This window comes from Malania oleifera, chromosome 5, assembly GCF_029873635.1.
Source record: "Malania oleifera isolate guangnan ecotype guangnan chromosome 5, ASM2987363v1, whole genome shotgun sequence".
Taxonomy (NCBI): domain Eukaryota; kingdom Viridiplantae; phylum Streptophyta; class Magnoliopsida; order Santalales; family Ximeniaceae; genus Malania; species Malania oleifera.
Window position 1 is genome coordinate 9328471 of NC_080421.1, and position 72089 is coordinate 9400559.

Genomic DNA, 72089 nt, shown 5'->3' on the forward strand with positions numbered 1-72089 from the left:
TTGTAAAGTAGGGGTGAGGCACAACTCAGTAAGGGAAAGACTAAGTTAATGTCAGTGTGTGGCCAACATGCATTTGATGTACAGAAAATAACTAGTTCATTAAATAGATAAACACATTTATGAAAACATTCTTATTTTATACTCACGCATACAATTAGCCAAGGATAGGGAAGATTACCCGCCTATACAAGTAGCTTCCCTCTGCTCTAGTACCATTACTGCTACCAGGGCACTCACCTTTCTCAATAAGCCCTCAAAATTATCTTATTAATTAACCGTATTCATATAAATTAACAGATATGCATATAAGACACTCCCGGTGACAAACACGCCATTTACATCCCCATCGCATGGGTTGTGCGGCCTGAAGGCTGGACTAAGTTTGGGTGATCAACCCAAACAAAGTAAAAAACAACATCCTCTGCAAACACATCTGCAAGCATCCACAGCAAAGTTGCAGGTCTGACGCCCTTACTTTCAACCTCACGCAGGCAGTCGGCTGGACCCCCTACACTTCTATCCAGACAGTGTGGGTGCACATAGTCTAACTAACAACGGTACCGTATTCACAATACACTGGTCCCTAGGGCTCCTAAAACATATCATGCAATTTAGATAATAGAAATCACCATTTAAAATATTAATTCATATATATTTCCTGTTATTCCAAATACTTGGCCCCTGGCCACAAAATACACTTTGGCATATAGCCACCAATTAAAACTTGGTCCTTGACCATCAAATAATAATCCTGACTCTTGGCCAATCAAATAACACCCGGCCATTGGCCATTAGTTCAAACTTCTACATTCATAAACAGTTCCAGTATTTTCACAAGCATTTCTAGTATTTCTCAAACAATTCTGTATTTCACAGACAATTCAGTATTTCAAAATCCTAAATCCAGATATACAATAATCCATACAAATTAAATCATCTGCCACACGATTTTCCACATTTTAACAAATCCATATAAACAAATAAACTTTCCACCGTTCATTTTGTTCAAAAATACCATACCATATATCCTAAGTTTGTAAAATCCATTTTGAACGGTTGGTTTCCTAAAATAACCTTTAAATTACCAAATGAATGAATAAATAAATAAATAAATAAATTTATATAAACATAACAATTTAATTGATTCAAATTTCATAAAATTACTGACTTAACTTAATCCCCTTACTTGATTCCTGAAAAAGTCCGCTAACACTCCGGCCTACGACCCAGGTGCTCAAAAACCCCTAAACCCTGAAATTCAAATTTCACCATATTATTCATCATAATTCTTAGAGTAACTTTCTCTAAAATTTTCCTAAGTTTTGAATACCCTAAATAGTCTAATAAAAGCCTAAATTATCAAACTTACCCCCGATTTAGGATTGATACCCCGGAACTCCAATTCGAAAACCCGCTCCGGTTAGATTGTAGAGAATCTTCCCACGAGTCTCCTGGAAATTTCCGTTTATTAATGGGACTTATAATTTAAGAGAAATTGAGGTAAGTTTGAGATTTGACCTTACCCTAAGAGATATGCCTACGCCACTCCCATGACAGATCCGCTCCAGTAGAAATGTCGGTGACGGCGAGCAAAGTCCAACGGTATTTTTAAATTTTCAATTGGCCGAATAACGGAGACAAGATGGAGGAAAGTGGGAGAAAGGAGCTGAGGAGACCAGAGGCGCAGGCAGCGTCCTCTAGAAATCGAATTTTTTTCTGGTTGCTTCCTGAAGATCACTTCAAGAAGCGTAACTTTATAACTATATATATCCTCATAATATTATATTAATATAATATTATATTATTTAATTAATAATAATTAATTAATTAATACATTTTTTTTAAAAAAGTTTAAATTTTAAATTTAATTAAATTTATTTTTTTAATAATAAATTTTTTTAATTCTTTTTTAATTTTTTTAAAATTTTAAAATTTTTATTTTTTTTAGGATTACTACAATTATTATTATTATTATTATTATTATTATTATTATTATTATTATTATTGTTATTATTATTATTATTATTAATTAAATAATATAATATAATATAATAATATAAGATTTTATATATATATATATATATATATATATATATATATATATATATATATATGTAAGATTACTTGAAGATTTGAAAGTTAAACTTCAAAGGCAACCCCTGCATTCATCTCTCTGTTTTCCCAGGTGTGTCCATCCACTCCTCCGTCTCCGTCTCTCTCTCTTTTCTTAATTTCTTGGCCAATCGGAAAACAGAAGGTACTATTGGGTTCCTAACTTTGCCACCGATATTTCTACTGAAGCGAATTTATCATGAGAGCAGCGTAGGCACCACTCTTGGGGAAAGGTATATTTCCTCTAAATCCTTAATTTTTCCTTAAATCTGTCATGAAATTGACGATCAGGCACTACCACGTGATCCTAGCCGTGATTGTCATTATTTTGGCATGAGTAAATTTTCAATTAGGGTTTTCTAAGCCCTACTTTAAAGTGAGAGGGAGATTTGGAAAATTAGGTAAATTGGTTATATTTGAGGGTATAACTATTTATTTGGAATTTATGCGCTTAAGAAATATTAAAATAATATTTTATTTAAGGTTAATTTAATGGAATTAGATTTTTGATTCAAGACTCGGGTGAGCGCCGCAGGTATTTTTCGGGGTCCCTGTTGGCGTAGTTCAAGAACCAAGTAGAGAAAAAAATATATATTAAACCAAAATTTTTATGAATTTAATGAAAAATGAATTGTGTTATATATACGTGTATATGTTTCGGTATTAGTTTAAAATGCCAACCATTTAAATTATGTTTTTCCGAGTTTAAGGCTGTTTATTAGATACGTATATGTGAAAATGAACTATTGAAAGTGAAAAATATTTTTAGGATAATTATGTAAGTAATGAAAGTTATTTTCAGTATATAAACGTTAAATGTTGGTTGACTTATTTTACAGGTAATGTATGACTTTATTGCTAAATTGTGTAGCATGAGTAAATGTAAGTTCTGTGTGAATATATGTTAAATGTATGAGATGCAAGCTAAGTAAGTAAAGTGCAACCAAGTAAAACAGTTGAAAGATACTGGATAAAACAGTTGAAAGATGTTGGTTAAAACAACTGAAAAATACTGGGTAAAACAGTTGAAAAATGCTGGGTAAAACAGCTGAAAGATGCTGGATATGTAATGAAATGAAATGAAAATGGAAATGATGAAACAAAAATGAAATGTGAAATGTGAACAATGTAAAATGGGAAAGAGACACTTAAAGTGAAATGAGATGAAATGTTAAAGTTATGAACATGAACATAGGTGAATGATTGAATAATGATAGAAAGAATAATGTATTACGATATTAGAAGTATCAATGCTCGTAGAACATGTTACGACTAGGGCGAGGCACACTCTTCGCCCGAGGGCTTTTTGAGAAAGGTGAGTGCACTAGTAGTATCAGATGTAGCAGTAGGCTGCATAACGCATTAGGGCAGAGAGAACCTACTTGTATGGGCAAGTAGATTTCCCCATCCTTGGGGCCTTCGCTGGTAAACCATTGTTTGAATTGTGTGAGTACAAGATCAATCTAATACTTGAGGGCTTATTGAGTAAGGTTGTAACGACCTGCTTAATTAATTGATTTTTTTTTATACTCTGATACCATCTACGACATTAACTTAAGCAGCAAGAAGCGGAAATCATAATAAACATATCCATACAATATAATACCAGAGTTATATACATATCACTATTTTCCCAAAATATAAATACATTTCTTCCCCAAAAATACCCTCAATAAGCTAGGGTAATACAAAAATGCTCCTAAAAATGATACTCACTCTCTGTCAGGGCACTACTAAAGCCCTTCTATTTGCGAGTCTGATCTGCTCACCTACTTGGATCACTTGAAAAATATATCAACACTGGGATGAGCCAACGCTCAGTAAGAGAAAATATGCTATTACTAGTGTGTGGCAAATGAGCTACTACATATCATAAAATCTGTTTCATATAATCATGAATAACTGTGTACAAAAGTACAGTACAAATAATAAAACACACCACCCCTTTTCCCTATTGCTTAAAATATCAGTATTATGGTTATAATTCCAAATACTTCTAGTGTATATAGTAGGATCCCTGATTCTGTAAATCAATACGTAAGTAGTAGTAATTGAAACTGTTCCCTGTGGCTATCTGTGTCATGACATGCCCCTCATGACAAGGTTTTACCCTAGCTGGCCAACCAGGAATAAATCACTGAACTCCGTCGGTCGACCTGCCCTCCTCAACCCATATCTGGATTGGGAACCTAACCTCTTCTAGGGCCTAGGTGGTCGACCGTACCACGTATATCTGAATAGGTGGTTGCACTCATAAAGTAACATAGTATCTGTAGCAACGGTACCGTGCTCTGTAGCTGCAAGTCCAACAGGGTTTGATATCGTATAATATATTTCTATATACATGTCTATCTGATTTACCATGATTCTGAAGTACTAAAATAACCATGATACTGCGTATCGTACTGAAATATGAATAATCATAACATGGAACTGCATATTCGTAATACTGGAGTTCATGTTATCATGGTACTGAAATATCGTAAAATCATGGTATTGGAATTTGTATAATCATGGTACTGAAATGCGTATAATCATAATACTGAAATTCGTAAAATCATGAAACTAAATTCATAAACATATCCCCGTACTATATACATAATCATAAGCCACACCATACTAAAATAAATAATTTTCGTAAATAAATAAATTGCATAATATTCAAAACTTTCCTAGCATAGCATATTTTCCTTACCTTATCTCTGAAAAGCTCCTACTGTATTCTAGCCTGATACCCGCAGGGCCTCCTACAAAACACCCTGAAACCAATATTTTTCAAAACTAAACATCAGTATTTTCCTACCTACATTATTTCCTATAACTGCCATGAGGCCAAAAAGTGACTAAAAGGGCTTACCTGAACTTGCGATGATTTCCAACTCTGATTTCTTGACGATTCGCTCCAATAGATGCGTAGAGAACTCCGCCAGGAGCGTCGTGGTAGCTTCGGATCGTTGATCCGGCGACTAGTGGGGCCTAAAATGAGGAGAGAAGGGAGAGAGAGTCGTAGGAGAGAGAGAGAGAGAGAGAGAGAGAGAGAGAGAGAGAGAGAGAGAGAGAGCGGCGAGGGAAATGAATAAAAATCCCATATTTCCACTATTTATAGGGTCAGGTTCGTCGACGACACCCTTCACAAAATTCGTCGACGAGGCCCTGTGTTCGTCGACGAAATTCAGAGCAGCCCAAACCGTCTCTCAGTATTTTCTCATCAACGAAGCCCTGTGTTCGTCGACGAAATTCTGAAGGCCTTCGTCGACAAGACCTTGTGTCAGTCGACGAAGCTGAGCAATTTCCTTGAAATTATTATTATTATTTAATGTTATCTCCAAAATGCAATGTCGTCGACGAAGTCTACGGCCTCCTTCTGTTTTAGTATCTATTTTCTCTCCCTCTTATTATTATTAACATGCTATTATTCGGGTCACTACAAAGGTGAGTGCCATGGTATGCTTCAGCAGCAACTCTAGGGTTGCCTAAGCATCAGAGCAGACTAATGCTACTTGTATGGGCGGGTAATCACCCTTATCCTTAGGTAATCTCGTGAGTTAAATCTTTTGCATGTGATTGATTAGGTTGAGAAAATGATTTCAGAAATTATGCTAACGATTTTCAAATGTTAAATATTATGTTGTTATTTAAACTCATGTTAGTCACACACTGTTTTAATATATTGTTTCTTCCCTTACTAAGATGTGTCTCACCCGAATATGAATTCATCTTTTTTAGGTCTTCCACGTGATCGAGCTTAGAGAGCTCGAGATTATTATAACATTTTTTTTGAGTTATAGAAATAAAGGGTATAATGTTGATGATATTTTAGGATGTATAAAATTTATGTTTTATGTTTTATGTCTTATGTTTTAAATCTTCTGAGGAAATAGTTAGTTGTGAATACTGGTGTTTGTGAATACTGAATGTTTTTGGAGATATGTATAAATGTGAGCATAGATGGTGAATAGTTAATTTAGATTATGGACTGGAATAGTAAAATCTGGTATTATATTTGTGGAGATTATATTTATATTTTTCGCTACGTACATGATATTAGTATGTGGATTATTAGGTAAATGAATGGATTAGTAGCACTCCAGACCCACCTAGAGGGTTGGGACATTACACTTATGATTATATAATTTTTACAGAGTTATGAAATACAATTTTACTTACAGAACTACAACTATACAGAGTTTATAAAATTACAGTTTACATGATTATACAAAATTGTAATATACAATTTTTTACAGAACCATGTTTATACAACATTATATAGAACCATATAATACATTATTTTATAGAAACATATTTATACAGAGTTTTACAGCACCATGATTATACAGAATGTTTTTACAGTACCATGATTATACATAAAGTTTTACAGTACCATGATTATACAGAATGTTTTATAGAATCATGATATACAAAGCATAGAACCATAACATACAGAAATACAGATTGTATAGAAATACAGATTATACGGCAATACAGATCATACACAATTATAGAGATTTATAGCGTCATGATTAATACAGATGATATAGAATCATGGTAAAACAATTTGATCTTATATAGAAATAGTATTATATAGTATCAGACCTTGAAGGAACAGAGCAATTTACAGAGCACAGTGCCGTAGCTATACAGTATAGACAGTACAACCATACGTCTTGGATAGAGTATGGTACAGCCGATTGTGCCATAGATAGAGTAGAGGACTCCCTGGCTTTCGGACCAGGTGGAGTGGGTCTTTCGTGCTAGAGGCATATACAGATGCATATAGTTATGCTGACATTGAAAGGCAAACCAGTGTCTAGCCCTGCCTACGGGTTGCACAACCCAGTCATGAGGGGTTAAATCATGACATACGACCATCTAGGGGAGGTTTTTAGAGTTATATATATATATATATATTATAGCATTTACAGAAAACAGAGATAACTTTTTATAGATAGAACTATGATTGAACAGATAACTTAGAAAATAATGCATTTTAAATGACATAAATGTGGATTATTATACAAATACTTTTTACATGATATTCTATTTACTGTTTTAATTAAAGGTTATGTTTTATGTATAGACTCACATGCCACACACTGGTAATAACATGTTTCTCCTTACTGAGAGGTGTCTCACTCCAACATTATAAATATTTCAGGTAACCCAAAGGGGCATGCAGGGTCGGCTCAGAGATAGAAGAGGCAGCTGGGTTGGTGTAGTTTTGGGCTGTGTAGTAGAGCCCACTGTATTTTTGGGGATTTTTGAGGAAATGATGCATATGTGTGTTAGGTAGGTTTGTATAACTCTGGTATTGTGTATTTTGGGTTATCATTTGGATATTTATATTTTCCTGCTACATAGGTATGATATATAGAATGCACAGGTTATCGCGGTACCCATTCCAGACCATGATGACGATAACCCAGAGGGGCATGCAGGGCCGGCTCAGAGATAGAAGAGGCAGCTGAGTCGGTGCAGTTTTGAGAAGAGGTACCCACTCTGGATCGTGATGATGATAAATGTTTATTTACAAGGTATTAGAGATTATGTTTTATAACATGATAGATAATAAAAAAAAAAAGGAATAGGAATTTTGGGTCGTTACAACACACATGCCCCAAGCCTTCGTTTTTATGAACATTATTTGCTTGTAAAAATTTACAAAAATATTAACTTATTTTCTAGTTTTTTCATTTATAATTTTTAAATATTTTTTAAGCTCTTTATTCTTAAAAATAAATTGAATTAAAAAAGGCAGGGGTCCGAGTGATGCCGGCTGACCAGGTAACATGGACCCTGACCGCACCGGCCCGTTATCCTTCCACTGTTGAGAGGGGGAGGTAGTCGCTGCTCTGTGAACCAGCCTCACGCTGTACCCTCCTTTGCAGGAAGCAACATGCCCCGAGCCTTCGCTCGACGCACATGCCTCACTCCCAACTTGGAATGGGCGGGCTAGTAAACTGCGATACAGAGCCCTACCCCGCAAGCCGAGTAGCCGTCCGCGCCCGCCTTAATGCCCTCACATGAGTTACAAGCTGGCGCAACCCAACTCGGCGATGTAGAAGTTAGTTGAACGTGTCTTATAAAGAGTTTTTGATTGTTCTATTTCATCAATGTGGGACGCCAACGCCTAACTAGAACCACGGGCCCTCGTCCAGCGCTTGACGCAAGACCGCAGCGCATGACTACTGCTTCACTATTTCTTACCACCTTCTGTTCTGTTTCATTTATAAACTTCTCTGAACCATCACTACCTATATAGTTCAGCGTAAGAGAGCATAGATTTGTAAATGAGTTCATTGAAAGATGGGCTTAGGATTCATGGGTGTGCCCTAGATGCAGGTTTTACACCCACCCTTTTCAGTTGCAATCAGCTGATGGCAAACATGGTCTCTTGTATAAAGCCCGCAAGCTGTTTGATGAAATGCCTGCCCGAAATGTTTTCACCTGGAATGTCATTATCCGAGGTTTTGTTAGTAACCAAGATTTCTCACAAGCGCAACTGAGTCCTCACCTTGTAAGGATACGGTTATATCATCGATGCTGTCTGGTTATGCAAGCACCTATGGGGTTTGAATTTCACGCAGTTAAGGTGTTTGTTGAGATGCGGTGGAGGAGTGATGGGGCTCCGTTTGTTGAGTTCACCCTTAGGACCGTGGTTGACTTGACAGCAAAGCCTGTGGAGCTGTCTTAGAGGAGGTAGTTGCACTCGTTTATGGTGAAAATGACCAATTATTCAAAGGGATTTTCCATTAGCTTGCTTGTTGAAGTCTATTCAAAGTGCGGGTGTTTCTACTAGCATGCCAAGTGTTTGACGGTGGTGGTAATGGCATAGTTGATTTGGTTTCGAAGAATGCTATCGATACTGCTTGTTGTAGACTTGTTGAGAAAGTGAATTGGAATTGGCTGAAAATATCTTTTGGGGAACACTAGAGTTGAATGATATGGTGTCGCAGAACACATTGATTTCAGGCAATGTACATTGATATCACTTTGTTCTGAGCATTTTAGCTTGGAGTGTCAATTTATCTGTATCTATCTTACTCCTGCCCCATAGTTTTCAGTTCAATGTTATGTTTTCTGCACTTTTTGTGAGGGGTGCATAATAGATAAGGTAGGCTGTTATGTCAAGTTTTATAATCTGCTTTTTTTGAAAAAGATAATAGCCCACATAAATTTCCAATTTCCAGCGAAAGCCTTGAAACTGTTTCATGGCCTGGATTATTTTGCACTTGAGACATTGGATGCCAAAACATATTCAATTACTCTATGCACTGGTTTAGAAAAAAAAATAGAGCAGTGGAAAGATTGAGAATGCCGGCTCAAGCTCAGTTGGGATTGATACTTGATCTGTGCTCATGCAGCATGGTTGGGATGTTGCATCATTGGAGGACATATTTGACTTATTTGCCATTACAATTGCGATGTGGATTGCATCGGGCATCTATTTTAAGTTTATTTTACTTGCTATTTTGGGAAAATATTTGTATCTGAGGGGGTTTTAAGCAGAGTGCATTTTCAAACATTTGGAGAATAAAAGATAAAACAAAAGTAGGTTAAAAAGACTTTTGTCTTGGTTAAATATTATTGCTATTCACAATCCACATTGAGTACTTTCATAACTGCATTGGCCCTTTAGAAACAAAGTATATATTCTTCTATACTCCTCACTTCAGTTGATATTCAGGTGTGTAAAATATAACCAATGTAGGGCTTTCAATGTAACTAGATAACCCCGTGCCTAATTTCCAGAGGGCAACAACTATTGATAGGCTCATGAGTTCTTTGTTATAGAGCTTTTATATTTATATAAATTAGGCAAGATAAAGGAAAATAAGTATCTAATGCTGCCTATTTCCATTGCTGCAGCATATTGTCACAATGTTATACTAAGAATTAGAATTTGTTGGTTTCTTCAACTGTATACAGGCTAAGAGGACAGTGTTTGCCAACAGCCGTGAATTGGTTTCGTCCTATTGCCGAAATTTATTTTTGATTTCTTTTCTCAATTATATCCAGATGTGTTCCTTTGACTCAATATTTTTTTATATATAACCGTTCAAAACTTAGGGGCATTTTTCCTGTTTAATGTTGTGCTTTTATTTATTTATTTATTTCTTTATTTGAAATTTTAATGCATAGAAAATTTTCTTATATGTGAGTTCTTTCTTTGCTTAACTGGAAAATTTGTATGTCTTCACAATGGCAAATACGTGTGTTAATTGTACCTGCTTCCATGATGCAGCAGTATGGTGTGGTGCTGAGGAGTTGGTGTCACTGGCAGCTTCCATCACAGTGGTATGAGCTCAACAGCCATAACTTCAAAAAATTGAACCTTCCAACTTTTGTGCATAGCTATTGTTCTTTGTTGCAAACTCTAACCATAATACGAACTTATATTCAGAGAAATATTTCAAATCGATCTTGATAATAATAGAACCATTTTTCTGCATTTTTAAAATTTTTGTAATTTTTTTAGCCTCATTCATTGTTTTGTTATTGTTGGTTGCAATACTAGTCATAAACAATGACAAATAGTGTTGTTGTGTTGATTATTTAGAATTATTGTTTGTTGGACTAATACAGTAGAAGAGATAAAAGGTTTTACATGGATTATGTTTTATTGTTCTGCTTCATATTTCATCACGCAGCAGAATTTAAGAAACTCTAACAGTGTTAATAAAATATTTAAAACCTAATATCAAACTGCACTCAGTCTTTCTTAGTTATTTTACATGCCTATATTCATGTTGGTTCTCCCGCACAAAACATGCTCATGCCATTCTTTGGTGAAAAGTTATGGGCAATTATATAGAGACAGAAAACAAAAAACTATGCCATTTGCCATGTGTCATGGACCGCCAATTTAAACCCAATTAACAGGCCACACGACACTCGTCGAGGCGTGAAACAGAGTAATGAGGGAGTAACGAGAGGAAGGAGAAGACTAAAGACAAAGCCCAAGAATTCTCTCATTTAATCTGTCTTTTACAATCTAATATCTCTGTATATATAACTAGAGAATAGAAGAAAGAAAGAAACAGAAAGGAAGAAGCAGAAATAACAGGAAAACAACTAAACTGAAAAATTTAAACTAACTAAAAACTAAGTAAAACCAACTATTATTTGTAATAGTCCCCCTCAAGATGATGTGTATATGTTATGCACATTCATCTTGGACAAAAGAACTTTAAATGACTTAGAACCCAAAGGTTTAGTCATTAAATCTGCAACTTGATGAACAGAAGATACATGCAAAGTAGTGATTAGACCCTCTTGTAATTTCTCATGCACCAAATGGCAGTCTATTTCAATATGTTTAGTACGTTCATGGTAGATTGGATTGGCTGCTATGTGAAGAGCTGCTTGGTTATCACAGAATAAGAGAGCTGGTTGGGGGTGATGTTGATGCAAGTCAGTAAGTAAAGCTTTGAACCAGATAATTTCGCAAACTGAGAAGGCCATTGATTTATATTCAGCCTCGGTTGAAGATCTTTGATATCGTGTGCTGCTACTTAGACTTCCATGAAACAAGAGAATCTCCAATGAAAATGCAATAACCACTTATTGATCTGCGAGTATCCATACAGCTAGCCTAATCTGAATCTGAGAAAGCTTTGATGTGAACTTTTGATGAGGATGGGAAAAATAAGCCTTGTCCAGGAGCAGATTTGAGATATCTCAAGATTCTCATAGCAGCTTGTAAATGAGGTATTCGAGGACCATCTAGGAATTGACTAAGGTGATGTACTGCAAATGTAATATCAGGCCTGGTGTGAGTCAAGTATGATAACCTGCCAATTAGCCTTCTGTAAGCTGAAACATCATCCACTAATGCACCATCATCTTTAGATAACTTTGTATGAGTATTCATACTCAATGACATGTGGAACTAGTTGTTATATTCAATCAACAAGACAACCACACAAGCCATCATCCGAATAATTCAACATCCAGTATAAAAATCCTTGGTGAGGGCAAGTGAAGACATCTCTACTTCCTATTTAACCGAGGTCACGCTGTCAACCACTAACACCGTGCTTTATGCGCATTACCCACCATTTATACAGATTTTGCAATTCAAATTGTTCAGTTGGATTATTCTTTCTCCACAGTATAGCACGATCTGCCTGTTATTTTTTAGCGGATAGATTTTGTTGTGTTCTGTTTCAACATTCACCTATGGAACTAATCACTATTCTTTTGTCTTGAGCTTAGTTTGATTGCCTTTTTAATTTGTTGCTTCCATTTTTTTTTTTTCCTTAGCTTATGGTGGTGTACGTGTTTGTGAATGTGTGTATAATATTTTTTGTTTCTTGGCATGCCTCTCTACTCTGCATTTTCTTATTTTGTTTATGATGTCATTGTTTGTGTTTTGGGTATGGGAAGAGGGGTTGGGGCCTGGGGGTTTGGTGGTGTTTGCTGATTATAAAATCAGCAATGTTTGGCTCAAGGCAGCGTGTTGTTTGGAAAGAAAATAGGGCTGATTTTTTGGTCCACTTGGAATTGGAATTGTTTACTTTTACACAATCAGATTGCCTACAGGTGTTGTTGGGTTGGGAGTGGTTCAAAGAAAAAGCCTGCGTTTAAGCCTGCAGCATATTAACCTGCTCTCTCTCTCTCTCTCTCTCTGTATTGGTGGTTGGGGGAGGGGGGGGGGGGGGGGGGGGGGGGGGGGGTTCTTCGCATGTCAATAGGACACTTGTTTTTGGAAATAATGATGTGGCTGTGAATGATTTGGGCATAAGTATATGATTGGTGCAGAGATCTGCAATTCTTTGTTACAAAATTTTTTGCATTTCCGCTACAATACACATCTTCTACAGACTCTTCTGTCCTCAAAATACAAAAAAACAGTTACATTCTCATTCACTCAATTTGATTATTCAGCAATGCAAATAAAGAACCTATGTTTTAGGGGGCGAAAAAATCTTACTGCTTATCACCTTAACCATGAAATGCAGATTTTGGGAGAGTTGTTCATGTGCGGAGACAGGAAACTACACCCAAACTTTAAGCAGCAAACATGGATGTGAGTTTAAACCTTTGTTGGCTATCTTTTATCTGCAGTTTATATTTCTCTAAATGATGCATATTCTCTAATATGTGTTAGATAATATATATATTTAAGTAGGGGTACTTTAGTCTTTCTATCATTATTAGGGTTAGGTTCATTAACTAGGTCTAATGGTATTCAATTATGTAATTTTGGCGGGCTTGCCAGTGTACAACAACTCTCTCCCTTTTGCAATTGAATCTCTTCCTTTCTCTTTTCTTTCTCTCTTTTTGTATTGGATCATGAATATTTTCATGCTATCAGAGCATAAACGATTCTAATCTCTTTCTCCTCTAAGTCGTAGCTGCTGCACCACCTCCCAGCGCTACACCAACGTCGATCAGACCTCCCACACAGCCGCATAAGTGAATTGCATAAGTTGCATGAACACCCAAATTAGTCTGGTTCCATTTATTATTAACCAACACTCTATCGAGCTTGCACCAAGTCTTCCCATTTGACCAAGTTAGAAAGCAGCCAGAAGAATTAATATCCATTAATCCAGTTTCCATAAAGCACTCTCTGATATCCCTAGTTTCATATGCTGTAACAGGAACACCATTCAATTTCTCATCTGAGTTTAGCACATTATTAAAATCTTCCTTATTCCTAGGCATGGTGGAGATTTTTAACTCTCGAAGACGGTCGAGAAGGATCACAGTCTCAATCAACGAATTAGATTAAATGAATCCATAAACACCTAATTTGGTGCTTGTTGCTTAGGTTTAATGGTTAGGAGTCTCTACCAAAAAAAAAAAAAGTTTTCAAAACATAAATTTTGCATGAATTGAATCTTTAGTTATAGAAAATTATGTGTAGTCTATTTGATTTTTATAAACGGACTTTATAAAACTCGCTAAAGTTTGCACAACTTTGCAAAAGCCATTGGAATAAGTTAAAAATAAATTCCCAAATATGTGCAAGGAGAGAGCATCCATTACAATAATATTTTCTAATTATAATTGCGTGATTTGGCACATCTTCCTCCTAACTTTGGAATAAAATATCAATATTTTTCTTAGAGAACCTAGTGGGAAAAAAAAAATAAAAAATGAAGAAGAATGAAGTTTTCTATATTATCCAAGTGTTCAAATTATGTCCTCTCTCATTTAATATCTTTGTGTTTTAAACTTGCTCATTTTGAAATATTTACTAGAAAAACTATCATGCAATCTTTTGCTTATTCTTTGAGAATTATTCTCGTGCTTTCATTTGCATATCATTTCTCATGAGAAAATTTTCTTTGTATTCAACTCTTATAATTAGTGTCACTGCCTCCATCAAAGCAAGTGTGTATTGGTTTCCTTATTGCTGTTATAGTAAGGGATTTAGTAGAACCTCAACGTGATTGACCTTGAGGGAGTGAATGTAGGTAGGGACAGCCGAACAACTACAAGGAGTTTGCATATCTATCTTTCATATCTTTTAGTTAATTGCTTTAATATTTGTGTCATTTGCTTGCATTGTCTTGATTTGTTTTAAATTTGGTATCAAGCTCTTAAATTTCACTAAAACCAATTCATTTCCTTTCTTGTGTTGCCATTTGAGCCAAAAACTCTTTACTTGTAGGACCTTCTTCCCTATTATCAAATCCATCCATGTCTATAGCTCCCACTTCATGCTTCGTGTCAACCATGTCAATCTTAGCTTGTATTTTTCACCTTCCCTCAGTTGAAGCTAGGCCTGGCAAAAAGGGCCATGACCCGTCGGGTCATCCGGATCCGCCCGTTTAAAACGGGTTTGGATTTATAGAAGTTAACCCGTTTAATATTTGGGTGGGTCACCGGTTCACCCGTTTATAAACGGGTTATCCGGGTTTGGGCGGGTGACCCGGCGGGTGACCCGTTATTTTGGATCACCGCTCATCGGCACATGCCTTCGGCTTCAAGCTTCAGCAGTTCTCACTTCTCAGAGTCTCAGACTCTCAGACTCAGTCAACACAAAAAAAACCCTAAGGGGCAAGGGCTCTAACCCACGCCGTGGGCCGTGGCACTCAAGCTCTCAGCCTCTCCTCATCTCTGACTCAACTCTCACAGTCTCACTCTCTCAAATCTCATTCTCAATCCTCGATTCCTCTCTTTTCCTGACTCCTAACTTTCCTCTCCTCTCCTCTTGAATCTTGATCTGGTGCGCTGCAGTTTGTCGGACGGCCCCGACCTGTCCTCTCCTGAGTCTCCTCTCCTCTGCTCTGGATCTGGTGCACTGCAACGTGCCGGTGCCGGACCTGTCCTCTCGTCTCCTCTGGTGCGCTGGCGCTGCTACTTGATGTGCCTGCCGATGCTGTGAGCCTGCGAACGATCCACTCCACGCCTTGAGTAGCTCGAGTCGTCATCTCCTAAGGCTCCACGGACCACAGCGACTGTTGTCGTCGTCGTCTCCCCCAGCTCCACAAACGGACAGGGACAGTGGACAGACCACTTGACATTTTTACATTTTTTTTTTTTTACATTTTTTAAAAAATGTATTCATTAAAGGATGTATTATTTTTTTACATTTTATGTTCTTTTATTTAGAAATTAATAAATATAATGCAGTATACATTTTTTTTTAAAATGTCATTTTATATGAAATTTTTTTAAAAAAATAAGTAAATTATATATTTTTTAAACGGGTGACCCGTTATCCGCCCGTTTATTAAACGGACGGGTTAGGGTTAGCATGTGTATAATCCGTTTAACATTGACCCGTCTATGACCCGGCCCGTTTATGACCCGACCCGTTGGTGACCTGTCCAAACCCGGCCCGCCCGCCCGTTTTGCCAGGCCTAGTTGAAGCCAAACTCTTATTACTGAATGAAAAGTTCTAAGTTTAAAAAAGGAAACATGAGATGAAAATGGAAAGGAAATAAAGAGATTTCAAATTTTATGTCCTCATTATTTGATTGTGGTTGATTTTGTGCCTCAGTTTTAATTTGTGAATCTCATTTCATATATAGCATCATCCTATTTTTTGATAAATCAATATTTTATCTTATATTTTCAATTTTTCAAGGGAAAATAGATTCACTTTTTTGCAATTTCGTTTTTTTCTCATTTTAAAAATTGAATAATTCAAGAATCAAGTTTTTTTTTTCAAAAATTAAAGGAATTTGTGATCTTTTTTGAACTAGATATTTATCAACTTTTTAAATTTAAAATAAATTTTTATTTGTTGAATTCAATAATTTCTTATTACATGTGTTTTTAACTTATTAATAGTAATAATTTTGTGTAGTTCTAAATTTGGTGGGAAATCAAGTTAATTTTGAAATAATGTTTAGGAAAAAAAAAAAAAAAAAGCTTCCATATTTTTTTTTTTTTCAAAATTTTTTAAATTTTGAATTAATTTTTTATTAGATAGTTTTTTTTTTCAATTATAAAACAAAATATAAATGTATAAAAATGTAAGGGATATGCCAAATTTAATACCATAAGGTCACATGATTATTTTTTAAAAATTTTACTTTTCATTAAAATTCTTAAAACATGCAATATGTAAAGTGATCATAAATTTAAATTATCAAATACCTTCTGCCTAACACTGGGTATATATGTGAAGTGATCATATGTATCATGCTATTTAATGTGGACTCGCGGCCTTATACTGGTTTGCCTAGTAAGCTTCGACCACATGGGCTCGTGTCATTTCACATTGCTTTGTCAAGTAAACTCCACTAACATGTGTCTGCGTCATTATGGGCCCATATCATTCAGCTACACCTTACAAATCGAATCAGATTAGATAATTCGTGTAGAATTAGATGGATTATCAAGCGAAGATATTCCAATTCATATCTTACTTATTTCTTGGCTCGTAAGACGAGGGAGGCAACATGAGGAGATACTTTATAGGTGACGTGTTATCGAATAAAACGAGACGTATCATTCATACAAATAAGATGAGTATTCCAAACCTTCGGTTTTAATTGCCATCATTTGATTTTCCTCTAGTTTATATTTGTAGGTAATTAACATCATTTTGTAGGTAATTTATTTATGTTTGTTTTTTTTTGTTTTTTGTTATGATTACTTAGTTGGATAACGGTACTAATTTTTTTTTTTTTTAGTATTGATTTTGATTTCTGGGATGATTTTGATAGTTTATTTGTAGATCTCATGTGTCCTACTTGTAACCGTGGTATTTCTCCGCCATAAGTGAGAGTTATTAATAAAATTGGGGTTTTCATTAATATATATATATATATATATCTTATTCATTTAAGTTGTGAGTTTATGACAATTCAAATTTGATAATTCGTATTGGATGGCGGACAATCCTTCATTTCTATTCCTAATATAATTTTTTTTTACCAATAATAAACAATTTATGTTGTGACATAATAATCGAAGTTATTTTTAAAATTATAATTTGGCAACATAATAAACATTTAATAACTAATCACAAAATTATAATTTTTTTTAATTTTAAAACATCAATTTAAAGACTTTCATTTTGATCACGACAAAATTAAGTATTTGAAATTGAGTTTGAATATAGGCATAGGGCAGACTCAGAAACACATATAGTACGAACAAGAGTTGGGAGCGAGGGACTAGTCCTTGGCCAATAAAACTTATACTAATTTAGTTGATGTCTAATAAGCAGAGACATGAAATTATTAATGAATTTAGACATTAATTAGCAGATAAATGAATATTAATCGGATAAAATCCTAAATCCACCAACTGACTCATTTAGAGGTGGATAAAAAAAAGTTTAAACTATTTTTGATTCATTTAATGAAGGGATCGGTTATGAGTTAGTTTAAGTGGTTGAATACAATCCAAGTTAACGAATTTTTATTCATTTTGCTAGGCTTACATTTAAAGTTTATAGGATTTTTTGCACCCACTGTATTTGACTTTCTTTACGTAACACACACAAACACATAATCTAACTGAAGCTATCTATAGACTAAAGAAAGTCAAATATTAGACAAATTGCTTTTTTAAACATTTTCTTAAACCTCTAATTGTATTAATGTTATATTTGAAATTTAGATTTTTTTTAATTTTATATTTTAAAACTAAGATATAATAATATTTAAATTCTATAAAGTTTGAAATTTAGTTTTTTGCAGGCAAGATATTCTAATTATTACAATATATAATATGTTAAGAAATATAATAATAACAAAAATAAAATTACAATAATTTTACAATTGCAACTGCCTATTTTTACATAATAATAATAATAATAATTGATGAGAAAGCTGGCTTACAATAAATATATTTTAGTTTTTTATTTTTAATTTTTTTTATATTCAATCATTTCATTGAAAAACAGAAAATGATTTGTAATTGAGTGCTAAAATATTTTTTGAGATGTAATTCAAAAGGCAAGTTAATTGTTACGAAAACCGAAGAATTTAATGGAATTATAATATATTATTTTTTTAAAAAAAAATTATAATTATTATTATTATTATTTGTCTTTGTTGTGTATCTTTTTTTGGATTATTATTATTATTATTATTATTATTTGTCTTTGTTGTGTATCTTTTTTCGGCTAGTCAAATTCCATTGCTTGTGGCACATTGCCTGATGCTTTGTGGATGAACCAGTGATTGGAAAAATTCTTAGAATAAAGGAGACAAAAAAATAAAAAATTAATTAAAAGGAAAAGGGGAGATCTGGTACGTTCCTACGGAGGAGGGAGGAGGGAAGAGGGAGGGGGTGGGATTTGGGAATGGCGGAGATAGATCAGATCTACCCCAAATCAGAAATCGCATAGCGACGGAGGCGGACTTGGGCCTTGGATATTGAATTTCATCAACTGAAACTGATAAAAAGACAAATAACAAAAAGGAAAATCAACAGGTGCGGCTGAATCTATCCTGGCCGAGTAAAGGGGGCAGCAGTATACGACGAAGAAGACGAAATTGGAGCAGAGGGAGAAATCCACGACCCAAGGTAGAGATCTGAATTTTCTCCATATCCCCATTCCTAATTTTTCTTCTTCAATCCGATCTTCTTCTTCTTGATTTTCGTTTATTCCTTTTAGCCTTTCTTCTCTGTGAGACGCAGATTAATTTCGGAGCAATCAAGCGCGAGTATCTATGGTCAGGTACAACTCTCCGTTTGTGCAGGTGACCCTGATAGGCCTCGTCTGCTTCTGCTGCCCCGGCATGTTCAACGCCCTCTCCGGAATGGGAGGGGGCGGCCAGGTCGACCCCACCGCCGCCAACAACGCCAACACTGCCCTCTACACCACCTTCGCCGTCTTCGGCATCCTCGGCGGTGGGCTCTACAACCTGCTCGGCCCCCACCTCACCCTCTTCTTCGGCTGCTCTACCTACATCCTCTACGCCGGCTCCTTCCTCTACTACAACCACCACCGTCACCAGGCCTTCGCCGTCGTCGCCGGCGGCGTCCTGGGCGTCGGCGCCGGCCTCCTCTGGGCTGCTCAGGGCGCCATCATGACCTCCTACCCGCCGCCCAACCATAAGGGCACCTACATTTCTCTATTCTGGTGCATCTTCAACATGGGCGGCGTCGTCGGCGGCCTCATCCCCTTCGTCCTCAACTATCACCGCGCCGCCGCCGCCTCTGTGAACGACGCCACCTACATCGCCTTCATGTGCTTCATGTCCGCCGGCGCCCTCCTCTCTCTCACCATCCTGCCACCCAGGCTGGTGACTCGCGACGACGGCACGCGGTGCACCACCGTCACCTACTCCAGCGGGTCCACTGAGGCCTTGGAGATTCTGAAGCTGTTCCTCAACTGGAAGATGCTGCTCATGATCCCTGCTTCCTGGGCGAGCAACTTCTTCTACACCTACCAGTTCAACAACGTTAACGGGCTGCTGTTCAATTTGAGGACTAGGGGTTTGAACAACGTGTTCTACTGGGGGGCTCAGATGCTGGGCTCAGTTGGGATCGGATACGCTCTGGATTTCAGTTTCAAAAGTAGGAGGATGAGGGGTCTTTTTGGGATCGCCATTGTTTTCGTGCTCGGCACTGCTATTTGGGGCGGAGGGCTTGCTAACCAGGTCAAACACTCTGCCTCTAATCCCACGGAGAAGCTGGATTTCAAGGACTCCGGCGCCCGTTTCGCCGGGCCTTTTGTGCTCTATTTTAGCTATGGGCTGCTGGATGCCATGTACCAGAGCACCGTTTACTGGGTCATTGGGGCTTTGGCCGACAATTCAGAAACCCTCAGCAGGTAATATTAGTTATCTGAATTGAGATAAACAGCGTGAGTTGTTTGCTTGGCGAAACCAAAGATCTCTCAAAATAGTTCTGTTCCATCATCAAAATCTCTGCTCGAGGGCCATATGTTGTATTTTGATTGTGAACAATTTTGAATATGCAGGTACAGTGGATTCTATAAAGGAGTGCAGAGTGCAGGAGCAGCGGTTGCGTGGCAAGTTGACAAACACAAGGTGCCATTACTGACCCAACTTCTTGTGAATTGGTCACTCACTACACTTAGTTATCCACTGTTGGCACTTCTTGTCATGTTAGCTGTTAAGGATGACAAAGAAGCCGATGAAGGAGCTGCTTTCCCATCCGCCGACCAAGCTCCTGCAGATACCACAATTGGTGTGCCAAGCAAGTGAAACCTATCTCATATTTTTGAAGGGCCAAAGCTATCATCCTTCTCCAAAAATGGGTCTCAAAAATCAAATATGAGTTGAGGTTGGACAATTTTTAAAAATTCATGGGACTTCTATAAAATTTTAAAATAACAGAAGAGGATTCTATGTTTTTGTCTAGCTTTGAGGGAGGTGAGAGCTTTTGCCCTGTTTTTAATTGGTTTGTAAAATAGATGATGGGGAATGGAATAATATAAAGAATTGAATGAAAAACATGTAGAAATTGAGACTTGTTTGTACATATAGTTAACTATTGTTGGTTTCTTTCTATTATCTCGTTTGCTTTTCCCCCTCCATTTAATTGGTATTCACTTGTTGGCACCAAGATTTTTTGGAAATGAATTTTCATTTCTGCCCTATATCATGGTACTATTATGATTTAAAAATAACATTTTAATAAAATCATTGCATTATAGATTTTTAAAAATTAGATATAGGCTGCTAATCACAATAATTAATCATGTAATTACATATAGGACTCAACACGGTTGGTTTGGAACATTTTTCGTACATCTCAAGCATTTTACTAAAATCAAAATTTAGTGGAAATCCTTATTATTGGGTTTTAAAAAAAAAATATTAATTTGAATTTATTCAATAAATTTATAATTTTATAAGCCGATTATTGTTTTGGAATTGACCAAATCGAAACAAAACAATTAGAATTAGGCTTAGTCAACTGGAATCTGTATTATCCATATAGGGGATCGTCCAATTGAGAAGACTTATCTACTTGAGACGAAGAGAAAGGTCTATCCCTGCACTTCATAGTTCGCTCCCAGAAATATAGTCATCCCTACCCCCTCATGTCAATCCCACAAACCTCTTGTCAATTCTCATTCAATCACGACAAGAGGCTATCAAGCAAATGACCATCTCTCCAAATCTCCAAAAGAGGATTTCTATATTTCTTTTTATTCCCTGGAATAGAACATGAAAAATAAAATATTTAATATTTAAAATTTATAATTTAATTTTTGTGATGAATAATGATATTAAAATAATCTTAATTGTAATTAAAAAAATTATTTTGTAACATCTAATATAAGTTGATAGCTAGTATCCCCTTATTATGTTTTTTTTTTTTTTTTAAATAGGAGCATAAATTTAATTATATTTATTATTTTGAGACTACCCTATAATAAAATGATTTATTTAAACCTCCTCATAAACTTGATATTTAATTTATCTAAAATTTAATTCTTGTTGAATTAAGTTTACGTAACTGCTAACATATATTTATGTCTTATTTTATTAATGAGAGTGTATCTATATTATTTATTATGCAATTTCTTCAAGTGCATTTTGTGATCTTAGAGTACCCTTAACATTAAAGGGGAAGTTTTATAGGGTAGCTATAAGATCGGTTATGTTATATGGATTAGAATGTTGGGCGACGAAAAAACAAAATATCCAAAAAGTAAATGTTGCAGAGATGAGAATGTTTAGATGGATGAGTGATATAACATTGAAAGACAAATTAAGAAATGAACATATTCGCAGTAAGTTAGGTGTAGCTCTTATAAAAGACAAGATAAGGGAAGAATGACTCAGGTGTAATTCCTATAAAAGATAAGATAAGGGAGGGATGACTCAGATGATATGGACACTCAGCAACGTAGGTGTAATGACCTCAAATTTCTGCTATATGTTTTTTTCCACATACTTAAAATACTCTGATACCATAAAACGTAGTTAAAGTCAACCCGAACCCATGGGTACCAAAAATTTACCTGTTTATACATACTCAACTTATATACAATACCAGAGTTTTACAGTTTCTACATATACACATATGTACCCTAAAAATCCATCTTGCTTTCAACTTGACTGCTTACCTTACAACTAGGGTAGTACTAACAAACTCCTTTATCATGGAACTCGCTCCACTCCTCTATCGAGATTTCCTGAAATATTTGTAATGCTGGAGTGAGACACCTCTCAGTAAGAAAAATAGACTTAATATCAGTGTGTGCCAACATGAGTTTTATCATGTTATAAACATATACTGTAAATAATATAATTGTAATATATCTTAAGCTGTAATTGATAACACATGAAAATCTATACTCTTAAGTATAAACTTACTATATCATAATGAATTATTGTATCCTTTAAATCATTTGTTAAATCTGTATATTATTGAATCATACCCTGGATGTATAATTGTATATCATGAATTAACCCTGCATGATTCGGGTTGTGCGGCCCGTAGGCTGGACTTAACGCTGGCTGGCCTACCATGTTAAGTCAAACATGACATAACTACGCAAGATTGCCCACCCATCTTAGCCAACCCATCCTGACCTTCGTCAAACCTTTGTGGGTTAGTACATAGTGGGTATCCTACCCATCGCCTACACTTCGGGGCTAATCGGCCTCCGACCCACACTTCTTGAATAGTGTGGTTACTCTGTCGGCTATACACCAACCTAGTCCGCCAATCCTACTCTTCGTCAACCTTTGGCGGGTCGACACACAATGGGTACCCTACTCTCCAATTTGGCTAGCTAGTAACGGTACCGTACTCTTAACATATGTAACCATCTGGCACCTGCTACTATATAATACATTTCACATAATATATTTCTGTTTGTAAATAACATTTTCATATTTCTAAAATAAAATCTAACTTTTACATATTTCTGAATAAAAGCCATCATTTCATAATTTGTGAATAACTTGTCATATTAAAACTAATCACGATATCTGCGCCAGCCATCATATCACAACATCTACGCCGGGCTGTACTATCACGACATTTGCGCTAGCTGAAATCTCACGGCATCTACGTCTGCTATATTATCATAATATATTGGAAATATCTTAACTTCTATATTGTTTATGATCTTTCTAAAATCTACTGTAAAATCATACTTATTCCATGAAATAATAACATATTTTGACATACTGTTATTGTATTAAACTTATATTGTAGTGACTTGAAGAAATATAGTATTTTAATAATAAAGAGGGAGGAAAATGAAAACAGGAACCGAAGGAGGCAGTAGACTTCGTCAACGAACGCTCTCACGGCATCTACGTCAGCTATATTATCATATATACTGGAAATATCTTAACTTCTATATTGTTTATGATCTTTCTAAAAATTACTGTAAAATCATACTTATTCCATGAAATAATAACATATTTGACATACTGTTATTACATTAAACTTATAATGTAGTGATTTGAAGAAATATAGTATTTTAATAATAAAGAGGGAGGAAAATGGAAACAGGAACCGAAAGAGGCAGTAGACTTCGTCGACGACATCGCACTTTGGAGGTAATAATAATTTCAAGAAATTTCCAGGCCTCGTCGACGAATACAAGGGTTTCGTCGACGAGAAAATATCGAGAGAAGAATTTGAGCTACTCTGAATTTCATCGACGAATGGTAAGGTTCGTCAACAAAATTATTTAAGGACTCGTCGACGAAGCCCGCAGTATAAATAGCCCTAAACTCATTTTAATCACAGAAAATCAGCGCCGCTCTCTTCTCTTCTCTCTCTCTCTCTCTCTCTCTCTCTCTCTCTCTCTCTCTCTCTCTCTCTCTCTCTCTCTCTCTCTCTTACGGCCTCTCCCTCTTCTCTCTTCGATTCTGGCTCCGTCAGTCTCCAGATTGACGATTTGATGCCACCACGATGTTCCTGGCAGAGTTCTTTTCAAGTCTGTCGGAGCGGATCGTTGGTGAAACAAAGTTAGAATTCATCCCAAATCCAGGGCAAGGTTTTTTATTTGGAATTTGGCTTTCTAACAGTTGTAGAAAATGCTGTAGACGTAAAAATAGTGACATTTTGTTCTGGCGAAAATTATTTTCAAGGTGCCGAGTAGGAAACCTTGTGGGTGTAGGACCCATCTCAATAGGGGATTTTAGCAGGAATTAAGTAAGCGAAATATACTATGTTAGGCAATTTTACTATGTTTCAGTATAAACTATACGTTTTTATCAGATGATTATTAACGATAGAAATTTATACAGTTTATCATTTATGAATAATATGTTTAAAATTACTGTGTGACTTGAGAATAAGGGTATAGTAAAGAAACATGTTTTACAATATTTTCAGGATATGTTTAACAGAATAAACAGCTAGTGGTTATGTTTTATAGTAATTATAGAATACCATGATTATACAGTTTTCAATACCATGACTTACAGATTACAGTTCAGTTCAGAAATACATATGATACAATTAAAGTTTATTACAGTGTCATGGTTAATACAGTTATTACAGAATCATGGTAAAACAGTTAGTTGTATATAGAAATATATTATATAGTATTAGAACCTGTTAGACAATACAACAGAACATGGTACCGTAGCTACAGATATTCAGTTCAGAGAGCAACCATTTATTAAGATAATACGTGGTAGTAGGTCGATCGTATAGTGCCCTAACGTGGACAGGCTCTGTAACGACCTGCTATTTAAATGATATTATATTTTTTTTATACTATAACATTTAACATGCTCTGATACCATACTGGGTTAAATCCAATCATCAACCTAAGCAGTAAGAAGCAAAAATCAAATAAACATAATCATACGTAGATATATATACAATACCAGAGTGCTAAAGTGTTTCCCAAAATATATATATATGTCTATTTTCCAGAATACCCTCAACTGGCTAGGGCTATACAAAAATACTCCCAAAAATACCCACACTACTATCAGGGCAATACCGAGGCCCCTCTATCTACGAGCCTGATCTGCTTGCCTACCTGGATCACCTGAAAAATGTTAAAGTAATTGTGATGAGCCAACGCTCAGTAAGACGAAATATGCTATTACTAGTGTGTGGCAGATGAGTTACAAGACTGTGAACATCTATTACTATATAGTCATGTATCACTGAATCTGTAAAGTACAATACCAATAATATAATCTTCATCTTTTACCTGTTGCTTAACATTTCTGTGCTTTAGGTTTCTACGTAAAATACTGCTAATATATATATATATATATATATATATATATATATACACACATATATATATAAACTTCCCTGTGGATAAATAAGTGTCATGATTTAACCCCTCATGACAGGGTTATGCGGCCCATAGGCGGGGATTTACCCTGACTTGCCAATTAGGAATAAATCACTATACTTTATAGTTTGATCAGCCCTCCTCAACCCATATCTGATGGGGAGCCTATCCACTCGTGGGCTCTATGCGATCGAATTTTATACCACATATTATCTGAATAAGTGGTTGCACTCTATAAACAGTATGTAGCTATGGTACCATGCTCTATAAACTGTATGGTCCAACAAGTTCTGATACTATATAATACATCTTTATATACAACTATCTATTTTACCATTATTCTGTAATAACTGTATAAACCATGACGCTGTGAAAAACTGTATCTATATCAACTGTGTTTTTGTAATTAACTGTAAATCTGTATGTCATGGTACTGTAACACTGTATAATCATGGTATTTCAGTAATTACTGTAAAATATATTCACTGTCTGTATATTTTGTAAAACATAGCTCAGGAAAATACTGTAAAACATGTTTCTATACTATATCTATATTCTCAAACCACATAGTAATTTAAAACATATTAAATATACTTGATAAACTGTATTAATTCCTGCTGTGAATAATACTTTGGTAGAACATTTATAATTTATACTAAAATCATACTCCAATAACCTAGCATAGCATATTTCCCTTACCTGTTTCTTGCTAAAAATCCTCTATTATAATGGCTCCAACACTCGCAAGGTTCTCCACTCAACACCCTGAAAACCATAAATCTCAGAACAAAACATTACTATTTTTACGTCTATTACATTTCTTACAACTGATGGAAACTCAAATTCCGAATAAAAGACCTTACCCTGGATTTGGGATGAATTCTAACTTCATCCCACCGACGATCCGCTTCGGCAAACTTGCAGAGAATTTCGCTAGGAGTGTCGTGGTGGCCTCAGATCATCGATCCGGTGACTGACGGGGCCGAAATCGAAGGAAGAAGAGGGAGGAGCCATAGAGGTAGAGAGAGAGAGAGAGAGAGAGAGAGAGAGACTGCGGCAAATTCTTGTGATTAAAATAAATTTAGGCTATTTATACTGCGGGATTTGTCGACGAGCCATGTCATCTCATCGACGAGTCCTTAAGTAATTTCGTCGACGAACCTTACCCTTCGTTGATGAAATTCAGAGTAGCCCAAATTCTTCTCTCGGTATTTTCTCGTCGACGAGTCGTAACTTCGTCGACAAGGTCCCTTTATACACTCGTCGACGAACTCCCTATTTTTGTCGACGAGGCCCTGTGGAAAATCTTTCGGGTTATTTCATCCAAAATGCATTGTCGTCGACAAACGCGAAGCATTCGTCGATAAAGTCAGCTGCCTCTTTCTGTCACTGATTCCATTTCCCTCTCTCTTTATTATTTAAATACCATTATTTTTTGGGTCGTTACATTCTCCCATCCTTATAAAATTTCATCCTCAAAATTTGCTATCTGTATTTCTATCTATACACTCCATCATACAGTAAAGGAAAAGGGTCTACTTCTTTTATTACTTGCCCTCACTTATGGCGGAGGAATACCATGATTACATGGTTAGTTCTGGGAGATTACAAATATAAAAGAAAATTCTCCCAAAACTGAAATACTACCTATCCTATACACTACATTACCATTCCATTATGCTAAACAAAATAAAATTACTATTACTTTAATTATACATCATTGCTATGATCTACTAAACAAGTGGGGATATTTCTGTCTAATCTCGCTTTCAAGCTCCCATGAAGCCTCTTCTATTGTGTGATCCCTCCACAGGACTTTTACCAACTGTATCTTCTTATTGCGCAATTCCTATTCTTTCTTATCTAGGATTTGTATTGAAGCTTCTTTATATGCTAAAGCCTCACTAACTTCCAGTTCCGCATGGCTGATGATATAGGAAGGATTTGGGATGTATTTCCTTAGCATGGAAACATGAAGTACGTCATGAACTCGAAATAGATATGACGATAAAGCTAACCGATAAGCTACTAACCCAATCTTCTCAAGTATCTCAAATGGGCCAATAAATCTGGGGCTCAACTTACCCTTATTCCAAAACCTCAAGGTTCCTTTCAGTGGAGTTATTCTCAAAAATATATGATCACCCAGTTCAAATTTCAGTTCTCGGTGGTGAGTATCCGCGTAGCTTTTCTGCCGACTCTGCGTTGCACTGATCTTGTCTCGAATAAGTCGGAATTTATCACATGTTTGCTGAATTATCTCTGGACCCAAAACTCATCTTTCACTTACTTCATTCTAGAAAAAGAGGAGATCGGCATCTCCTACCATATAAGGCCTTGTAGGGTGTCATGCTGATGCTAGTCTGATAACTGTTATTATAAGAAAATTCAACTAGTGGCAAAAACTGAATCTAGCTACCTCCAAAGTCTAGCACATAAGCACAAAGCATATCTTCCAATACCTGGATTGTTCTCTCAGTCTGACCATCTGTCTGAGGATGGAAAGCAGTGCTGAATGCTAGCTGAGTCTCCAATGCCTCCTATAAGCTCCTCCGGAATCGTGATGTAAAACATGGATCACCGTCTGAAACTATGGATACCGACATTCCATGGGGTTGAACAATCTCCTGTATGTAAATCTCTATTAACTTGTTCATAGGGTAGCTAACCTTAATAGGCAGAAAGTGCGCTTTTTTCGTCAATCTATCAACCACTACCCAAATGACATTGTGACCATGCGGTGCTGGCGATAGCCCCATAACAAAATCCATGAATACGTGGTCCCATTTCCATTTAGGAAAGAATAATGGCTGTAATTGACCAGCCGGTCTCTGGTGCTCAACCTTAACCTACTGGCACGTCAAACACCTTTGCACAAATTCTGCTATTTCTCTCTTCATGCCACTCCACCAGAAATAATCCCGTAGATCCCTATACATTTTCGTACTTCCAGGATGAATAGTGTATAGAGATTTGTGTGCCTCTTCTAGAATCGTCATCCTGATACTGTCATCTGTAGGCACACACAATTTGGTGCGAAATCTCAAAGCCCCATCATCAGAAATACTAAATTCCTCTTCCTGACCATCTTGTATTCTAGCAAGCACCTCCACTAACTCTGTATCATTTCTCTGAGCAGCTTTAATTCTCTCATACAATGCACGCTGTATCACTAAACTAGCAATAAGTGCCTAAGGATCATCTTCCACTAACTCCACACCGAGTCTTTCCAAGCCCATTTGAATTGGATGCTGAACTATTACTGCTAGCTGTGCTGTGTCTCCTGATTTACGGCTCAGTGCATCTGTGACGCCCCGATTTTCGTATAATTTTTTTTCAATAATAATAAATAATTACATGTTATCCACAACACCCACAAATCGACCACGTCAACAATCCCACTGTCATTCATACGACCCGACCCGTATTGGGTACCGAGTAAAAAATATTTTATTTATAAAACCTAATAGCGAAAGACAATATACATATCAGTCAGAATACAATACCCAGAGTATCCATATACACATATACACAATACTATCTCATATCCAAAAATAATACAACCCTAAGGAATCACACTTCCCTAGTCCAAACTCACCCTGTATATCAGGGTCCTAGCTCCCTATGATCACGGAGCTCTACCACCTGGCCTATCTCTGTTCCTTGAAAAATTTAGATAAATTGGGTGAGACACATCTTAGTAAGAAGGAATAAATTATTTACAGTGTGTGGCCATATGAGTTCAATTATAATACACTGAGAAAATACACTGCTATACACATTCTCATAATCATATAGATATACAACACAAGCTTTTATAAGCTTTAAAATCATTTCTCAAATTCAATAATTTCCAACACATAATTACCGCGAAGTTCCTGAAAATAGGGAAGATTACCTGCCCATACAGGTAGCTTCCCTCTGCCCTAACACGTTATGCAACCATATATGGTCACATCTGATACCTATGAGGGCACTCACCTTACTCAGCAAGCTATCAGGCGGAGAGTTTCACTTCGCCTCAAATATGTATATTATCAACTCACATGGTTCAATTTCTCAATTTTATCATTCTTTATTTCTCAATTTCCATTCTTTCTTTCATTTCTCATTTTAGCCAATGTTATCATTCTTTTACTTTTGGTTTTCATTTTACATTCTGCCTCATGAGTATCCTCGGTATCAAATACCAACATCGCGTCTGCAACTCATGGCCACCCTGAGGATCTTTCTATACACGTCATGCTTCCCCCCATGGTCAAGGTTGTGCGACCCGAACGTTGGATCTAATCGCGGTTGGCCGACCCGGTTAGATCAAATATCATATTATATATCGCTTCTGTAGTACGATTGGCCGACCTATAACCCTGATCTAGACTCAGGGGGCCCAACAACCCTACACATTGGCACAGTCGACTGTCACGCCACACGCTCCAAGAGTCCGTGTGGTTGCACTAACACCACTAGCAACGGTATCGTGCTCAATATCATAACCATCTAACAGGGTTTACCACCACATACCCGCAATTATTATGCGGTATTGACATTTTATTATTCATATTTCACGTATTTCCACATTTCTCATTTTCATATTGCAGAATTGACATTGCAATATTTTCATTTCACATATTCACATTTCAATATCAGTATTCTCAACACATTTCATCATTTAAATGATAATTTCTCAGTTCATAATTCATCTTATCTTATATTATCATATACATATCTTATTTCACAATTACTCAATATTTCGCAAAACACATTTCCATATTTCACCTTTCTTCATTTTCTCAGAGAATACATTTCTTGTACATTTCACTTTCATCATTTTCCCACATTTCAATTCTCATATTAAAGCACATTTCAGTATCACATATTTCACGGGGTAAATCATCTAACTCAGTTTAAACATTTCATAATATAAATCATATGCTACACAAATTTTGTAAGAAATTAAAGAAAAAAGGGAAATTGGTTTACCCCAGGGGATACGCCTACGTCACTCCTACCACCGATCTGCTTCGGTAGAAATGACGGCAGCAGAGAATGGAGTTTAGCGGTATTTTCGGATTTTTGATCGGCTGAAAATCCGTCACGAAATTAAGGAGAGAGGGAGAGAGAATGAGAGGAGAGAGAGAGAACTTGTAGAGCTACGCAGAAGAGTAAAAGAAAAGAAAAGAAAAGAAAAGAAAAGAAGAAGAAGAAGAAGAAGAAGAAGAAGAAGAAGAAGAAGAAATGAAGAAGAAGCCTGAAGCTTCTAGGCTTCAGTATAATGGTAATAATAATAATAATATATTTAATTAATATTAATAATAATATATTTTATTAATAAAAATAAAAATAAATTTTAGTTAATTTTTTTCTTTTTTTATTCGATTAATTAATTAATTAATTTTTTTTTTTTAGGAATCACTCTACTAATATTCTATAACCATTTTTGGGGTTATTACTGCATCAGTTACCACATTTTCTTTACCTGGGCGATAACTGATGGTACAGTTGTAATCCTTAATGAGTTCCAACCATCTCCTCTGCCGTATATTCAACTCTTTCTGTGTAAAGAAGTACTTTAGGCTCTTGTGATCCGAAAATATCTCACACCTCTCACCATAAAGGTAATGCCTCCAGATCTTCAGTGCGTGTACAACTGCAGCCAATTCCAAATCGTGAGTAGGATAGTTCTTTTCATACTCTTTCAACTACCTAGACGCATATGCTACCACCCTACTATGTTGCATCAGTACACACCCAAGCCCTTTCAAAGACGCACCATTGTAGATAACATAACCATCACCTCCCGATGGAATCGTCAGAACTGGTGCAGTGACGAGCTGCTGCTTTAATTCCTGAAAGCTCTGCTCGCACTCTTCATCCCACACAAATCTGGCATTCTTCCTGGTCAAACGCGTGAGTGGTCCTGACAAAGCCGAAAACCCCTCAACAATATGACGGTAATAACCTTCCAGTCCTAAGAAACTCCTAACTTCCTGCATATTCCTCGGCTTGGCCTAATTTACCACCGCATCGATCTTGCTGGGATCCATTGAAATACCGTCCCCTGAAATCATGTGACCTAAAAATGCTACTTTCTTAAGCCAAAACTCACACTTGCTAAACTGGGCATAGAGCTTCTCCTCTCTGAGTGTCTGCAGTACCTACCTCAAATGCACCTCATGATCCTCAAAACTCCTTGAGTACACCAGTATATCATCAATGAAAACTACTACAAATTGATCTAGATACTGGTGGAAAACTTTGTTCATCAAGTCCATGAACATGGCTGGGGCATTCATCAGACCAAACGGCATAACGAGGAACTCGTAGTGCCCATACCTAGTTCTGAAGGCTGTCTTCGCGATGTCCTCTGCTTTTACTCTCACTTAATGATACCCGGATATGAGGTCGATCTTGGAATATACCTGTGTACCCTGGAGTTGATCAAACAAATCATCTATATGGGGTGGAGGATATTTATTCTTGATAGTAACCTTGTTGATTTCTCTATAATCGATACCCATCCTCATAGACCCGTCTTTCTTCTTTAAGAACAGCACTGCAGCTCCCCACAGCGATACACTGGGTCGTATAAACCCCTTGTTCAGCAAGTCTTGCAATTGTTCCTTTAATTCTCCCAATTCAGCTGAAGCCATACAGTAGGGAACCTTAGAGATCGGCGGGGTCCCTGACGGTAAATCTATAGGAAAATCCACCTCGCGCACAGGAGGTAACCCAGGTAACTCCTTTGGAAAAACATCTCAAAATTCTCGTAACACTGGGGTGCTGTCAATATTCAATTCATTTTCGGATACTTCTTTCACAAACTCTATAAACCCCTGACCTCCGTCCAGGAGTAATCTGCTTGCCTGCATGGCTGACACCAACTGTGTTGGAGCACGTACCCGTGAACCAACGAATCTAAATTCCTGTGTATTAGGGGGTCTAAAAATTAATTTGTTTTGACGACAATCAATGCTGGCGTGATTGGTAGCCAACTAGTCCATACCTAGTATTATATCAAACCCACCCATATCAAATACAATCAAGTTAGCTGGTAACACTTTTCCTTGAATTTCTATCGGATAGCCCCTAAGTACCCTCTAACATCTGATCACTAACCCTGATGGTGTAGCTACTGATAGCGCTATATCTAATAATTGGGTCTCACTCCCAGATAATTTAACATAAGATGTAGAGATGAAAGAATGAGTAGCACCTGAGTAAAAAAGAACAATGACTGGATATGATAAAATAGTTAATGTACCTGTCACCACATCCGCAGCAGCCTCAGTATCACCTCGCGTCAGAGCGTATACTCGCGCTAGGGCCACATTCCTCTGCTAGCCACCACGAGGCACCTGATATCCTCCCCGAGCTGCCTGATATCCTCCTCGATAGGGCCTGGGAGATAGGACCTAGTCTAACGGCCCTAGACATGCACGTGCCATGTGGCCGGACCTCCTGCATCAATAGCATACATCGCTCTCTACCCAGCACTCCCCTGGATGATGTCTCCCGCACGTCTGACATGTAAAGACCCAAAAATTTAAAAGGATTAAAATAATTTGGAAAAAAATAATAAATAAAATAACAGATAAATAAATAAAAGGAATGGCATGGGAAAAAGAAGAAAAAAATTTAAAAAAAAAGAAATTAAATTAAATTAAGATAAATTAAATAATTAAATAATTAGTTATTAAATTAAACGTTTTTAGATTGGATTTAAAAAAAAAACTAATTGAAATAAGAGAAATATATATATATATATATATATATATAATAAGTATAAGATAAAGTTTAATATATATATATATATATATATATATATATATATATATATATAAAGTAACTGAAAGAAGAAGAAGAAAGAAGAAGAAGTCAGCGCCCCCCCCTGAATATATTTTTTCCTGCGCAGCTCCAGCTACCTCCATCTCTGTCTCTCTCTCCTTCTCTCAATTTCTCGACAAGTTTGCGGTGTATTGGGAAACGGAAGGTGTCGTTGAATTCCTGGTTCTGCTGCCCCCAATTTCGCTGTTAATATGTGGTTAAATCTATGATCAGACACCACCACGTGGTCCTAGTCGCGATTGCCGTCACTTTGACATGAATAAATTTTCAATTGGGGTTTTCTAGGCCCCACTCTAAAGCGAGAATGGGATTTGGGAAATTAGTTAAATTTGCAGGTATAACTATTAATTTGAAAATTATGGCCCTAAAAAAATATTTAAATAGTATTTTATTTAGGAATAATTGCATGGAATTAGAAATTTTGATTCAGGGTCCGGGTGAGCGCCGCAGGTATTTTTCCGAAGTCCCTGTCGTTGTAGTTCGAGAATTCAGGTAAGGGGAAATTATATATTAAATCAGATTTTATGAAATTAAAGGTAATAATTTATGTTATATTATATGTATGTTTTGGTGTGAATTATTAAAATGCCAATCATGTAAAACTATAATTTCTAAGCCTAGGACCACTTATTTAGTTATGTATTTGTGGAAATGAACTAAATAAAGTGGAAGGAATTTTTTGGATAATTATGTAAGAAATAGAAAATATATTTTCAGTAATTAAATGCTAAATGTGGTTGGCCTATTTTATAGGAATATTTATGAATTTTACTGTTAAATTGTGTAGCATAAGATTCTGTGCAAATATATGTTAAATGTATGAGATGCAGGCTAAGTAAGTAAAGCAATGAGAATAAAATATGATATGGACAATGTTGCTTGTATATGTTAAATGCAACCATGTAAAAGTACAACAGCTGAAAGTTGGGTTAGCAGATTTTAGCGCATTTCTATGTGGACTAACTGTAGCAGATTCTATCACATTTCTATGTGGACTAACAAATGACGGCTAAAGAGCAGCTGTAGTACAAAGGAATGAAATGAAAATGTTATGAAATGAAATGACAAGGAATGACAATCCAATGAAATGAAATGTGAAATGTGAAATGTGAATGATACAAATGGGAAAGAGTCACTTAAAGTGAAACACAAGGAAATGTTAAGTTTTTAACATGAAAGAATGTGAATGATGGAAAGAATGATGTATTATGATATTAGAAGTATTTATGTATGTAGAACCTGTTATGTTTGGGCGGGGCGCACTCTTCGCCTGAGGGCTTGCTGAGTAAGGTGAGTGCACTAGTAGTTTCAGATGTGGTAGTAGCTGCATAATGCACTAGGGCATAGGGAACCTACTTGTATAGGCGGGTAAAATTCTCTATCCTTAGGGCCTTTGCCGGTAAACTATTGTTGAATGCGTGAGTACGAGATCAAGTTAACACTTAAGGGCTTACTAAGTAAGGTGAGTGCTTTGGTATGCTTCAGTAGTGATCTCCGGGTTACCTAAGTATCAGAGCAGAGGGGTGCTACTTGTATGGGCAGGTAATCATCCCTATCCTTGGGTAATCTCGTGGATAAACCTTTGCATGTGATTGTTAGGTTCAGAAAATGACTTTCAGTATTATGTTAATGATTTTGCAAATATTATAAAATGATATGTATAATCTCATGATGGTCACATGTTAGAAAAGGTGTATTCCCAAGAGGGGGGGTGAATTGGAAATTTTAATTTTTCTCCTAAGTTAAGTTAGAAGTCAATATGTTTTGGTAATTTAGGGTCCTTCTACACGGTTCCAAATGTGCTGATAAATAAAATACGTGGAATTTAAATCATGCACATCATTCATACAATAACATATACGTGTGGTAAATATAAAGTGCTGAAATGTAAATAGACACACGATATGTTATCGGGGTTTGGCCAACTGTGCCTACATCCCCGCCTCTAGCTCGCAAGTCAGAGGATTCCACTAATAGCTCACTTAAGGGTGGGGCGGCACCGTTTACAATCAGGTCAAATTAACACAGGGCTGACCTCAACCTTAACCAGGTCAATTAGTGGGGCTGACCTCAACCTACACGCCTTAACAGGACGACGCACCTAACTTTCCTAACCGGGTCTAAGCCAATCCCGAACTATTCCAGGGTTAGTCTCCCTCTTCAGGCCTGTGCCTAGAATACAACAAGTTTGCTCAATAAAACAAACGGTACAGTGATTGTGCTTTCAAGTAAAGCAGATTTGTACCCAATTACGTTCAATCACATACACCACAATATGAAATAATATGTAAGCTCAGTGTGGTCTGAATGGTTCAACTCTCAAAAGTATTTTCTATCAGTGTAATGCGTACGTGAGAGTGACAAACAAACAGTATTTGTATCACAAGATATGTTCAATAAATAAGTTCACACAAAAATGTCTAGTCTCAAGTATTTCAATTAGCAGGATATTTCAAGCATGTGAGTATCAAATGAAGTATATGCTCGGTTTGCAAAAGATGCGTAATCTTTGTATTCAGCAAATAATATATGAGTGAAAGAATATTGCAACAAAGACCACTATCTCATAAAAAAATATCTTTTCAAATATATTTATCAATATAAAGCACACTAGATATTTGAAAATGATTTTGAAAAGATTTTGCAAAAAAAATACTATAAGATCTTCTCAGGATATTGCAATGAAGGTGCAAGCTTGGAAGATCCAACAAAGTCTTCTTAGGGTAGACTTATCAACAAAGTCCCCTAAGAATCCTTAGGTTTTGCTCTCAAATAAAATTATGTCTAACAAATAAAATACGGAGAGCAAACCTTCCCAAACACAAACTCAATCCACTTACAAATGATGTAGGCGATAATAGAAGGTAAGCTTGAGTGATTTGAGTAAGAAAATGAGTAGTATAGGGTTTTTATTTTTCAGAGAATTCTTCCCTAATCAAGGTGGCTAATGACCCATAATTTTCTCAAATAAACTCATATATATAGACATGTGAGAAAATATAACCATTGGGGACCTATTGGGTATTATTAGGAAAGTTTAATGATGTTTAAGACATTTTAGCCCTGTTTAAAAAATATTAACTGCGGTAAAAAATCAGGGCAACCTGAGAGGTCCGGTCGACCAGAACAAGTTCGGTCGACCAAGTCTTATATGGTTTGGTCGACTGGCAAAATATTGAACTAAGGGCTTGGTCGACCAGGAGAGGACGATTTCTCAATTTTTCGAGTTTCGGTCGACCAGGCCATTTTGAACTGGCTGGTTCGGTCGACCAGACTGCTGGGAATTCTCCCAAGGACCCTCCGGTCGACCAGGTAGTTGGAGTACAAAAAGGGTCGGTCGACCAGATGGTCAAACTTTTGACCCCAGGGGGTTTCGGTCGACCAGGGCCTTTTGAACTACCTGGTTCGGTCGACCAGGTGGTCAAACTTTTGACCCAGGGAGGTTTCGGTCGACCGAGGCCTTTTGAACTACCTGGTTTGGTCGACCAGGTGGTCAAACTTTTGACCCAGGGAGGTTTCGATCGACCGGGGCCTTTTGAACTACCTTGGCTAGTCGACCGAAAGTGCACCATGTGTGCATTTCAGTCCCGTTTCGAAATATACAAGCCCTATTCAAGTGCCTAACAAACAAATGTGTAAATGTGTGTGTCCTAGGGTCACTTGGGGTTCAATTTGAAGACACCAAAAAAGTCCGGTGTCGATTGACCGAAGGGTACACCCTAAGGTCTTTCTAAGGTCATTTCTCATTTATGGTTTGTTTGAGCTTATGTAATAAATCATACATGTGATGTGTGTAAGCTTATTACAAACCAATCCCTATTTACTATTACAGACCTTTTCGACTTAAATATTACAGACCCGAATATAAATTACAACAAATAAATTATCTCTAGGGTCTTCAAAGTCTTCGTTTTCCTCCAGGTCTCTGAGTGCCATCATAGGATACTACTAAGATAAACCTGCACATCAACTCGGTAGTCATTAAATACCTAAGTATTTGTTATAATCAAAACAGGGTATGAAACATAGGGTCAACATCACACGTTGAGTTTAATATATTGTTTCTTCCCTTACTGAGATGTGTCTCACCCGAATATGAATTTTTTTTTTTCCAGGATTTCCTCGAGATCGAGCTTTAAGAGCTCGAGGTTTTTTAGCCTTTTTAGGATTGTATAAAGAAAAGGGTATATTCCTATGTTAGTTTTGGGAATGTAAATGTTTATGTTTTACATCCTTATGTTTTAAGTCTGTGGAGAAAAAAATGTTTGCGAACATACTGAATTGTTTTGGGAGTTATGTAGATTTATGGAAATGCAGGTGATGGATGATTTATTATAGATTATAGTTAGAATTAGTAAACTCTGGTATTATGTTATATGGAGATTATGTTTATGTTTTCTGCTGCGTATATATTGGTTTATGGATTATTAGGGATTTTATCAGGTATAACACGCTAGACTCGGGATTAAGGGTTTGGGGCGTTACATGACATACTGGGACGATCGACACACCCTGATTTCCCTAAGGTCCCGCCATCCGCCTCTGGTCTCCCCTATCGCGACCTCCTCTCCATGGACCCCTACTGGAGCTAGCCTGAAAGCCCTGAGGTGTAGGTCTTTTCCTTTGGCTCTGAGCTACTACACCCCTCTGTATACCACTCTCAATGACTGCAGCTCTATCTACAACCTCCGTAAATGTGTGAGCTCTGAAGCCAATCACCTGCTCAAACAAATTCTATCTCAGTCCCTCCTCAAACTTCCTTGCCTTTTTCTCTTCATCAGGTGCTAGCTGCGGGGCAAAACATGACAACTCAATAAACCGAGCTACATACTGGGATACGGTCATCTGCCTCTGTACCAGATGTAGAAACTCTGCTGCCTTCACGCTCCGAACAACATAAGGAAAATATCGCTCGAAGAATAACTCCTTGAATCGATCCCAAGTCACTGACACTGGAACCGACCTCTGCTCCTCTATTAATCGTGTTGCTCTCCACTAGCGCTTCGCCTCTCCTGTCAACTTAAATGCTGCAAATGCTACCTTCTGCTTATTTGTACATGGAAGCACTGCCAATGTCTTTTAGATATCCTGGACCCAATTCTTAGCTACAATCGGGTCATCTCCTCCAGCAAAGGATGGGGCTTCATCCGCGTAAACTGCTCGATCGAATAGCTACGCTCCCAAGAACTCCTGGCCATCTCAGCCATCACCTGCTGAGTGACGCTACGCAGTACAACATCTGTATCTCCTCCACCTATGCTGGAAGGTCCTGGCCTATCCTCCCCAACATTCGTGCCACTGCTTCTTGGGTCCATCTTAAAAATAAGAAACACACTTAAGCACTTTATCTCCTATACGGACCTATCCTGTACCAACTCAAAATCAATTACCTTCCCTGAACTTAACTCAATATCGAGTTCTTTTACCTAGACACACGACCCGACAATAGTTTACTATGGTTTTCCTGAAATCGTCACCCCAGGAAAAACACAGAAACGACCACAAAAATCCTGTATCCAAACAATTGAACAAACTTTAAGTCCTTTTCCTATACTCTGATATTGCTTTTGCTACACTCTAAAGTTACAGAACCTAGCAACCTAGACTCTGATACCAAATTGTAACGACCTGCTATTTAAATGGTATTATTATTATTTTTATACTATAACATTTAACATGCTCTGATACCATACTGGGTTAAATCCAATCATCAACTTAAGCAGCAAGAAGTAAAAATCAAATAAACATAATCATACGTGGCTATATATACAATACCAGAGTACTAAGGTGTTTCCCAAAATATACATATATGTGTGTTTTCTAGAATACCCTCAACTGGCTAGGGCTATACATAAATACTCCCAAAAATACTCACACTACTGTCAGGGCAATACCGAGGCCTCTCTATCTACGATCTTGATCTACTCGCCTACCTGTATCACCTGAAAAATGTTAAAGTAATTGGGATGAGCCACAGCTCAGTAAGACGAAATATGCTATTGCTAGTGTGTAGCAGATGAGTTACAATACTATGAACATCTATTACTATATAGTCATGTATCACTGAATCTGTAAAGTACAATACCATTAATATAATCTTCATCTTTTACCTATTGCTTAACATTTCTGTGCTTTAGGTTTCTACTCAAAATACTGCTAATATATATATATATATACATATATTTTCTGTTTCTGTAAACCTGTATAAACATAGTAATAACTATAAACTTCCCTGTGGATAATTGTGTGTCATGATTTAACCCCTCATGATAGGGTTGTGCGGCTCATAGGCGGGATTTACCCTGGCTGGCCAACTAGGAATAAATCATTATACCCCATAGTCTGATCAGCCCTCCTCAACCTATATCTGATGGGGAGCCTGTCCACTCGTGGGCTTTATACGATCAACTTTTATACCACGAATTATCTGAATAGGTGGTTGCACTCTATAAACTATATGTAGCTACAGTACCATGTTCTGTAAACTGTATGGTCCAACAAGGTCTGATACTATACAATACATCTCTATATACAACTATCTATTTTACCATGATTCTGTAATAACTGTATAAATCATGACGCTATGAAAAACTGTATCTATATCAACTGTGTTTCTGTAATTAACTGTAAATTTGTATGTCATGGTACTGTAAGACGGTATAATTATGGTATTTCTGTAATTGCTGTAAAATATATTCACTGTTTGTATATTCTGTAAAACATAGCTCAGGAAAATATTGTAAAACATGTTTCTATACTATATCTATATTCTCAAGCCACGTAGTAATTTAAAACATATTAAATATACTTGATAAACTATATTAATTCCTGCTATGAATAATACTTTGGTAGAACATTTATAATTTATACTGAAATCATACTCCAATAACCTAGCATAGCATATTTCCCTTACCTATTTCACGCTAAAAATCCCCTACTATAACGGCTCCAACACCCACAGGGTTCTCCACTCAACACCCTGAAAACTATAAATCCCATAACAAAACATTACTATTTCTACATCTATTACATTTCTTACAACTTATGGAAACTCAAATTCCAAATAAAAGACCTTACCCTAGATTTGGGATGAATTCCAATTTCGTCCCACCGACAATCCACTCTGGAAAACTTGCAGAGAACTCCATTAGGAGCGTCGTGGTGGCCTCAGATCGCTGATCCGGCAACTAACGAGGCCGAAATCAAAGAAAGAAGAGGGAGGAGCCATAGGGGTAGAGAGAGAGAGAGAGACTGCTGCAAATTCCTGTGATTAAAATCAGTTTAGGGCTATTTATACTGCCAGATTCGTTGATGAGCCACGTTATCTCGTCGAGAGTCCTTAAGTAATTTCGTCGACGAACCTTACCCTTCGTCGATGAAATTCAGAGTAGCCCAAATTCTTCTCTCAGTATTTTCTCGTTGACGAGTCGTAGCTTCATCGACGAGGTCCCCTTACACACTCGTCGACGAACTCCCTGTGTTCGTCAACGAGGCCCTGTGGAAAATCTTTCGAGTTATTTCATCCAAAATGCAATGTCATTGACGAAGTCGGCTGCCTCCTTCTGTCATTGATTCCATTTCTCTCTCTCTTTATTATTTAAATACCATTATTTTTTGGGTCGTTACAGGCTCGCCATCAGATATGGGTTGAGGTGGGCAGAACAGACCGAGGGAGTATAGCGGTTTACCCTGGTCGGCCAGTTAGGGTAGATCCCGCCTACGGGCCGCACAACCCTGTCATGAGGGGTTAAATCATGACACACAGTTATCCATAGGGAAATTTTCAGTTATTATTATGTATATACATATTTGCAGAGACAGAGAATATACTTATGTACATTAGAAGTATTTTGACTAGTAAGCTAAAATTATAGATATGTTAAGCAATATGGAATTGGTGGTGGTTTCTATTATTTTTATATTATTCATAGATCTAGTTATACATGATTATATAGATACATATTATCATAGTATTGTAACTCATTTTCCACACACTAGCAATAACATATTTTGTCTTACTGAGCGTTGGCTCATCCCAATTACTTTATAATTTTTCAGGTGATCCAAGTAGACGAGCAGATCAAGCTCACAGATAGAGGGGCCTTAGTATTGCCCTGATATTAGAGTGAGTATTTTTGGAAGTATTTTTGTATAGCCTTAGCGAGTTGAGGATATTTATGGGGAAACAGTTATATATGTATATTTTGGGAAACAATTTAGCACTCTGGTATTGTATGTAATTACATATGGTTATATTTATTTTATTTTTGCTTCTCGCTGCTTAGGTTGATGATTGGGTTTAATCCAGTATGGTATCAGAGCATGTTAAATGTCATAGTATAAAAAAAAAAACCCATTTAAATAGCAGGTCTTTACATATACTAATGCCACACGAGTGAGTTCTACTTTGTATTATACTATAATTTTACCATTAAAATAATATTTAACACCCTTACATCAGTTTTGGAGTGGTGCTCCAGAACTCCAAATTGAGAATTTGCTTCGGTGAAGTTGTAGAAAACCTTCCCACGAATCTCGTGGTGGTTCTTGATCGTCAAAATGGGATTTAACGTAGTGGGAATCAAAAGGATAAGGTGGTAGGGCCGTAGGGTTTGGTGTGTGTGTGTGTGTGAGAGAGAGAGAGAGAGAGAGAGAGAGAGAGAGAGAGAGAGAGAGAGAGAGAGTATTTTGTTTTAACAAATGAGCTCGCTGGTTTTTCTTTATAGCCCGCACTGCTGAGAAAATCGTCAACGGTTTTCTGCTCCTCTCACAAAACCATCGACGGTTTGGGTTTTACCCGCCCCTTTTTAACTGTTTTACCTGTTATTGGCCCACGGTAAAAAGAAAACCGTCGACGGTTTCCTTGCTTCCTCACGAAATCGTTGACGGTTTGGGCTATTCCCAAACCATCTTCCTCTTTTCCTTTTTTTTTTATTTTTTATTATTATCATATTTTCTGGGTCTCTACCTTCTCCCCTCTTTTTAAAAATTTCATCCTCGAAATTTGCTAACTATACATGTACCCACCTCTAAAGGAAAAAAAATTGTTGTACTTTTATTAATTACCCTCACTTATGGCAGAGGAATGTTGTTTACACATACAGTTCTAGGAGATTACTATAACTAACAAAAATTCTCCCAAAACCCAGTATATCCTATAAACTAAAACATAATTTATACATATATTACCCTACACTACATAAAATAATATCAAAACAATACTTACCTTACTTGAGCTATTACTTTACTTTTTCTGACTAATGTTGATCCCCACTGAATAGATATGGGTACTTCCTCCTCTAACTCCCACGAAACTTCCTCTACTGCAAGATTCCTCCACAATACCTTCACTAGTGGAATTTTCTTAGGCAACTTCTTGACTATGCATCAGACCTAATTCACGTCTAATTCTTCTTGTCTTTGTTTAATGCCTAGGACCCAGTTTTCCAGTTGCTCGCTCATTTCTCTGGTCTTTCTTCGAGTATTATAAGGATGCAGCGAGATGGGCTTATTCTTCTCAATGTTGGGATTATGGATCTTGATTTTATCACCTTGGTGTACTAGTTTTACTAAAAATTGGAATGTGATTAATGGTCATTGGAAATGACTATGCATGCATGGTTATGGAATTGAGCATGAAATACATGATTATGTTATGCAATGGGTGTTTATGCATGGGTGTAACTAGTACAAAAATACATGCAAATAGGGATATGAACATTCATGCAGCCTATCGTGCATGGCTATGCGTGAAATTATCCGTGAAGTGCATGAATGCAATGTAACTTAAATAACTACTTTGTCATAATTCTGGAAAAATCCCTATCGACCGACTATTGATGGACCACTAATTCAATTCAATTCCTCCCTCAACCATTTCTTTCCTTGATGATGGTCCATGTACCTTAGATCTTACGAAGGATTAGGTTATGATCTGGGTTTGGGATTAACTCGGGGGAGTCAACCCATTAGGTTGGTTCAATGCAAGCTTGTGGACTTTGATGTGCACTTGGACCTCGGGTGTTTCAAAATATGGGCTTCAAGCTATTTTCTGATGGGTTGAGACCCGAGTTTAAAGAGAATTGGGCTTGAATTGCTTTAAAAATGTTAGCTTGCATTTTTAAGTAATAGGGCCAAAACCCCGTTTTGAAATATGGGTTTGGCCCTTTTTGAAAATCAGGCCTGAGCTGGGTTTTTTGTTTAGAAAAAGGTTGGGAATAAATTTGTTTTAAAAAGAGTTGGGCCTAATTTATTTGAAAAGGATTGGACCAACCCAACTTTTAAAATCTTAGGTCAAGTGTTTTATTTTTTTAAAAGGATGGGTCATGGTATCATTATTGGGCTTTTCCAGAATAATGGCTAAGCAGTATGCATATCTAAAATGGATGCAAAATGCAAGACATATTACAAAGTATCTAAAAACATATATACAAAAGACTCAACTACATAATGTGAAGAAGGATGTAGCTTCTGTTCCAACCCCAAGTAGATGACTTGCTAGGGTTTATCAAGGCGCCATCCGATGGAGGGAATCTTAGGGGTGATCACGTGTGGTTAGGCTCTAATATTATTGAAAAAAGGTTCCCAATATGACCCCCATCCTCACCCAAAATGGGTTTGGACAAAGTTCAAACTGAGCTGAGTGGTTCGCGAGTCCCATCAAGCTCTACCACGAAGCGACTGACGCTATTGCACTCCTATCTAATCCTAGCAGGGAAAGCCTGTGTATAGAGCGTGTGAAAGTGTGTGAATTCATGTCTAGCCTAATCCCGCTACCCCACATGCATGTCACTCGCTCATTCACAATTAATCACATGCTTATTCAAACAACTATGGAAATAAAGTATTTACAAGTAATCAACTATACCCAAGTTTCTATTCGAACCTGTAACGACATGCTACTTTATACCATTTTTTTCCTTTTAATATATATATAACATATAGCAAATCTGTTTGTAATACTACTGAAGACATCCCAGACCCAAAGGAGCACTGAGGAAACTCTATACACAATACATCCCTAGACAGCGATCAACAAGAAACTGTAAACAATTATGTACAATACCAGAAATCTAAAAATCCAAAAATATATATATCACAAAAATACCCAGTGATGTCATCAAAATCCTGGGATCTACCCCAAACCACCGATACCATAGAAACAACCACCCTTCTAGTAAGGGCAGCGCAAGAAATTCTCTACCCGCAAGCCTGATTCCCTCGCCTAATTGGATCACCTGAAAAATGGTAAGTCACTAAGATGAGACAACACTCAGTGAGAGGAAATATGCCATTACTAGTGTGTGGCGGCTGAGTTACACATTTAATATACAGATATAATACTGATACTGTAAAACAGGTAGACTAGTATACCGTACAAATCACATTTATTATAGTTCAAAATACAACTGTGTATCTGAGTTTTCTAATCACACATACTTCTAATATTATAATAAAACTACCGCTGCATGGTATATCTGTATATATACAAGAACAATTGTGATAATACCTTGGGAACTGGATGTCATGATTTAACCCCTCATGATAGGGTTGTGCAGCCCATAGGTGGGACTTACTCTGGTTGGCCTACCGAGCAAGTCAATCCATATCTCTATCAACCATCTGGCCCACTGCAGTCTTTTCGGGCATACTCCTACTCTATCTTGTCTAATAGACCACCTCAACCCAGCTTTTTGGGGAGACTGCAATCTCTCATGGCACGGTTAGACGGAATCCACATACTATCTGAGATATGTGGTTGCACTCTATCTGAAATAACAATGGTACTGTGCTTTGCTGTCTAAATCTGACTGAATATGTCCACAGGGTATGATATTATTTAGTACTGATATATATATTTATTTATATTTATCTTATTGCTTTTACCATGATATAAAAATAACCATAACATCTTTAAACTGCTCTACATACTCTGAATTTATGATTGAATAATTAAATAAACTGAATAACTAAGTGTTATGGATCTAAAGTCATGACATTCTGAATATTAATTTAAATCATATTTTTTGAAAACTGATATCAATATTTTTCTGCTAATAAGTTGTAAAACATGATATTTATAAAACTACATAAATACTATACTAAACTATAATAAGTTCATGCCACACAATAGAGTAATTAATTCCCATGCTTTAAAATTTGCATCTCCTGATATAACAATAATAAAATTCTAGAAAACTGATTAATAATACAGATACATAAAGAAGTTTTTGATAAATTTTCTAAAATTCTTAGCATAACGTATTTCCCTTACCTAATTTTTGAAAAGCCCTTACAAAGTCTAGTCTTACACCCGCAGGGTTCTCCGCTCAACACCCTGAAAACAATATTCCTTTGAACAAAATTTTAGTATTTCTCCGAATACTATATTTTCTTTAACCGTGGAAAAGACAAATACTAAATAAAAAGACTTACCTTAGATTTGGGATGAAATCCAAGTTAACCCCACTAGCAATCCACTACAGCAGACTTGAAGAGAACTTTTCCAGGAGTGTCGTGGTGGCCTTGGATCGTCGAACTAACAAGAATCCGGCCCGAGATCTTGGAGAGAAGGGGGATGGGATGAATAGAGAGAGAGAGAGAGAGAGAGAGAGAGAGAGGAGGGTTTTCGTATGAAAAATCAATAGAAAATTTGAGTTTAGGCTATTTATACACTAGCCTTCGTCGATGAGACACATCACTTCGTTGACGGGGTCAAGAAGGAAGTTTGTCGATGAATGCTTACTCCTCGTTGACGAAATTCAAAACTGAAATTTAGCCTCTTGGTATCTTCTCGTCGACGAGATACGTATCCCCATCGACGATCCCCTCAAGCGTGTTCGTCAACGATCCCCTCAAGCGTGTTCGTCGATGAACGTCCTGTGTTCATCAACGAGACCCTATTTAAATTCCAAATTTAATTCATTTTTCTCTCCTTTTCCTATTATTAAATTACGATAATTATCCGGCTCTCTAAAACTTACATACAATCGAATCTTCAAAGTTATATGTAATGATCCAAAGAATAATGATATTTAAATAATAAAGAGAGAGAGAAAAATGGGAATGGAAAAGAGGAGGTAGCAGACTTTGTCGACGAAGGTGTGCTTCGTCGACGAGAAGATACCGAGAGGATGTTTTGGGGCGACTCTGAACTTCGTCAATGAAGGGGAGAGTTCGTCGACGAATTTCCTCATGAACTTGTCGACGAGGTGACGTGTCTCGTCGATGAATCTAGCCCTATAAATAGCAAAAGCCCAGATTTCTACACAGGAAAAATTAGAAAAAAATTTCTCTCTCTCTCTCTCTCCCCTCTATGATTTCTCTCTCTTCTCTCCTCGATTTCAGCTCCGTCATTCATCGGATTGACAATTTGAAGCCACTACGACGCTCTTGGGGAAGTTCTCTCCAAATCTACTGGGGTGGATCATTGATGGGGTAGAGTTGAAATTCATCCTTGATTTCAGGTAAGCCTTTTTAAGCAAAATTTGGTCTTTTCATAGTTATAAGAAATGATATTCATATGAAAATACTGAAGTTTAGTTCTGGAATTTGTTGAATTCAGGGTGTTGAATGGGGAACCCTGCGGGTGCAGGATGAGTGAATTTTTAGGGGGGGTTTTTCTCAGTGTCAGGTAAGGGAATAAACTAAAGCAGTTATTTTTTCATGCAAATTAGTATTATTTATCAACAAATTAATTTTTAAGAAAACATGTTTTATATTTGAATATTATTGAGAAAATGCCTATTTGGGAAAATATAGCTGTATTATAGAAAATGTAATTTTAGAATAAAATATATGATTTTACTCAGCATTGTGTGGCATGAACATTATTTTACGTGATAAGTATTATGTTATGACAATTTTACGTGTAAAACATGTTTTCAGGAATTATGAAATAATGCAGTAAGTTATGATTTTAAAGTACATGATAAATGATTTATTAAATCAGAATGATATGTATGAGATATTTGGCGCAAGGTCATGTATGTTATATGTTTTCAGCGCAAGGCCGTGTTTATGAAATGTTCAGCGCAAGGCCATATTTATGAAATGTTTAGCGCAAGGCCATATTTATGAAAGAATAGAAATGCTATCAATTCATTTATGTTAAATGCTATATTATCATGTACTATATGTTATCAGAACCCATATGTTAGTTTAGTTCAGTTTCAGGAGCATGGTACCGTAGCTATATAGATAAGATATCTATGTTCAGACTTGTGCTAACCACCCCACAAGGGGTGGGAGACGGATAGTCGATGTTGCTTTTAGTGTAGAGTTGTAAATGTCCACATGGCAGTCCGGACCAGGGTCTGGCAGGCCCATCGTACTTATAGATATTTTTGACTGGGCAGTAGTCGGCCAGCCATTGCTGGGTCCCGCCTTCGGGCTGCACAACCCGTTATGGGGGTAATACATGACACCAGCTAGCTATTCATCTTGTGTATGTTTTCAATATTATCAGCTATACCAGACATTTTATGAACTATATGATTTATTAGAAAATATGAAAGTATATGATTATTCAGTATGTTATGATGAATGTTTTAGGTATATGAAATGTATTGTATATGTATAATTGCATTAAATGTTCATGTTGCCACACAACTGTGTTTAGTTTATTTTCCCTTACTGAGAAGGGCCTCACCCTCGAACATTAAATGATTTTCAGGAAACCTAGAAGGACCGGCGGATTGTGGTTGCCATTGAGTTTGTTGGGCTACCCCGTTAGGAGGGTAAGTCTTGTACTAGGGTCAGGAGATTTTTGTTGTGGGATCCTAAATGTATTTTTTTGATATTTTGAGGTTGTATATGAATACAGTATCACTGTAGATTGTAATTGGCTCTGGTATTTTATATTTTATGGTTATGAGTACGATGATTTACATTTACTGCTGCCTAGGTTCCGCTATGTATGACAGGTGTCCTCGCTACCCATGGGTTTCGAGTTAACTATTTTATTTATTTTTCTTTTCTTATATGGATATATAAGCAGGTCGTCACACTATACAAGAAGATATAGAAACAAATCGATCTTCACATGCTTATTCAAACAATGATGGAAATAATTATTCACAATCAATGAAAGAAATTTACATGCTTATTTAAACAAATATTCATAATTAATGAAGTATATTCACATGCTTTATTCAAACAAACAAGGAAACAAACATTCTCATTAAATCAGGGATATTTTCAAATATGAGAACTAAATATTCACATTAAATCTAGAATATATATATACACACACACAAATATAGTAGCAAATATTCACATCAAATCAAGGATATTCACAAATATGGAAACTAAATATTCACATTAAATCCATAATATTTAAAAATATAGTAACAAATATTCACGTCAAATCAAGGATATTCACAAATGTGGAAATTAAATATTCACATTCAATCCAGAATATTCACAAATACGGTAACAAATATTCACATTAAATCAAGGATATTCACATATATGAAAACTAAATATTCACATTATCTCAAGGATACTTACGAATATTCACATTAACTCAAGGGTACTTACAAATATTCACATTAACTCAAGGATATTTAAAAATATGAAAACATATACCTACACTAAGTCAAACATATCATAATTTTCACAAACCAATTATTCAAATATGGGAGTATATTATTTACAAAATAAAGTGGAGTAATTAAAAGACTTAATAAATTTAAATTTGGGATAATTCCTAATTAATTACTGGCTCGACTCTCTAATATCCCCAAGCGGAGTCACCAAGCTATCGTGACATCCCGAAGCACGGTGCCCCAGGGTCGGCGAAATAAAAATTTGATTTAAATTTTCGGGAAAATAGTAGGAATGGAGTCGCCACTAACCTTTTAGTATGGTTAGAACAATGGATTACTATCCCTGTTAGGGGTAGAATCGGTCTGCATCACTAGAGTCGGGCTTGAGAGTACGGTTATGCGAGGGGAAGGTATTAGCACCCCCTACGCACCCGTTCTTACGAACGGTACCAGATTAATAAAAAATTATCCCAAAATAAATCTAATAAGCCTTTGAAAATTAGTCCCTTTCAAAAATCGAAGAAAATGCACAAAATAAAATGCCATATACAATCCAATACTTCGAAGAGTCCATGCCCTTTGTTGCAATCATCGAGAGGGAAAAATCGAGAAAGTAAGGTACAAAACACTCTTCCTGAATTTTGAAATCTCATAGGGTATTTCTAAGTAGGAGAAATAATATTTCGAGAGGTTTTTGGAATTTGTTCGAGATGAGAATAATTTTCTGGGTTTAAAAAATATTTTTGTGATTTTTTCTAAGTGTGAAAACATGTTTTGTGATTTTTGTGATTTTTTCAATATTTTTCCCAAACTTCAAAATAGTACAAATAAAATTAGAACAAAAAAACATGAAGGTAAGTCAAAACATTTTTTAGAAATTTTCTGAGTTTTTTGAATTTTTATAGATTTTCTGGATATCTAAATAATAAACAAGTGAAAGGGAGAAAACAGGAGTGAACCAGTTCGAGAGAGGAGTTGTTTGAGCATTGACCGGTTCGAGGTAAACCAATTTAAGGTCTTGGTCAAGACCATATATCCCCACATCCATACACATGTACACATATATAATAAACTCCACGATATATAGAAAATATAAACATAACAACACAAGTACCACAATACGTACTAAACATAGTAACACAGTAGATAATGATGCAATAGGATACAAAACTATCACAAAGCATGTAACGCCCCAACCTGGGTCTGCCAAGGAGCACTGCATCTCTCCTCCTCCACTTGGACCATACAACAGGGGGCGAGCCTTATTAGACTAATGACTGGCCCCACAAACCAACACGTGTCTTTTTCAATGTGTTTTGTTCTCACTCACACACTTCTTGAGAAAACTTCCCAGGTGGTCACCCATCCCAAAATTGCTCCAAGCCAAGCATGCTTAACTATGAAGTTCTTATGGGAAAGTTCCTGAAAAGAAAGGCACACCTTGTTTATATAGGTAGTAACATCTAATCCTTTTAAGTCTTTCATCCATGGGGTATCACATTCTCCCCCACTTATAGAACGCAACGTTCTTGTTGCGAACCCACATTTCCAAACCCAGGTGATGTGAATCTTATCACACTTCCAGCTGGGTGGTGGCTCTGATACCATTTGTAACGCCCCAACCTGGGTCTACCAGGGAGCACTGCATCTCTCCTCCTCTACCTGGACCAAGCAACAGGGGGCGGGCCTTATCAGACTAATGACTGGCCCCACAAACCAATACATGTCCTTTTCAGTGTGTTTTGTTCTCACTCACAAACTTCCTGAAAAAACTTCCCAAGTGGTCACCCATCCCAAAATTGCTCCAAGCCAAGCATGCTTAACTATGAAGTTCTTATGGGAAAGTTCCTGAAAAGAAAGGCACACCTTGTTTATATAGGTAGTAACATCTAATCCTTTTAAGTCTTTCATCCATGGGGTATCACATTCTCCCCCACTTATAGAACGCAACGTTCTTGTTGCGAACCCACATTTCCAAACCCAGGTGATGTGAATCTTATCACACTTCCAGCTGGGTGGTGGCTCTGATACCATTTGTAACGCTCCAACCTGGGTCTACCAGGGAGCACTGCATCTCTCCTCCTCTACCTGGACCAAGCAACAGGGGGCGGGCCTTATCAGACTAATGACTGGCCCCACAAACCAATACATGTCCTTTTCAGTGTGTTTTGTTCTCACTCACAAACTTCCTGAAAAAACTTCCCAAGTGGTCACCCATCCCAAGATTGCTCCAAGCCAAGCACGCTTAACTATGGAGTTCTTATGGGAAAGCTTCTGAAAAGAAAGGTGCACCTTGTTTATATGGATAGTAACATCTAATCCTTTTAAGTATTTCATCCATGGGGTATCACATGCCTGCACAGAGTCAGAACCGTAGAAGTAATTAGATGCCTTGGGGAAACTACCAGGCAACCACGGCTCCGGCGAGAGTGTATTCACTTACTCCAGAAGATGCGGAACACGCGGGAAACGTGGTGACAGGTACCATGGTATTACTTTTGAATAAAGCTATTGTTTTATTTGATTCGGGAGCAACCTATTCATTTATATTTGCTAGTTTTGTGAGGTTGTGTGGTGTTGAAATTCGAGCTATGGATGAGAGGTTGTCTATGGCTACGTCGACTGGGGGTGTAATGATCTGTAGTAAGATGTTAGGAAACTGCCCAATTATAATTTCGGAGAGACTGCTACCAGCGAATCTTGTAGTATACGACATGTCTGGTTTTGATGTCATACTGGGGATGGATTGGCTATTCTCCAGTTTTGCGGTGATTGATTATTGTAGGAAGGTAGTAGTGTTTAGACCTCCTAGGGAGCAGAAGTACGAGTTCGTAGGATCGTGTGTGTATTCGACGCCATGGGTTCTATCGACATTATAGGCAAGGAGGCTACTCTTGGACGGATGTCAGGGGTACGTAAATTACATGAAGGAACCGCCAAGGGAGGAGTTGAGGCTCGAGGATGTTCGAGTGGTCAACGAGTTTCCGAATGTGTTTCCTGAAGATTTACCCGGTTTACCTTCGGATCGTGAGATGGAGTTTGCGATAGAGTTGCTGCCTGGCAAGGCACCGATCTCTAAAGTTTCGTATCGGATGGCTCCAGCAGAACTTTGAGAGTTGAAGGAGCAGTTGCAGGAACTACTAGACCAAGGTTTTATTCGACCGAGTGTTTTGCCTTAGGGAGCTCCAGTATTGTTTGTGAAGAAAAAAGACGATTCGATGCGTATGTGCATTGATTACTGTGAGATCAACAAGGTAACTGTGAAGAACCGTTATCTATTGCCTCGTATTGATGATCTCTTTGACTAACTGCAGGGAACACATGTCTTCTCAAAGATCGACCTATGGTCAGGGTATCATCAGGTGAGGGTTAGATCTGAGGATGTAGTGAAGACTGCTTTCTGAACCAGATATGACCATTATGAGTTCTTGGTTATGCCGTTTGGTTTGACCAATGCTCCGGTTGTGTTCATGGATTTGATGAACAAGGTTTTCCATGAGTACCTGGACCAATTTGTAGTTGTGTTTATCGATGAAATTCTGGTACACTCGAGGAGTTCGGTAGAGCATGAAAACCATTTGAGGTTGGTACTGCGGATTCTGCGAGAAAGGAAGTTGTATGCTAACCTGAAGAAGTGTGGGTTCTAGTTGAATCAGGTCGCATTCTTAGCCCATGTGTTCTAAGGACGGTATCTCAGTTGATCTTAAAAAAATTGAAGCTGTGGTTGACAGGACGAGACCGAAGAGTGTGCAAGAGGTTTGGAGTTTTCTAGGACTAGCGGGTTACTATCATCAGTTCGTAGAGGGTTTCTATAAATTGTTTGGACCTCTGACACGATTGACCATGAAGGGGTAAAGTTTGACTGGACTAATGATTGTGAGCAGTGCTTTTTTGAGTTGAAGCACTGGCTAGTTACTGCTCAAGTATTGACCATTCCTTCAGAGGATGGTGCTTTTGTGATCTATAGCGACGCGTCCCTCAAGGGTTTGGGATGTGTGCTTATGCAACGGGGTAAGGTAGTAGTCTATACTTCTCGGCAAGTTAAAGAGTGTGAGAAGAATTGCCCTATGCACGATCTTGAGTTAGCTACTGTTGTTTATGCCCTTAAGATCTGGCAACACTATGTGTGCGGTGTTCAGTGTGAGATTTTCACTGACCACAAAAGCGTTAGGTATTTTTTCACTCAAAAGGAGCTGAATATAAGGTAGAAGTGGGGGCTAGAGTTGATCAAGGACTACGATTGCACGATCAGTTATCACTTGGGGAATGCTAATGTGGTAGTAGATGCATTGAGTCAGAAGTCAGAGCATGCAACAGTATCTGTAGTTGTAGCTCAGCATCATGTCTGACGGGATCTGGAAAGCCTTGGCTTAGATTTGGTGTCTGGTGATCATCAGGTTTTCATTGCTAGCTTGGAGATCCAGCCGACTTTGTTTGAGCGTATTAAATCCGTGCAGGCTAATGATGCAGAGTTAGCTGGTATTGTGGAGAAAGTGCAGCAGGAGTTGGCTACGGATTTTAACATCTCTGACAAAGGTGTGTTGAAGTTTGGGACTAGGTTGTGTGGTCCAAATGATGACGAGATCAGAAGGACAATTCTGGAGGAAGAGCATCTTTCTTTGTATACGGTACATCCGGTAGTACGAAGATGTATCGAGATTTGCTCGAGTCCTTCTGGTGAAGTGGTATGAAGAGGGAGATTGCCCGGTTCGTGGAGTAGTGTCTGACTTGTCAGAAGGTGAAAGTGAAGCATTAGAGGCCGGTGGGGCCATTGCAGCACTTTACCTATTTCGGTGTGGAAATGGGAGCACGTTTCCATGGACTTTGTTACCAGATTACTGCCAACACTTCACAGGTAGAATGCTATCTGGGTAATCATGGACAGGTTGACGAAATCTGCTCACTTTGTACTGATGAAGGTTAGCTATCCTTTGAGTAGGCTAGCAGACTTGTACGTGCATGAAATAGTAAGAATGCACGGGGTACCGGTGTCCATTGTTTCAGATCGAGGCCTGAGGTTTCCTTCTCGATTCTGGAAGAGCTTGCAGGAAGCACTTGGGACAAAGCTTACTTTCAGTACAGCGTTCCACCCCCAGACTGATGGACAGTCGGAGAGGATGATATAGATCTTGGAGGATATATGTTACGGGCTTATGTATTAGACTTCGGTGGTAGTTGGATCCAGTTTATGCCACTAGTGGGGTTTGCCTATAACAACAGCTTCCAGGCTAGTATCGGGATGACACCATTCGAGACTTTGTATGGTCGGAGGTGTCGATCTCTTCTGTTTTGGGATGAGATTGGTGATCGTCAGGTGTTAGGACCTGAACTCATACAGTAGGCATCTGAGAAGGTGGGTTTAATCCAAGATAGGATTAAATCGACTCAAAGTTGGCAGAAGAGTTATGTGGATGTTTGCCGCCGCGAGTTAGAGTTTGAAGTGGGGGGTAAAATATTTTTGAGAGTCGCTTCAATGAAAGGAGTGATGAGATTCGGGAAGAAGTGCAAGCTGAGCCCGAGGTATATTTGACCATTCGAGATTCTAGAACGAGTGGATCCAGTGGCTTACCAGATTGCACTACTGTAATAACCCCAAAAAGGGCTATACAAGATTAGTAGGTGATTCCCAAAAAATAATTAATTAATCGGATTTAAAAAAAAGAAAAAAAATAAATTAAAACTTATTTTTATTTTTATTAATAAGATATATTATTATTAATATTAATTAAATTTATTATTATTATTATTATTATTATTATTATTATTATTATTATTATTATTATTATTATTATTATTATTATTATTATTATTATTATTATTATTATTATTATTATTATTATTATTATTATTATTATCCCTCCTGAAGTAGAAGCTTCAGGAGGTTTCAAAAGTTAAAAAAAAGAAGAAGAAGAAGATCGAGGGGCCTGCGCAGCCCCTGAACTCTCTCTCTCTCTCTCTCTCTCTCTCTCTCTCTCTCTCTCTCTCCCTCTCTCCTCGATTTTGTGGCGGATTTTCACCTGATCGAAAATTGGAAGATACCGCTGGACTCCATTCTCTGCTGCCGTCATTTCAACCGGAGCGGATCGATGGTAGGAGCAGCGTAGATGTATCTCTTGGGGTAAGTCCATTTCCCTTTTTTCTTTAATTTCTTGCAATTTATAAGCCTGATTGACGAACGGACACCACCACGAGAATCTAGGGATGATTCTCTCCAAGTCTAGTGGAACGGAATTCTCGTGGGGTCGTTGTGGGAAAAACCCCAAATTTGGGGTATAAAGGTTATTAATAAGCTTATTTTTCATTAATTAGGATTAATTTAGAAATGCTAAAATGTTGAGCATCTTGAGTTGAAGTAGAATTTTCGGAATTTAGGGCCCGGGTGAGCGCTGCGAGTGTAATTTTGGGACCCGCAGGCAAAATTCAGAAAAATTAAGTGGGGGTGTCAAATATTGATTTAAATGTTAATTTGGAGTACATGGGGCCTAGGGAAGGCTAGATGGGTATTATTTTGAGGAACTAAGCTAATTAATCTAGGAAAAATGTAAATTGCAAGATTTGAATTTCAGGCACCAAAGGCGTTGGATTTGGGGTTCTAACGAGACTCTCAGTAAGTCAGGTAAGAGGAATAAATTATAGCAGCATTTTTAGAATTACTGTTTAAATTAATATGTGAAAATGAGCATATGGTATTTTCCCTAAAAATGATTATGATATAAATATTAGAAAAATTGTGTGGCATGTGAGTAATATTAAATTGTGAATATTAAATGAAAACTGTGTGGTATGTGACTTATATTGTAAAATGTGAAATATAACGATGTGTATTTTCTGAGAAAATATTGAAACGAGAATGATTGATGTGATTAGTGAAAAATAATGAAATGTGATATTTATGCGTGAGTAGTGATTATTTGCATGAAAAATAAGTTTGTACAAATTACTGATATGAGTATTTTGGAAAATATGGAAATACGTGAAATATGATATATATTATTATGAGATGATAAAATGCGCACAGAAAATGATGAGAATATTTATATTAAATTGAATTGAGATATACTAAAATATGATTGATAATATGCCAACACCGCACAATAATTGCGGGTGGGTGGTATTCCTTTCCTACTGATGCCGTTGGGGAGGTATGCTTAGTATGAAGGCTATGTGTGTGTGTGAAGTTCCTACTGATGCTGTTGGGGAGGTATGCTCAGTATGGAGACTGCGTGTGTGTGTGTGTGTGTGTGTGTGTGTGAAGTTCCTACTAATGCCATTGGGGAGGTATGCTCAGTATGGAGACTGTGTGTGTGTGTGTGTGTGTGTGAAGTTCCTACTGATGCCGTTAGGGAGGTATGCTCAGTATGGAGACTGTGTGTGTGTGTGTGAAGTTCCTACTGATGTCATTGGGGAGGTATGCTCAGTAGGGAGATTGTGTGTGTGAAGTTCCTACTGATGCCGTTGGGGAGGTATGCTTAGTATGGAAATTGTGTTGTGAGATTCCTACTAATGCCGTTGGGGAGGTATGCTCAGTATGAAAATCGTGAATGTGTTGAGAATTGGAATTATGTGATCTAATGTATTATGTAATGTACATAAATGTGAATTTATGTATACATTGATATGTAATGCGTTAAAATGGGAAAAGATTATGAAAAATGAAAGAATGTGTTTTATAAAATAAATAATTGAGGCGAAGTGAAACTCTCCGCCCGAGGGTTTACTGAGTAAGGTGAGTGCCCTGATATGTATCAGATGTGGTCATTCCTGGCAGCATAATATGTTAAAGCAGAGGGAAGCTACCTGTATGGGCGGGCAATCTTCCCTATTCTCAGGAACTTTGTGGGTAATTATGTGTGTTGGAAATGAATAAACTTGGGAAATGATTTTAAAGCTTATAAAAGCTTGTGTTGTATATCTATATGATTATGAGAATGTGAATATTAGTGTATTTTCTTAGATAAAATATTGTTTTGAAAAAAAGTAAAGCATGTTATAACTGAACTTATATGGCCACACCTTGTAAATAATTTATTCCTTCTTACTGAGATGTGTCTCACCTAAATTATCTAAATTTTTTAGGGAACAAGGATAGGCCAGGTGATAGAGCTCCGTGATTATAGGGAGCTGAGACCCTGACACCCAAGGTGAGTTTCTGGACTAGGGGAGGTGTAATTCCCCTAGAGTTGAGTTGTTTTTGAGTCTGTTATGGTGATGTATATAGATGTATATTGATACTATGGGTATTGTATACTAACTGATATGTATATACTGTCTTTCGCTGTTAGGTTGTATAATGAAATAATTTTTTAACCTGGTACCCAATATGAGTCGGGTCATATGAATGGTAATATGGTAGTTGACATGGCCGATTTGTGGATGTTGTGGATGATGAGTGAATACTTATTTATTATTGTTTATAAAAGAAAAAAAAATTGTACGAAAATCGGGGCATCATAGTTTGGTATCAGAGCGTAGGTTGCTAGGTTCTGTAGACTTTAGTGGACATTGAAATACAATACTAGAGTATAGGAGTGGATTTTGAGAGAAATAGGAGATGGGTAGATTGAAATGGGGGTTAGTGATTTTTGGAGAATGAGGTGAGAATTTAGGATTCTATCTTGCGGCCTAAAGACAGTAGTACCGGGGTTGTTTCTATTTTTTTCCTGGGGTGACGATTTTAGGAAAACCATAGATACTATCGCTGGGTCTTGTTTCTAAGTTGTAGGACTGAATCCTAAATGGGAATTAAGGATGTGAAGATAAATGGTCTTGGAAGGGTAATTTATGAATTATTGCGGTGTATGGGTTATGTGATAGTAATTGTATGCTGAGATTAGTTGCTCCCTGTGTTGGATGGATCCGGGGAACAGTAACACGAATGCGGGAGGTGATGGAGTTGGGCCTTCCAGTATGGGTGGTGGAGACCCTGACGCAGTGTTGCATAGTGTTACTCAGCAGGTGATGGTTGAGATGGCTAGGAACTCGGGAGAAAAGAGTTGTACGATTTAGCAGTTCACGCGTATACGACCCCCATCCTTTATTGGAGGAGTGGACCCACTAGTAGCAGAGAACTGGGTTTAGGACATAGAGGATATACTGGCAGTCCTTTCATGCACAGAGGAGCATAGGGTGTTATTTGCCACATTTAAATGGACTGGGGAAGCAAAGCGCTGGTGGAGGTCAGTGAGATTACTTGAGGAGCAGAGGCCTGACCTCGTAGCGATGATGTGGAGTCGCTTCAGGAAGATTTTATTCGAGTAGTACTTTCCCGCTACGGTCAGGAATGCGAAGGCGTCGAAGTTTCTATATCTGACACAAGAGTCTATGACGGTGCAGCAGTACGCAGTGAGGTTCGTTGAGCTGTCCCGTTTCGCCTCGTATATGGTACCAGATGAGGAGAGGAAGGTGAGGAAGTTTGAGGAGGGCCTGAGACAGAACTTGTGAGCAGGAGGTAGGTTTCTGAGCTCAGACCATTTCGGAGATAGTGGACAGGGCTGCATATAGAGAGGCGCAGCAGCCTAGAGCCAAAGGAAGAGGTCCGCGCCTTCTGATTTTTAGGCAGGGCCCAGTCGAGGGCCATGGAGGAGATATGATAGTAGAGGGGGATGATGACAAGGAGGAGGAGAGCGAGTAGTACAGGGCAGACAGATGCTCCCTCCTTGTCTCAAATGTTTGAGGAGGCATTTAGGAGAGTGTTGAACGAGGGAGGTTGTCTATTGTCAGTGCCACCAGCCTGGCCTTTTTGCGAGGAATTGTTAGGCACCTCCAGCGCTAGCGACTCTTCCTCGACCATATAGAGGAAGCTATCAGGCATCTCGAGGTGGACAATAGAGGAATATTGCCCCGACACGAGTTAATGCACTGACACCGGGAGATGCTGAGGTGGCAGGAGATGTGGTGACAGGTACTATTTCAATACTGTCATTTAAAACTACTGTCTTGTTTGATTCTTGGGCGACTCATTCTTTTATCGCCCGAGAATATGTGAAATTGTGTGGGTTTGAATCTTAGTAGTTAGATATTAGTTTATCTGTTACTACGCCGATTGGGCTACTGGTATATGTAAAAATATACTCAGGGACTGTCCAATGGATATTCAGGGGAGGTCTTTGTTAGCTAATCTGGTGATTCTAGACATGCATGGGTTTGAGATAATCTTGGGTATGGATTGGCTAGCTGCCCACTATGCTAGCATTGATTGCCATCAAAGAGTGGTAGTATTCAGACCTCCAGAGGGATAGGAGTACATATTCGTGGGATCACGTGTGTGCACCCCACCTCGGTTACTGTCTACTATTCAGGCACGTAGGTTGCTATCAAAAGGTTGTTAGGGATATTTAGCCTGTGTTAAGGCAGTATCAGAAGAGGAGCTGAGGGTGGAGGATATCCCAATGGTGAGGGATTTTCCTGATGTATTTTTTGAGGATTTGCCGGGACTACTTCCTGATCGTGAGGTAGAGTTTGTTATTGATTTGGTTCTAGGGACAGCGCCGATTTCAAAGGCGCTGTATAGAATGACACTGGCAGGGCTGAAAGAATTGAAAGAGCAATTGTAGTAATTCTTAGATAAAGGGTTTATTCGACCTAGTGTGTCGCCCTGGGGAGCACCTGTTTTGTTTGTGAGGAAGAAGGATGGCTCGATGAGGTTGTGTATCGACTATAGGGAAATAAACAAACTAACTATCAAGAATAAATATCCGCTCCTGCGTATCGATGATTTTTTTGACCAGTTACAGGGGACACAGATCTTTTCGAAGATAAACTTACGCTCTGGGTACCATCAGATGAAAGTCTGGGCGGAAGATGTTCCGAAGACGGCATTTAGAACACGGTATGATCATTATGAATTAAGTTATGTCGTTTGGGTTGACAAATGCGCCTGCAGTGTTTATGTATTTGATGAACAACGTTTTTCACCAGTATTTGGATCATTTTGTGATATTTATTGAAGATATACTAGTGTATTCAAAGAGTCTAGAGGAGCATGAGGAGCATCTGAGTATAGTGCTGTAGGTATTGCGAGAGAAGAAGCTATATGTGAAGCTTAAGAAGTGAGAGTTTTGGCTGGAACAGGTTACCTTCCTTGGACATGTTATATCGAAGGATGGTATTTTTGTTGATCTGAGTAAGATTGAGGAGGTAGTAGACTGGGTACGACCAAAGAATGTGCATGAGATTAGGAGTTTTCTGGGATTGGTTGGGTACTACCGCAGGTTTTTCGAAGGCTTTTCTAGACTGTCAGGCCCACTGACCAGATTGACCCGAAAGGGAGTGAAGTTTGAGTGGTCTAATAAATGTGAATTGAGTTTCTAGGAATTAAAGCAGCGATTCATCACTGTGCCTTTGTTGATGATTCCTTCAGGAGAAGAGGGGTTTGTGATTTACAGTGATGCGTCCCATAAGGGTCTCGGATGCGTGTTGATGCAGCGAGGGAGAGAGATAGCCTATGCCTCACTATAGTTGAAAGAATATGAGAAGAACTACCCTACCGACGATCTAGAGTTGGCAGCGGTTGTTTACACATTGATGATTTGGAGGCACTATCTATATGGGGGTAGGTGTGAGATATTTACTGACCATAAGAGTTTAAAATATTTCTTCACGCAGAAGGAATTGAATATGAGGGAAAGGAGATGACTGGAGCTAATAAAGGATTATGACTGCACTATTCACTATCACCCAGGAAAGGCTAATGTGGTTGTTGATGCTTTGAGTCGAAAATTAGTGGGTTCATCTGTGTTTGCAGTGGAGATTCAACATCCGATCTAGATGGATCTAGAGAGACTCGGTGTGGAGCTAGTAAAGGGCGATCACTAAGCATTTATTACTGACTTGATTTTGCAGCCAACTCTATAGGTGAGGATTAAAGCAACTCAGAGGAATGATGCATAACTAGTAGAGTTTATTGGGAAGGTACAGGATGGTCAGGAAATAGTGTTCAGCATCTTAGATGATGGAGCCTTGAGGTTCTGTACCAGGTTATGCGTTCCTGCCGATCCTGAGATCAAGAAAGTTATTCTAGAGGGAGCACATCGGTCCCTATACACTGTACATCCAGGTAGCACTAAAATGTACAGGGATCTGCGAGAGTCCTTCTGGTGGAGCAACATGAAGAGGAAGATAGCTCAGTTTGTGGATCAGTGTTTGACGTGCCAGCAAGTGAAAGCTGAGTATCATAGACCGGCGGGATCATTGCAGCTACTCTACATTCCTGAGTGGAAGTGGGAGCATATAGCGATGGATTTCGTCATGGGATTGCCGCTAGCATTGCGTGGACAGGACACTATTTGGGTAGTGGTGGATCGACTGACAAAGACTTCCCACTTTGTGCCGATCAGAGTTAGCTACTCCATGGACAAATTAGCTGAGTTATATATCCAGGAGATAGTTAGACTCCATGGCGTCCCAGTGTCCATAGTTTCAGACAGAGACCTATGGTTCACATCTCATTTTTGGAAGAGTCTGCAAAGGGCCATGGGTTCTTAATTGTTGTTCAACACAGCTTTTCATCCTCAGAAAGATGGGCAAACGGAGAGGACGATACATATTCTGGAGGATATGCTACGAGCATGTGTACTGGACTTGGGAGGTCATTGGATGTAGTATTTGTCACTAGTCAAGTTTTCGTATAACAACAGCTCTTAGGCCAGCATTGGGATGGCACCGTATGAGGCGCTGTATGGCAGGAGGTGCCAATCCTCATTGTACTGGGATGAGATTGGGGAGAGACAAATATTGGGGTTAGAGTTGATACAACAGACTCAGGATAAAGTAAGACTCATCAGAGACAGGATCAGAACAGCGCAGAGCCGGCATAATAGTTATGCAAATACTCGCTGATGAGAATTGGAGTTTGATGCAGGAGATCACATGTTCCTGAAGGTGGCACCGATGAAGTGGGTTATGAGGTTTGGGATGAAGGGTAAGCTAAACCCTAGGTATATTGGACTATTCAAGATTCTTGAAAGAGTGGGTCCAATTGCCTATCGTTTGGCTTTACCATTGGTCCTATCTAGGATCCATGATGTATTCCATGTTTCTATACTGAGGAAATACGCCCCAGACCCCTTCCATGTGATTAACTATGAAGCACTGGAGTTGGGTGATACTTTAGCTTATGAAGAAGTGTCAGTGCAGATTCTTGACGAGAAAGAACAGGAGTTACGCAGACGAATAACAAATTTCAAGGACGAAATTTTTATAAGGAGGGGAGAATGTAATAACTCCAAAAAGGGCTATACAAGATTGGTGAGTGATTCTCTAAAAAAAAAAATTAATTAATTAATTAAGTATTGGATTTAAAAAAATGATTAAAATTTATTTTTATTTTTATTAATAAAATATATTATTATTAATATTAATTAAATTATTATTATTATTATTATTATTATTATTATTATTATTATTATTATTATTATTATTATTATTATTATTATTATTATCCCTCCTGAAGTAGAAGCTTTAAGAGGTTTCAAAAGTTAAAAGAAGAAGAAAAAGAAGAAGATTCAGGGGCCTACGCAACCCCTGAACTCTCTCTCTCTCTCTCTCTCTCTCTCCTCGATTTCGTGGCGGATTTTTGCCTGATCGAAAATTAGAAGATACTGCTGGACTCCATTCTCTACTGCCGTTATTTCTACCGGAGCGGATCGGTAGTAGGAGCGGTGTAGACGTATCTCTTGGGGTAAGTCCATTTCCCCTTTTTCTTTAATTTCTTGCAAATTATAAGCCTGATTGAAGAATGGACACCACCACGAGAATCTAGGGATGATTCTCTACAAGTCTAGTGGGACGGAATTCTCGTGGGGTCGTCGTGGGAAAAACCCCAAATTTGAGGTATAAAGGTTATTAAGAGCTTATTTTTAATTAATTAGGATTAATTTAGAAATGCTAAAATGTTGAGCATCTGGAGTTAAAGTAGAATTTTCAGAATTTAGGGCCCGCGTGAGCGCCGTGGGTGTAATTTTGGGACCTGCAGGCAAAATTCAAAAAAATTAAGTGGGGTTGTCAAATATTGGTTTAAATGTTAATTTGGAGTACGTGGGGCCTAGGGAAGGCTAGATGGGTATTATTTTTGGGAAAAAGGTTAATTAATCTAAGGAAAATGTAAATTACAGGATTTGAATTTCAAGCGCCAAGGGCGTGGGATTTGGGGTTCTAACGAGACTCTCAGTAAGTCAGGTAAAAGGAATAAATTATAGCAGCATTTTTAGAATTAATGTTTAAATTAATATGTGAAAATGAGCATATGGTATTTTCTCTGAAAATGATTATGATATAAATATTCGATAAATTATGTAGCATGTGAGTAATATTAAATTGTGAATATTAAATGAAAATTGTGTGGTATGTGACTTATATTGTAAAATGTGGAATATAACAATGTGTATTTTTTGAGAAAATTTTTAAATGACAATGATTGATGTGATTAGTGAAAAATAATGAAATATGATATTTATGCGCGAGTAGAGATTATTTGCATGAAAAATGAGTTTGTACAAACTACTGATATGAGTATTTTGGGAAATGTGGAAATATGTGAAATATGATATATATTATTATGAAATGATGAGAATATTTATATTAAGTTGAATTGAGATATACTAAAATATGATTGATGATTTGCCAACACCGCACAATAATTGCGGGTGGGTGGTATTCCTTTCCTACTGATGCCGTTGGGGAGGTATGCTCAGTATGGAGACTGTGTGTGTGTGTGAAGTTCCAACTGACGACGTTGGGGAGGTATGCTCAGTATGGAGACTGTGTGTGTGTGTGTGTGTGTGTGAAGTTCCTACTGATGTCGTTGGGGAGATATGCTCAGTTTGGAGATTATGTGTGTGTGTGAAGTTCCTACTGATGCCATTGGGGAGGTATGCTCAGTAGGGAGATTGCGTGTGTGAAGTTCCTACTAATGCCATTGGGGAGGTATGCTCACTGTGGAAATTGTGTGGTGAAGTTCTTACTGATACTGTTGGGGATGTATGCTCAGTATGGAAAATGTGTTGTGAGATTCCTACTGATGTTTTTGGGGAGGTGTAACAACCCGGGAAATTTTAAACTATTTTGAAATTATAAGGAAGATAAGGAAAGAAAGTATAAATTCAGAAAATGGGTGGCAGTAGACATTCGTCGACGAATAGACTGGACTCGTCGACGAATGTTCTTCTAAGCTCGTAAATGAATCGACATGTCTCGTCGACGTGTCTCATCGATGAGGAATTACCGAGAGGGGTTTTAATAGATTGAAATTTGTCGATGAGTTGGCTGTTTTGTTGACAAATTGTGTACAGGACTCGTCGACGTGTATAAATAGGGGATTCTTTCATTCTAGCGTGAATTCTTCTGCATGTCTTCTCTCTCTCTCTCTCTCTCTCTCTAGAAATTCGGCCATCCTCCCTTCTCTCTTCGATTTCGGGTCGGATTTCCACTAGTTCGACAATCTGAAGCTACCACGACACTCTTGGAAGAGTTCTCTACAAATCTACTGGAGTGGATTGTCGGTGGAGTTAGTTGGGAATTCATCCCAAATTTAAGGTAAGGCTTTTTATGTAAAATTTGGCTTTACCCTAGTTGTAAGAAATATTATATGTGAAGAAATACTAAAGTTTATTTTTGAGAGATGTGGTTTTCAGGACGTTGAACGGTGAACCCTACAGGTGCAGGACTGGTTATTTTAAGGGGCTTTTAAGGAATTAGGTAAAGGGAAATATTTTATAATAGCGTTTAGTAATTGTTAAAATGATTAATTTTGGGTAAAAATGCTACATATACAGGTATAATTTTTCTAAACCAAACTGATATTGAAAGTACTATTTTAATTATATATGTATTAAATTGGAAAAAATTGTGTGGTTCAGACCATTTTGACAATTAAATGATTATGAACATAGTCGAATGATGAATTCATTTAGATTGTGAATGTTATTTGGCTATGAATCTTGTTTGGTTGAATATACTAGTTGGATTGTGAACTTTGTTTGGCTGAAAATACTGGATGGTTGAGTATACTGTGGTAATTGCGTGGACATGGTTGATTAGTCAGGTGTGTTATTGATCTGTGGTGTGGTTCATGTAAATGACGATATAACGTTGGTAGTGATATGAGGAGGTCGTTATATTGTACCTGGTATAACCGTCATATAACGTTGGCAGTGGTATGAGGAAGTCGTTATATGGGCATTTATACTGGGAGGTAAACATTTGCAGTGGTATGAGGAGGTTGTTTACCTATTTACCATGAACAGGTTGGTTAGTTCGTCCTATGTGGACTGTGTGGACACTGATACTGTGTGTTTGATTAGTCCCGTGTGGACCAGTCCTATGTTGACACTGATGCTGTGTGATGATTACTCCTGTGTAGACACTGATACTGCGTGTTTGATTAGTCCTGTGTGGACACTAATGTTGTATGATTGGATCCTGTGTGGATTGATTATGATATAAGCGTATGCATGAAATTTTGTGAAGCAATTGTGTTGACTTTACCTAGATACATAACTTGAGGGCTTACTGAGGAAGGTGAGTGCCCTGGTGTTAGAACTAGAGTAGAGGGAACCTACTTGTACGGGTGGGTAGGTTTCCTTATTCTCGGAAAATTAACAATAAAATACTAATGATTGTGAATATGCGAAAGGACGATAATGATGTTGATTTTGTGTGATTATGGGTATGACATCTGGGTTACTTGTGAACTTTGTGTGCACTTTAGAGGGATATTTTAATTATATTATAAACACTTCAGCCACACACTATTATAAATTATTTCTTCCTCACTGAGAGGTGTCTCACCCCGTCATATGTTAAATCTTTTCAGGTTATCCAGGTGATCAAGCTTAGATAGCTCCAGGACGGGGTAGTTTTGTGAGTTAAATATAGCAGATCAGATATGTATTTAGTTATGTTTAATATGTATTAATTCTAGATTTATATTATAAAGGATTAGGTTGTAATTATCATGGATCAATGTATGTAAATATATATCACTCTGGTATTTCCTTTTGAGGTTATTTATTATTTCCGCTGCGTGAATGGTATCAGTGACTCGTGTCGGTCTCTTAACGCACCAAGCCCCGCGTGGTGGGTTCGGGGTGTTATAGGAGGTATGCTCAGTATGGAAATCGTGAATGTGTTTAGAATTGGAATTATGTGATCTAATGTATTATGTAATGTACATAAATGTGAATTTATGTATACATTGATATGTAATGCGTTAAAATGGGAAATGATTATGAAAAATGAAAGAGTGTGTGTTTTATAAAATAAATAATTGAGGCGAAGTGAAACTCTCCGCTTGAGGGTTTACTAAGTATGGTGAGTGCGCTGATAGGTATCAGATGTGGCCATTTCTGGCAACATAACGTGTTAGGGCAGAGGGAAGCTTCCTGTATGGGTGGGCAATCTTCCCTATTCTCAGGAATTTCGTGGGTAATTATATGTGTTGGAAATAAATAAACTTGAGAAATGATTTTAAAGCTTATAAAAGCTTGTGTTGTATATCTATATGATTATGAGAATGTGAATATTAGTGTATTTTCTCAGATAAAATGTTGTTTTGAAAAAAAGTAAAGCATGTTATAACTGAACTAATATGACCACACACTGTGAATAATTTATTCCTTCTTATTGAGATGTGTCTCACCTAAATTATCTAAATTTTTTAGGGAATAGGGATAGGCCAGTTGATAGAGCTTTGTGATCATAGGGAGCTGGGACCCTGACACCTAGGGTGAGTTTCTGGACTAGGGGAGGTGTAATTCCCCTAGAGTTGAGTTGTTTTTGAGTCTATTATGGTGATGTATATAGATGTATATTGATACTCTGGGTATTGCATGCTGACTGATATGTATATATTGTCTTCCACTGTTAGGTTGTACAATGAAATAATTTTTTAACCCGGTACCTAATGCAGGTCGGGTCATATGAATGGTAATATGGTGGTTGACGTGGCCGATTTGTGGATGTTGTGGATGACGAGTGAATACTTATTTATTATTATTTATAAAAGAAAAAAAATTGTACAATAATCGAGGTGTCACAACTACCCCTAGCGCTCTTGAAGATCCATGATGTATTGCACGTATCCATGTTGAGGAGGTATGTGTCGGATTCGTCGCATGTTATTAGTTACGGGTCCTTGGTGATTGGGGATACTTTTGCATATGAGGAAGTGTTGGAAACAATTCTTATTTTCATGATAACAAATCAAATGATATAATTAATATGTTTTAAGTAAAAGTTTTTAGGAAAATAACAGAGTTCAAGTGCATAAGAAAGTTCATGAATTACAAAGAGCATGAAGAACGAAGTCATATTGAGAAAAGCTCAAAGGAAAGAATGCAACTACAAAGATAATGGAAGAACAAGTTTGAAGACTAAATTATACTTTTTAGGATATTCTCAAATGTAAGTACTTCAAAGTAAATCTCAAGTATAAAGAAATTTGAAGCTCATAGAAAGTTAAAAATATGTTTTAAACATATACTCTAAAGAATCATTTTTCAAATCAATAAAAAGAAAGGGTTTAAGAAAAGAAATTTTTTTTTTTAAAATACTGAAAGGCCAGGCAACTGCCATGTTGAGGCAGATGACTGCCAAATTAAAATAGAAGTCTTTTTAAAAGTCAGTAGTTAGACAGGCGACTGCTTTGGTTCTGGCAGGCGACTGCCTGGATTCTGTTTTGAAAATTGCTTTGTGACAAGCGACTGCCACTCGAACGTTTGCAATAAATTTCTCAACGAAAAGATTTTTTGAACCACGTTTTTGAATACATTTATTTCAAAATATTTGAAAATGAATTTTAAAAATCTTTGGGAGTAATGGATGATTTCTAAAGCCTCTATAAATAGTCTTAATCTCAAAGAGAAAAGATAAGAGAGAAAGAACTTTGATGAAATATTCAAAAGAATTTTGAAATTGAGAAATTCTCTAAAGTTTCCAGATCTAGTGCTTTTCGACAACTTTTCTGATCCAAAAATATTCAAAAGCTTTTAGATCAAAGTAAGTTTTTTTAAAGGTTTTAGATTAACTAATCTTCAAGTATTCAAAATTTTTTTTTCAAAGGATCTAAAATTCTTTTGAGATAAAATCTCTGGTCTGAAATTGATTTACAATGTGAACCAAAGTTTTTCCAACGATCAAAATCTTTTTTCTTCTTTGGAAAATTATTTGATAATCCATACCAAGTAATTGAGCTTGAAATTTCTTATACTTGAATTACTTTGAGGTATAAAGTGAGCTGATTGGTGTATTAATTCACTCTACTGTGAGAGTTCTCTTTTGTACACATATTCCTTTGTTATCTTTCTTAAACGATTCTGAGTTGTTGAATCGTTGAACCAAATAAGGGGTTGTTATTTGGAGAGGCAGGTTCTAGCCTAATTGAAGGAGTGTATTGTAAGTTGGTATTGTTCCACGAGGTAACAGAACTGATATAGTGGAATCCTTTGGTGTTTTTTGCCAAAGGCGAGGACGTAGGCTGTGTTGAAGCCGAACCTCGTAAAAACTCTTGTCTCTTTCTCTCTGATTTACTTTACATTTCTTACTTGCTGTTGTTATATAACTTATATGTGCAGGTTGCAGTTTCTAAATTAAGAAAGAAACAAAAAGTACTTGATATTTAGAATGTACGTTTTGATTAATTGTTTGCAGAAACCTAAGAAGGGACTACGTTGATTAATCTGCAGAAATCTTGATCAAGTAAAGTGTTTGCTAAGAGTTTACAGGGAAATCAACAAAAGTTTTTACATCTTAATTAAGTAATTGAATTATCATGAGTTCATTGATTGATTTGTAAGTGTGTTATTTTATATATATATATTGTTTTCTAGGTTGTTAAAATTAAAAGTCGATAAATCATTAAAATATTAAAAAGAATCCAATTCACCCCCCCTCTTGGCAAGCTATTCATCATTTCAATTGGTATCAGTGCCTAGTTATAGAAATTCCTAACAAGAATCTATAAAAAGATCAAATGGCAAATATTGGAGTAGCACCTTTTGGTGAAGGACAACCCTCTACTCGTCCACCAATCTTTTGTGGACACAACTACACTTTTTGGAAAAAGAGAATGGAAATATATCTCCAACACATGGATTGGAAAGCTTGGGAGGTTGTCATGGATGGTCCCTCTAAGTTAGTTGATGGAAAACATATTCCAAAAGAAAAGAAAGACATAACCAACTCAGATTATAAAATGCTTCAGATTAATGCAAGTGCTATAAACGCATTATATTGTGCACTTGATGCAAATGAGTTTAATTGAGTCATGGCCTGCAAAACAGCTAAGGAAATTTGGATAAACTAGAGGTAACTTATGAAGGAACGGTTGATGTTAGAGACAATAGGATAGACATGCTGACAAGTGAATACGAAGCTTTCAAAATGAATTCTGAAGAAACAATATCAAGCATGTATACCAGATTTACCCACATAATAAACTCTCTAAGTGCCTTAGGAAAAACCCATACTACATACGAAATGATCAGGAAAATTCTAAGAGGTCTACCTCTTATTTGGGAACAAAAAGCCACAGCCATCACGGAAGGCAGAAATCTAAAGACTACTTCTTTGGATGAACTTATAGGCTCACTTCTTACATTTGAAATGACACTGAAAGAAAGGAATCCTGAATCAAAACATAAAAAATTCATAGCTCTAAAAGCATCTAGCCATAGTTCTAGTGAAGAAGAAAGTGAAACAAGTGACCTAGATCAAGATGAATTGGCATTCATTACTAAAAGATTAGGAAAATTCTATAGAAGAAATAAAAGGTTTCCTAGAAAATTTTATAAAAGGAAAATTGAAAAAGGAGATACAAGTAGGAAAGAAAATAAAGGTAAGAATGAACCAATCTGTTATCATTGTAAAAAGTCAAGGCATTTTAAACCAGAGTGTCCATTACTCAAGAAAGACAAGAAGAAAAAGAAGGAAGCAATGAAAGCTACTTGGGATGATTCAAGCTCCAGCGAAACTGAAACTGAATCAAGTGAGCAAGAGATGGCAAATATATGCTTCATGGCAAACAATGAAGAGGTAAATTCTTATTACTCTTCAACAAAATCTCAAAATGTGTCTTGTGATGAATCATGTGACAGTTTGCCTCCTTATAAGGAATTACAAACTGAATTATTTTTACTACATAAAAGGTTTATAAAAGTGTCTAAAAGAAATATAACTTTGAAGGATCAGAATCAAGAACTGGTAAAATAACTAGAATCATTCAAAGTTATTGAAGAAGAAAGAAATATTTATATTAAGAAGCTGGAAGACGAAATAAAACAAGAATTAGATAAAACTTATATAGATGGGTTGAATAAGAAAGATTTAGAAATAAATAAACTCAAAAAGATAGTTGAGGACAAAGAAAAGATTATCTATAACTTTACTAGAGGTAAAGAGAACTTTGAAAAGATGATCGGACAGCAAAGGCTTCATGGAAACAAAGAAGGAATAGGCACAATGGTAAAACAAATAAAAAGAATAAAAAGCTATACGTGGGATACTTTAATAAGGAAGCAATGTTCTATGCTAGCACGTCATCAAATAACAAACATGAACACACTACTTGCTTTATGTGTAAGACTAAAGGTCATATAATGTTTAATTGTCCATTAAAGAGAAAATATGTCCAAGGAGAATGGAAGACAAATAATGGAACTAAAAAAAAAATAAAAGTTAAAAGAATTTGGGTTCCAAAAACTAACACTTAGTGTCTCTTATTATAGGTTTGCCTTATGACAACAACGACAACAGACAAATGGTACTTGGATAGTGGATGCTCAAGGCATATGACCGGTGACAAGACCATGTTCACTACTTTAAAACAAAAGGATGGTGGATACGTCACGTTCGGCGACAATGCCAAAGGTAAAATTGTTGGTATAGGTAAAATCGATAAGGAACCTTTACTTACTATAGCTAATGTGTTATTGGTAGAAGGACTAAAACATAATCTATTAAGTATTAGTCAATTAAGTGATAAAGGGTTCGAAGTAATGTTCATGAAAGAAAAATGTGTCATCCAGAATCCCAAAAATAAAGAAATCTTGTTTATGGCTCATAGAATAAATAATGTTTACTGTATAAATCTTGAGAAAATAACAAATCAAAACATAACTTGTTTAACAGCCATGAATGAAGCAAGTTGGTTATGGCATAGGAAACTAGGACATGCTAGCATGGACTTAATATCTAAATTATCTAAGAAAAATCTAGTAGAAGGATTACCAAATATTAAGTATGTAAAAGACAAAATATGTGATGCTTGTCAAAGGAGAAAACAAGTAAAAACAAGTTTTAAAAAGAAAAAATTCATATCCACCAAAAGACCCCTAGAACTTCTACACTTAGACTTATTTGGTCCAACTAGAACCTTAAGCTTAGGTGGAAAACAATATGCTTTTGTAATAGTAGATGATTTTTCAAGATATACTTGGGTAATATTTTTAGCAAACAAAGATGAAGCTTGTAATCAATTGATAACCTTATGCAAGAAACTACAAAATGAGAAAGGTTATAATGTAGCAAGCTTTAGAAGTGACCAAGGTAGAGAGTTTAAAAATAAGGAAGTTGATAAATTTTGTAATGAACATGGAAAAACTCACAATTTTTCAGCACCTAGAACTCCACAGCAAAATGGAGTTGTTGAAAGGAAAAATAGAACTTTGCAAGAAATGGCAAGAACAATGCTCAATGAAAATAGTTTACCTAAATATTTTTGGGCAGAAGCTGTAAATATAGCATGTTATATTGGAAATAGGGTATCAATAAGATCGAAAATAGATAAAACACCATATGAAATTTGGAAAGATAGAAAAGCAAATATATCCTACTTTCATGTATTCGATTGCAAATGTTTTATTTTAAATACTAAAGATGACCTAGGAAAATTTGATGCATAGTCAGATGAAGGTATTTTCTTAGGCTATTCTACAAATAGTAAAGCTTATAGGATTTATAATAAA

The 72089-nt window shown here is 37.1% G+C and overlaps 1 protein-coding gene and 1 long non-coding RNA gene across 5 annotated transcripts; both read left to right on the forward strand.

Annotated features, from left to right (window-relative positions):
* The first annotated feature begins 7763 nt into the window (after positions 1-7763).
* On the forward strand, positions 7764-15561 carry LOC131156503 (uncharacterized). Its single transcript, XR_009137013.1, has 4 exons — positions 7764-8808; positions 10358-10407; positions 13074-13141; positions 15304-15561. It is a non-coding gene; the product is annotated as an uncharacterized LOC131156503 (long non-coding RNA).
* Positions 15562-18665: 3104 nt separating this feature from the next.
* On the forward strand, positions 18666-20954 carry LOC131156504 (UNC93-like protein 1). Of its 4 annotated transcripts, none has more exons than XM_058110234.1 (4): positions 18666-19056; positions 19148-20308; positions 20459-20528; positions 20611-20954. In XM_058110234.1, the coding sequence occupies exons 2-4, from the start codon at positions 19203-19205 to the stop codon at positions 20776-20778; spliced, it is 1344 nt and encodes a 447-aa protein (XP_057966217.1). In that variant the 5' UTR covers positions 18666-19056; positions 19148-19202; the 3' UTR covers positions 20779-20954. The 4 variants fall into 4 exon arrangements, with proteins under 4 accessions (XP_057966217.1, XP_057966218.1, XP_057966214.1 ...); XM_058110235.1 differs by having other exon boundaries at positions 19171-20308; XM_058110231.1 differs by having other exon boundaries at positions 20459-20954.
* The last annotated feature ends 51135 nt before the right edge of the window (positions 20955-72089 follow it).

What these genes read in the sequence shown, in the direction of transcription:
- LOC131156504 (XM_058110231.1), top strand. Translation starts at nt 19,203, where the DNA reads ATGGTCAGGTACAACTCTCCGTTTGTGCAGGTGACCCTGATAGGCCTC. An exon ending in AATTCAGAAACCCTCAGCAG is followed by an intron (nt 20,309 to 20,458) that starts GTAATATTAGTT and finishes TTGAATATGCAG; the next exon opens with GTACAGTGGATTCTATAAAG.